This window comes from Mauremys mutica, unplaced genomic scaffold (genome assembly GCF_020497125.1).
Source record: "Mauremys mutica isolate MM-2020 ecotype Southern unplaced genomic scaffold, ASM2049712v1 Super-Scaffold_100125, whole genome shotgun sequence".
Classification (NCBI taxonomy): Eukaryota; Metazoa; Chordata; order Testudines; family Geoemydidae; genus Mauremys; species Mauremys mutica.
The window spans coordinates 1,106,654-1,175,266 of NW_025423274.1; the positions used below are offsets into that span (position 1 = coordinate 1,106,654).

Sequence of the window (68,613 nt, forward strand, 5' to 3'; positions counted from 1 at the left end):
GCCTGGCCCAGATCCTCTAGCTTTCCCCTGCTGATGCTAAGGCTTTTTCCCAGCTCATTTCACTACCCTCTGTCATGCAGGGGTTGCGGTTATCGCAGGTGTTACCCTAAATTGGGCCAGCTAGTCAGCGTAGGAAGCACTAATGACCCACCAGTCCGAGGCAGTAAAGGGCCCTTCCTGGGAAAGGCCATGTCTTGAAAAGGAAAAACTAAAGTCAAGGAGAGTCCTTCTAAAACTCTTTGGGGATATCACAGGAGAAAAGTGTTTCTTCACCTGACCAGGGACTTGAACTCTGGACCCTCAGATTAAAAGTCTGATGCTCTGACAACTGAGCTAGCTACGCTCACATTTTAAAAAAGGAAATTTTGTGCAGAAGAGAAACTAATCATGAAAATGAGGGCAGGAAACTATACAGAAAATCTGCTATTCTTGCTCTCTTAGCAGTCCTAGCCCCAGCCTGCTCCTCCATCTGGTGGCTTGAGGCCATATTCTTTTTTTCATTAAACATCAAATCCAGGAGAAAACACAGTTATACAAAGCAAAACAAAATCACAAACAGAAATCTCATTGGAAATACAAAAATAAAAAAGGAAAATGCAATTCCCATCACTTTATCGTGTCGGGGCCATTCCTGTATCGAGAGCACCCGCGAAGGTCCCTGTGTGTTTACGAGAAAACTGGAGGAACTCATACCACAGCCTGAACATGAAACTCAACTGCTCCCAGGTGCCGCAGTAAAACCCTTTCCCAGCTGTGACCTTGCACTCCATAGGATTTTATGAATATATGCTAATGAGTGTGAATATAAAGTGACTGGACTATGCTTCATGCAAAAGGTCTCTTGTAAGGTATCATTACAAAGCTTATAATCTACGGTGTGTGTTCATCCTATTTGTATGAACCGATCATTCTTGAATCTGAAACTAGAAATATGAACTATAACTCTGAGGTCCTGTTGTAATGATGCAAAGTATGGGCCATTTACAGTGGTTTGGACTCTTGATGGCTCCCATTAACCAGGACAATTGACTGTAGATGGCTCTGTCCTGCACCATCTGTGAATCAGGCCAGGAAGAATGAAGGCCTGGGGTCTCACAGGACATGTGACCATGTCACCTGGTACAGGAATCCATCTTAAACCTGGGGCTCTTCCTCAGGAGAGAGACAAAAAATTCCTGCCTTGTACCAAAGCTGTATAAGGGGGTGGAACTGAACAAACATGGCTGCAGTCATGAGACATCCCCAGCTACCACCTGAGCTGGAACAAGGACTATACCAGGAGAAAAGATTGGGCCCAGACTAGAAATAAGTCTAGTCTTTGCCTCTCAGTCTGTGCAGATGGGACCTTTCCCTCTAGTGCTGGAGGATTCTCCCTTCTCATCTACCCTTGTCCCAGGCAACACAACTGGTGGGAATCTTAAATGTACAGAGGAGACTTAGGAGCAGAAACCCCCCCCGACCTTCCATGCAATTGGCACTTATCCATCACTGAGCAGGATTGAGATTCCTGCAGGGAGACTGCTGGACCACATCCCCTCTGGGCATGAGCAAAGCAGCAGGGTGAAAAGAACTTGGAGATGCTGGGGATTGAACCCAGGACTTCATACATGCAAAGCATGTGCTCTACCACTGACCTATATCCCCAGATAGGCCATGTGTTCTATAGGTTACACTCAGAGCCCTCCTTTTTCCAGAGCATCCAGTGGCCTAAAAGCAGCATGAGGGACACATTCCCTGCTCTGAGGCCAAACCTGCTGTCCTGGAGGTTGCTGGTTCTTAGGGGTCACTTTGCAGCAGAGCCAGATTCGATGTGTGGGGCAGAGAGAGTGGGTGCCCTGGACTCAGGGTGCAGAGATACACTCAGCCCTCTCCCCTGCATTGGGTGGGGGGTGCTGCACACCCTGCTGGAAGGTAATGTGTCGGGGGGGGGGCACTGTGAGTCGCTCAACACCTGACCCTGGTGGCAGAAGTGCTGTGGGGAGCTCCAGGTGTTTCTAGGATCTGCTCTTTCTACCTGCCTGTGAAGTCCAGCTTTCCCCAGCACATTCACTGCGGTGCAATGGGGTCACTGTTTCCATGGCTGAGCAGCAAAGAATCACTCCCAGTTTCCCTTCTATCTGCGGCAGGATTAGCCTGTGTCAGTGATTAATGAGGTGGCTCTTATTGTAAATTGTTATTCATTCCCCACCTTGACAATTCACACAGTCCCTTTCCCATGCAGATTCCCAGCACCTCAGTGATCCTGGTAGCAGGGGTTGGGGCCTGAGACTTTCAGGGTCCTTTTTCCCCTCCACTTGGAGTGAACTCAGCTTTTCCCCCATCCCAGACAATCCATGAAATAACAACAGGGGCATAAAGAAAGAGGGGAGGGAACATCTCACAGCCAGGGCTGGATGTGCCCAGGGCCCCCAACTCATCCATTGTTTCCATGGAATTTGGCCCCCTGCTTTGCACAAGGGACAGAGAAAGATCTTGCTGTTCCTGTGTCTGTGCAAGGAAAATTGTGCTTCCCTAGGAAAGAGAGGCGGGAAATGGCCCCATGGTGGGACAATATCCTCAGGATTAAGACCTAAGGATTTAGGCTGAGAACTGGTAGAACTGCACTTATCTGGGATTTAACAAATTATCTTCCATGGAGCAGGGCCAGATCCAGCGTTTTTGCCACCCCAAGCGAAAAAAAATAATAAAATAAAATGTAAAAAAGCCACAATTTGCAGCACTTCAGCTCTACCACTACCGCTTGTGGGGGCAATTCAGTGGCAGGTCCTTCCCTCCAAGAGGGACTGAGAGGGCCAGACCTGCCTTTGTGCCTCCCCTTTCTAATGGCCACCCCAGGCTCCTGTTTGCTGCTCTGGTGCCAGCCCTGCCATGGAGACACTGGGAAGATGGGGGAAATCAGGAAAAACCCATCAATTTGTTTACACTGCAACTGAAGGTTTTTTTGATTTAAAGTTACTTTTCCCTCACTGGGAATTGAACCCAGCCCATGGCAGTGAAAGTGCCAAATCCTAACCACTGGACCACTAGGGAGGTGAGGATGGTAGTTTTCTTCTCACTTATGCTACACTTTCTTAGGCTACTTTCTAGCCACTTTCTGAAACTGCTCCATTGTCCATTCCCTGAGGGGGCTAAGAGCAGAGAACCCCTGTACTCAGGGTCACAACTTGAGCCCAACCCAAGCCACTGAAAAAAACTCAAATCATGCTTCAGCTTCCTCCAGCAGGATCACAGAGCCACACAAAGAAAACCCATGAGGAACAATCCTCCTCTGCCTTCATTTACCCCATTGCAACCCTCTCAGCAGCCGACTCTTGCGGGAAGGACTGAGCTGATAGGAGCTCTGGCATAGAGACCAAGGGAGGGGTGTTGCTCCCCCTGGGTGAGAGCTGATCACAGTCTGACTCTGTGTAACGGGGCTCTGAGCTTTGCCATCTTGTGAGTTCTGTGTCCTCAACAAGCAACCACAGTGCTGACCCCTCCAGATCCTTCTGCTGGGAGCATGGGGATTGCACGACAGCTGCAAGCCCTTTTTCCCTTTCCTTGTCCTCCTCGGCTTCCCCAGACCTTCCCCAAAAATGGTTCTATCAGGCGCTGGAGGGATCTAAGGACCTGCAGGTTTCCCGAACCCACCTCTTAAGGCAAACAGTGATTCCCTTCTCTGACACTCCTGGGCCTGGGCTTCTTTTGAGTTTTTCCCTAGGGGACCTGATTCCCTGTGAAAATGTGTGTGTGGCGTGTGGGGAACTGGCTTGTCTGCCCCCCTCTCTGGGAGCTGAGAAGCTTTTTCAGACTCTCCCCCACTAGATGAGTCCAACAGCACCTCCCTCTGGTGGTAGGAGAATCCTAAATTCCACCCTCCCACCCTGGTTACTCTGACCAGCTGACGGCGGCAGCATGCTAAATCAACCCCAGCTCTCTGGGCTAGAAAGCAGCATCTAACCAGCCTTGTGACAGCTCCGGTTTGCTCGCTGGAGATATAACGAACCAGGAAAGAAGGCAAATGTCAGACAGGGAACCTCAGCTCACAAATAAACACCCTCAGGGCTCCTTCTACATGGAGACTGGGCAGTTGACTGACTTTAAATCTAGCTAGCTCCATTGGTAGAGCATGAGGCTCTTAATCCCACCATCATAAATCCAAGCCCCATGGTGGGTGGTAGTGACAGCCCTTAGGTGTCACTCTTCTGCTAATAGTCACAGACCAAAATGAAACAAACTCTCTATGCTCTTCGGCAGGTCATGTTTCTTCCTCTCTCTCAGCTTCAGTAAAACATGAAGAGAGACCAAACTGACATTTGCATCCTCTGTTAAGAGAGGAATTTCTCCTCTTCCATTCTAGCCCAGGCAAGAAGAGGGGATAATAACCATTTAACGGATGTCTGCAGAGAGAAAAGTTTGGTCTTTATAAATAGGACGATGATCAATTAGTCTCCATGTCCACTGACGGTAGGACAAGAAGTAATGGGCTTAATCTGCAGCCAGGGAGATTCACGTTAGATGTTGGGAACAGCTTTCTAACTCTGAGTGTAGTAAAGCTATGGAATAGGCTCCCAAGGGTGTCTGTGGAGTCGCTGTCCTTGGAGGTTTTTAACAAAAGGTTGAACAAACCTCTGTCAAGGATACTCTCCATATACTTGGTCCCATAGACAACCTGCTCTGGCTCTGGTTCCCTCCTTCTGCTCCCTGCCTGGGCCCGCTGCTGTGGGCACTTGACCCCACATGGCCCTGATGCATCATCTCTGCTTGGCCCTGCCTCAGCAGCGAGGGCTGGATTTCATGACCTCTCCAGGGCCCTTGCAGCCGTACAGCTCTGTAATTCGATGCCATCGCAATGTAATAGAAACAACAACAAAAGTGAAAACACCCCAATCTAGCATCTAACAATTCAGCGTGAACTGACATTCCACAGCACAAAGTGACAATACGTAGGAGTGCAAAGCCCGACAATTCAGCGCCATGCAAATGAACGCCCCATAGGGCAAAATGACACACTGCAAAAGAGCTCAGCTCAAACCGACACAACACAAGGCAGTGCAAAAACCATACAACACGAAACAATGTGTCAGAGTGCAAAGTGACTGTGACGGTGCTGCCCGTGGGAGCCAGCTGAGGTTACTTAATTAGGGTGAACTGCAAACCAAACAGGGCAGACAAACCCCAAATGCTGGTGGTTATTCCAATACTTAGATTTACCAACCAGCACAAAACAGCTTCTACAGTACCTTACTGGTTACTTAGAAGTCCAAACCATGCAGTTCCCTTAAAGTGCCCAGCCTCAGGCCTCCGTCCAGACACACCTGTCAGATATGATGATGATTCCTAAGAATCTTACTTCATCATATAAAAGAAAAGGTTCTTCCAATCCCAAAGGATCAGCCACATACCCAGGTTCAATTATAATTTAGATCTTACCCAAAATACACGCTATAGCCAATTCTTATTAACCAAGCTAAAATTTATTTTAAAAAGAAAAGAGAGAGAGTGTTGGTTAAAAGATTAATCTACAGACAGACTTGAATTCAATTCTTGAGATTCAGATACACAGCAGAGATAAGCTTGTAGTTGCCAAAAGTCCTTTTAGAAATAGTCCATAGGTTATAGTCCAATGTCCATATTCAGGGTGGCTCCAGTCAATGACTGGGGATCTCAATCCTTGTGGCTTAAGGTTTCCCCCTCTTGAAACCCAAAGCAGATCTGAGATGAAGAAGGATCGTGTCCCAGGCTCCTTATACATTTCCAGCAGCCTTTTGGCCTGAGAAAACAATAGGCTCAACTCCTTCTCCCAAACATCCTGGCAATTAGCACAGAGTAATTTATCCATTAAACAGTTCAAATACAGGTTAGCACAACCTTCAAAGAGACACAGAGACAATAATACAATTTCACTCAAGTATCATCATAAATGTTAATATTCCTTTTTTGATCTTTGAATTAAAACGATAGCAATAGACAAGACTTGTTTGCTGCCATCACAAGACCTGAGCAAACATCTCCCCTTCTACCTCTAACAATGCAGACTTGCATTTCAAAGCTCTGTTCATTTACATATTTTCCTAACCAGTCCTTAAGGTTCACCCATGGGTCAGGTCAGTCTGTGAGTTAATTAACTCTTTCTGGCCCTGTCATCTTTCAATGAGATATTATATCACAGTCACAACGTCACACCCCCAACGCAAAATTGATGCAGGAAGGGATGACACAAACATCACTGACTGCATCCCAAAAGCTCCCCATCCTGGGTTTTGTTTTATTACAGCTTGTATTGGGTTAGAAGCCATGTCACTGTATAACAGAAATGGTTTACTCAACTTATGTTCAATAACATGATTGAATCTTTTTATGAACTTAAGGTAAAACTTGGTTAGAACAATAGTGGATTGGATCTGCTCTTGCAGCAGGGTTCCTGTATGTTTCATGTGATCTTGCCAAGAGCTAAAGAAACTAGCTATTTTATTTATACAAGCTTTGGCAAATGCCTGGAACCCAATTAACATTAAACCAATGTAGATATTAATGTTGTTCATTGTACAGGAATCTTGGCATTTAGCCATGCAAGCAATATGGTAGTGTGCCTCAGTTTCCCTTTTAACACAGCACATTAGGTCTGGAATGTCTTTTCTCCTATGAAAAGTTCCAAGACTGTTTATAGGCACTAACAGTGAAACATTAATATAACAAGGCCTTTTAACATAAAGTGGGTTCTTATGCATTACTTTTAACATGTTCAAGGGATTTACCATAAGATTAGGCACATTGTACATTTTTACGTTTCTTGGTAATAGCAACACATTAGTTACAAACATTACCATCAGCAATAACAACAAATTTATTGCAGGTGTCCATCTACCATCATGTTTGCTATGCCACACCTTTGGCTCAATACCATTGGGGTTTGGGCCTTTTAGGGTTACCCTGTGGCTTTCCTTTGCAAAATTAAGTTTTTTCTTTTCTCCTTGTCCTGAAGGATTAAACCCTGATTTCTTTTGTTTAACAGAATTCACTGGCTGATGGGGTGGGCTCTGTTTGCTAACAGCTATTAGCAAGTCTTTCTTCTCCCTGCCAGCCAAGTAATTTGCATCAACACAGACACTAGCTTTTAGATTTTTAGCTGCTACCCATTCCAAGGCTGGACTTTGTTTTACAGAGATATCACACAATTCCAAATAGTTTGAGGGTGAGAGTTCACTTGCTTTCCCCTGCATCCTTAAGCATTCAGCCATAAAACTGTTCTGCTTTGAAACACCAGTAACCAAATTTCTTTTTAAATCCTGAAGCACAGACTGGTTACTTACAGAATCAGCATGGAGACAGTCCTGTCCCAACACCATTGTTAGGTAAAAAGCAAGTCCTACTCACCTCTCCAGCACCCGAGTTTGTGCGGAGTTGGTATAGGGCTCAGAAAACTGTCAGAGACCAGACAACAATTCGTTGATCAACGGGCTCACACCATCCTTAGCTTAAGAGCAAAGCTTCGGAGTAAGTGTGGCAAGTTTATTAGGGGTGAGCATCAATGTTTATACACAGAAGTAAACAAAGTGATTAACAGATCATAATGGTCATGCATAATCAATCAAAATTCTACAGGATAAAACAGGTTAAAATGTAAATTAGAAAAGACAAAGGAGGAGATGGCTACTTATTGGGAGGGGGGAGGTGTCAGGAGTAGTTCGCAGGTCAGAGTTTTGATTAAAAGTTTCAGACAGAGACATCAAGTCTGGATTAAGTTTAAACTCATGAAAAGTTCAGACTCAACATTCCTCCATTTGTAGCTTTGGGATAATTATTCACCAAACGCTACACCCCATTTTAAGGAGCCAAGGGCCGCTTGGCAATTTCAGCCTGGGCCAACTCGAAGAGAGTAAGGCCTTTGGCTGAAGTAGGAAAAGAATAAACTGACCCACATGAGTTTATGAGGGAGGGGACACACTGGATGCAGCAACACAGTATTATAAGGATTACTATGGCCCCAACAATACCCACCAAGAGTTTTTTAACCCACCCAAATCCAGGCAACCAATTCCATAAGGCTCCCCACCAATCATAAGGTGGCTGGCCAGAGGAGTAGTTCTTAGCCATTTCCCTTAGATGTTTGGTACGTTGAAAAGTGTCAGGGTAAGTGTCGTTTACAAAAACACAGCATTCTTCATTTATGAGGGCGCAAGTCCCTCCTTGGGCTGCTAACATTATGTCTAAAGCCATTCGGTTTTGCAAAGCTAACTGGCGCAGCTGGGACATTTCCCCGGCCTGATTCTCAAATAGGGTCGCAGTCTCATTGGTTAAAGATTCTAGTAGTCCCTGTAGACGGATGACACCACCCCTCAAGCTAATAAGACCAGCCCACCGCTGCCACGACAAACCATCACGGATATTAATATCTCTGAAGGTTTCACGGATGTTACGAACGTGGGGAAAATGGGGGGGGGTGAGGGAGATGCGAGAAGGTGGTGTGAGCCACGCTAAATAACATGACCCTGCCCAATCAGGGGAGAGAAAGTAATAAGCTTTGGGCCCGCACACCCAGTATGTTCCATACATTGCGTTTCGGGTATTCCATTTTTCAAAGTAGGAGGTAACCCACCACCCGTTGGACCACTGTTCCCCTGGTAATGCAGAGGGGTCGTTGTGTGAACCGCAGAGGCACAATTTGGTAGTGGTGTTTTCAAAGAGCAGTGTAGTACTGCTTGAGCAGTTGTAGAAGGCAATCGTATATCCCTTAGCAATTAGTTGGACACCCTCATGATCTGAGCAGGGTTTCTTAAAAGCTGACTCTGAAGGCTTGTGAGGGATCCACATATGGGATAAGTGGGATGCGCAAGGCTTGAAGCCAAGGTTTTTACTAAAGGCGGTGCCATTAAAATACATGTTGCATTTACTGGTTCCCACAAAAGTTGACCCTTTTTCTTTAACAAAACACAGTGATCCTGTCTGATTTGTTACCCTGAGATATCTGTTAATTGGCACTCCTGTTTTGTCCCATGTAAGATTGTGTTGGACTGGATCTTTTATTCTAGCCGGTGGCATCCAAGTCATATTAGCAGTGGTCAGGGGAATGGGTGTGAAGGGGAGTCCCTGTTCTGCATTTACTGGAAATTGAGTACATACCCAGCAATTACTTCTATTTCCTAAAATACGAGTTTTAACCTCGTGGGAATATCTAATAAAAGCATTATCTTCATAAGCAGAAAATAAACTAAAAAGGCATAATAAAAAACATACAGTTGTCAGAATAAAAGGTCCTCTCATTTTTTTCGAGTCAATTTAAGTCTGATGTCTGAAAGAGGTAAGCTGGTCCACTGCTCAGAGGCAGTGTCCTTAGTGGTGGCAAGAGCTGCTGGTCCGTCACTGTGGTCCACTACGGCTGGCTTGACGTGGGAGTGGTGGATCCAGGATTTGCGTCCTTCCAGGAACACTGCAGTCTGGGTTGTTAAAAGAACCTGGTGGGGTCCAGTAAACCTCGGCTGGAGGGCGTCGCCACGAACGAACTTTTTGGCCCAGACGAAGTCCCCTGGTTGGAACGGGTGGATCTGTTCTTCCAGCGGCACGGTCTGGGAAAACTGTGAGGCTTTCCAAAGGGTACGGAGGCGAGCCTGTAGGGAGAGAAACTGGCACGCGGTCATATGATCCCCTCCCAATAGTGAAACATCAGCACGTGGTAGCGCCCCGCCTTTGAAAGGGGGGTGTCCATAGAGCAGTTCAAAGGGGGATAATCCCAATACACGGGTTGGGCGAGTGCGAAGGTGAAACAGGACCAAGGGAAGTACCTGAGGCCACTTTAACCCTGTTTCCTGACAGTATTTAGCCAATGTAAGCTTAAGCTCCCTATTCATACGCTCAACTTTCCCGCTAGACTGGGGGTGGTAGGGTGTATGAAAGGAGTGTGAAATGCCCAGTCCTTGTTCTAAACGGCCAAGGACATTACCAGTAAAGTGGGGTCCACGATCTGAATCAAGTATGAGAGGGATGCCAAAACGGGGTACAATGTCTCTAAGGAGGATCTTCGCCACTGTGGCAGCAGTACAATTAGCAGTAGGAAAAGCTTCGACCCATGAAGTCAGAGGGCAAACCAAAACAAGGAGGTGTTTTTTCCCAAAAGCCTTTGGCATATCTGCAAAGTCAATTTGAAGATGTTGAAATGGAGCAGCAGGTGGCGGTCTTCCACCCTTAATTTTGTTAAGAGGCGGAGCAGGTCCATTTCGCTGACATGTGCTGCATGCTTTCACTATTGACAGGCAGTAGGGTTGAATGCCTGGAGCATACCAAAAGCGAGCGATGGTGTCCACAAGGGCGTGCGTGCCGTAGTGACCCCCCTTATCATGGTGCCAGCGAACTGCCACGGGGTATGTGGAGCGAGGGAGGCAGGCTCGGCCATCCGGCATAAGCCAGGTCCCTTTGACCAGAGTGGCTCCGAGGCTCTCCTACGACTGTAGTTCAGCAGCGGGTACCGGTACGGGGTGCGGTGGAGTAAAGGAGGAGGTCACAATAGCCAACGTGGGCATGGCTAAGGGTAAGACGGCAGCCGCCTTGGCGGAGGCGTCAGCCAGGGCATTCCCACGGGTGACGGGGCTATCATCTTTAGTATGGGCCTGGCAATGAACTACAGCCAGGACCGAGGGTTCTTGGAGGGCATCCAAAAGCTTGTGGATGAGGGGGAGGTGCTGAATGGGTTTACCGGCAGCTGTCTGGAAACCTCGAAACTTCCAGAGGTGGATGTGACAATGCACAACTCCAAAAGCATACTTGCTATCAGTAAAAATGGTAACGGTCTTACCAGCGGCCAACTGGCAAGCTCGGGCCAGGGCATAGAGTTCGGCGGCTTGGGCTCCCCAGTTGCCTGGCAGTGAGGCGGCCTCTTGAATGTCCCATTCAGAGGTGACTGCATAACCGGTGAAACGCTTGCCATCAACATAGAAGGAGCTTCCGTCCGAGAAGAGGATGCAATCAGGGTTGTCCAGTGGCACGTCAAACAGGTTGTTCCTTATCTGTAAGATGCTATGAACTACTTCCACACAATCGTGCTGATCCTGGAGGACTGGCAGGTCAGGAAGCAAGGTAGCTGGATTAAGGGGCCCACACCTTTCAAAAATTAGGTTAGTGTCTTCTAGGAGTTCAGCCTCTAGCTGCTGCTGACGATGGGCCGAAAAGACTTGGGTCGTGCCCCTACGCAGAAGGGCTGACAAGGCATGAGAGGTCCAGACCATGGTAAAATGACCCAGGGTCAGGCTCTTTGCCTTTGTGATCAGCAGGGCAGCTGCTGCCAGAGTCCGGGTGCAGGATGGGGTTCCCTGAGCGACAGGGTCGATCTGCTGGGAGTAAAAAGCAAGCGGGAAATGGTGGGGCCCGCTCAGCTGGGTAAGGACGCCACTAGCAATTCCGCCCTTCTCGTGGACAAAAAGGTGAAAGGGTTTGCTGTAATTGGGGGGGCGGAGAGACATGGAGGAGGCCACACTGTCCTTGAGTAACTGAAAGGCTTGGATCGTGTCTGGGGACCACTGCAAAGAGTCAGGAGCAAGGTTAGCAGTGAGTCGGTGGAGTGGTTTGCTCAACTCCCCGCAGGACGGCAACCAAGGTCGACAGAAGCCAATTAATCCTAAGAAACCTCGAAGTTGTTTCTTGGTGTTTGGCAGAGGGCAGTTTTGGATAGTCTTTATGCGGACTGGGTCCATTTGTCTCCCCTCTGGGGTTAACAGGAAACCCAGATATCGAACCTTCTGTGAGACCCACTGAATCTTGTTAGGGTCTACCTTGTGGCCTCTGGTGTGTAGGTATAATAAAAGTGCCTTACCATCGATGCGGAGGGCGGCTTCTTCGCGGTTACCTAGTAGGATGTCATCTACGTATAGGACTAACGTGGATCCCTGCGGACTGGTGAAGCCTTCCAAGTCGTGGCGTAGGCATTGGCTGAAAATCGTGGGGCTGTCTCTGTAGCCTTGAGGAAGTCGTTGCCAGACATAACTTTGTCCCTCCCAGGTGAAACCAAAGAGATATTGAGAGTCTGGGTGCACAGGAATGCTGAAAAAGGCTGATTTTAAGTCAATAACAGTGAACCATTCAGCATCCCAGGGGATTTGGCTGATGATAGTAGCTGGATCAGGAACTACTGCATGAAGAGGGACCACATACTGATTAATAACCCGTAGATCCTGTACAAAGCGCCAACGAATAGGGTCTCCGTCCTTTTTAGGAGGCTTTTTGACAGGCAGTATAGGGGTATTACAGGGAGTGCGCTGAGGGCGGACTAGCTTTTGTGCAATGAATCCCTCGACAATGGGGCGGATGCCTTCCCGGGCTTCCAGCGACAGGGGGTATTGGGGGACTGACGGGGGGGCTAAGGAGGGCTTCACTTGAATCCTTACTGGCTCTGCCGAAAGGAGCAGGCCAACATCAGTGTCAGAAATTCCCCAGAGGGTTGAAGGCAAGTCAGTGAGGTCAGGGGAGAGAGGGGGGGGGGTTTCCCAATTACCCTGAGTTAGGGCCGAATCTCCTAACACTGTCATCAATAATCCTACCCCTTCAGGAGTGCAGGTTAAAGTAGCCTCAAGCTTACAGAGTAAATCCCGGCCCATCAAAGGGATCGGACAAGCTGGGGAAAAAAGAAAACGGTGAGAAAAACATTTATCAGCATAAATAACATTTAGAGGCAAAGTGAGTCCCAGAGACTGTGGGTTGCCTTCCACCCCAGTTGCAGTTTTAACCTCAGAGGATAGCCAGGGAGAGGGGGCATGATTTAAAAGAGAGAAAGTAGCTCCAGTATCAATGAGGAAACAGACAGGCAGTCCCTGGACTGAAAGGGTTAGACGAGGCTCTTTGCTGGGAGGGGAGAAAGTGAGGAAAGAGCCGGCTAAAGACATTAAGGAAATAAGACCATCACATTGTTTGCCTTCGCCCCCGGGGTACCGTCATTGAGAAGGCTGAGTTTGTTGCAGCTGCTGCTGTTGCCCGTAGTTGATCCAGGCCTGAGGAACGGGCTGGGCTGGTGGTGCAGCGGTGTATTTGTCCCTGGTGTAAGTATCTGCGGATGCGACTGGACCCTCTGGGCGTCCCCAGGGGCATTCACGTTTAAAGTGACCGGGCTGTCCGCACTGAAAACAATTTCCTGATGGCTGGGGTTGCCAGGACCCTCTTCCCCGAGCACCCTGAAATCCCCTGCCACGGCCACGGCTTCTGCCTCGAATACCACCGCGAAAAGCTAAAGCCATCAACTTATATTCTTCCTTTTTCTCTTTCTTTCTGCTACTTTCCCTTCCTTTCTCCCATGCAAAATCAGCTACGTCCAACACTGAAGTGACTGACTCACCTCCCCAACCAGGGCAAAACTGTAAGAAATAATCCCTTACAGGGGGTACTGACTGATTCACAAAAAATGAAATAAGAGTAGGGTGGTCTGCTTCTCTCTCAGGATCCATCTGAGTGAACATTCGGGCCCCCTCCAATAGCCTCGACCAGAACTTTCTGGGTGGCTCATCAGATTCCTGCCGAATCTGCATGAACTTAGCCTGATTAGGCGAGCGGCGAGCCATTTCTTTGAGTCTCTCTAACAATCGCTCTCGATCTACCCGCAGCTGAGTCAGCCTTGGCTGACTCCAGTCTAGGGGATTCCAGCCAGCGGCTTGATCCCGCCTATCCATCCAAGTGGTATTAACCGCATCGCTATCCCCCCATGTCCTTTCTGCCATCCACAATCTACTACGTTCCTCTCCGGTCAAAACTCTACTTAACAACTGATCTACATCCGTATAAGTAGGATTATGACTTGAAAACAATCTTTCTAAAAGTTCAGTGATCCTTCGGGGATTTTCCCCAAAGGACCCTGACAACCGTCCCCACTCTTTCAAGTCCCATTCTAGCCATCCTTTATATTCCACAATATTGGTATGTTGTATCTCGCCATTATTGTTCACAAAAGGTTGGTCGTGCACCTGTAAAGGCATTTCTCTACTCACAAAAGTTTTGGCAGAGGCAGCCTCTGGGCTATCCTCAGGAGAGGGGTGTGCACCCTGCTGCATCTGCTTGATCTTTTGCCTAGTAACTACTCCTCCCGAGGTGTGCCCCTCTATTTCCTCCTTATCACCCTGCAGAGATTCCAATTTGGAGTCCTGCAGATTCCCCTCTGCACTCTGGAGAGAGTCCCCTTGCGGAGGAATAGGGGCAGGTGCAGTGGGGACCAACTGACGAGTTAAAACACGCCGTGGTTTACACCCTTCATCGAAATAACATGGAGGGGGTTCACTCTCGGAAGAATACCTGACTGCCATAATTTTTAAAGATTTCCACAGCTCTGCTGCTGTGTCCCAACAAAACCAGTAACATAACTGTCCCGGATGGTCTTTTTCGATCTGGCTCCTTACTCCTCTTAAGGCAGCCTGTTCGAAAGAGCCATACGAAGGCCACCTCATCTCCGGGTCGGCCAATACCGCGGTATACCCAGTCCAATTCCTTACACACAGTGTGTACAACTTCCTCCTAGACATTCCTGTCTGTACTGGGAGTTTCCCTTCATTCCATAACTTATTTACAATCCCCAGCGGACTCTCAAGAGGCACGCTAGTCCCTTGACCCATGGTGTCTGACAGGAGCCCTCCAACTGGCGTTTATCCTGCTGTCCAGTACACGACCCCTCAATATTGAATTGGCTGGGAGAAATCTCCCGTGGCGCCTGCCAATTCGTATATGAGTGGTCTGACCACTGGACAGAGGCACCGCACCAGAAGGAATCCCGGACGAGCCCCCAAATTGTTAGGTAAAAAGCAAGTCCTACTCACCTCTCCAGCACCCGAGTTTGTGCGGAGTTGGTATAGGGCTCAGAAAACTGTCAGAGACCAGACAACAATTCGTTGATCAACGGGCTCACACCATCCTTAGCTTAAGAGCAAAGCTTCGGAGTAAGTGTGGCAAGTTTATTAGGGGTGAGCATCAATGTTTATACACAGAAGTAAACAAAGTGATTAACAGATCATAATGGTCATGCATAATCAATCAAGATTCTACAGGATAAAACAGGTTAAAATGTAAATTAGAAAAGACAAAGGAGGATATGGCTACTTATTGGGAGGGGGGAGGTGTCAGGAGTAGTTCGCAGGTCAGAGTTTTGATTAAAAGTTTCAGACAGAGACATCAAGTCTGGATTAAGTTTAAACTCATGAAAAGTTCAGACTCAACACCATGGTCTTTCCAACAGGCTGGCCACACACTGCCACCTGGTTATATGGCTGCTCAACTTTCTTAACAGCTTCTACTCCATCTGAGACCTTCTCTAAGCTACCCACACTGGATCTCTCAAAAGGAAAGTTAGTGGATCCATTCACAACAGAAAATTTCTGGCTGTTAGGAAATGAAACTTTTTTGATTAAATTACTTTCACACCCTTCAGTCGCAGTAAACTGCTTGCACAGATTACCAGGAGGATTTCTCTCCTTAGCAGCTTCTCTAAGCAACAATTTACCTTTCACAGAAATTCTGCTCTTACCCTCTTCACCCAGGGCTTGCTCTAAAGGAACACTTTCCTGAGCCACAACAGACTCTTTCTGGGTTTTACTTACATCCATGATTACCTTTGGCCCTTCAGGCAGATTTCTAGACAATTTCCTTTTAGGCAAACCTACAGACTTTCTAGATAACAGGTTAGAAGCAATCTCCTTCCCTTGGCCATGAACTAGTTCAGGAATCTTTTCCTTCTTGCTACAAGTTGTTAAACTGTCAGTAGGTAACACACTTAAATCACCTTCATGCTCTCCTTGTGCCCTGGCTAGGGTATCACCCTGATCAGACAGCGTTGCTGCACCCTTTTCCAACCACACATTAGCAACTGGCAAACTATAAGCACCAGAATTGTCTGGTCTCTGGGATTTTGCTAAGACACTAACTGGATGCAACCTAGTTACAGTGCCATTCTCCCCAGCAGACACAAACTTAGGACCGTTCCCTTCCTGGGCTTTAGCTGTATCCACAACCAACTCTGAGACAACTGCACTATTCTCAACCATCACAGGCTGAAAGGCACCTTGTGTCTGCTCCACAGACACAGAAGAGCCGGAGACACATTCTCCTCCACTAGACACACAGCTTGGAATGTTACTTCCCTGGTCCCAGCACACAGGGCTGTTCACAGACAACTGCTTGGAGACCCAGGTAGCTCCCTCCATAGGCAAGTCAATACCCCTGACAGACACAGGCACATTCCCTCCACTGTCACATTTCTCCACACAGGACACAGGTAAGGGATAGGGACACTCATCTTTCACTATCCCTCCCTTCCCAAACTGCTGACTGGACAAAGCCATCAGCTCACAAGGCTGCCTAGGCTTATTCAGACTTTCCCTGCCAGGCACATTGCCACTCCCAACAGATAAACTGCTGCTCTTTTCACTACACTGAGCTACTTCCAGCAAATCACAGTTACCCATTTTAGGTTCACTTTTACAAGCTGTACTAGCCACCAATCCATCACCCATCACAGATCTACCCTTTCCTTCCTCAGTTAGGGCTTTCACCTGACCATCTACTTTAATCTGCTTCTGAGAAATATTCTCCTCACCAATGAGATTTTTCTGCTCCTGATCTAATTCCAGATTCACTTCTGAGACATTAGACAGACATTCAGAAACTTCATTCACAGACAAACAGCTATTTCCCACCAGGTTAGAATCCCCCTCTGCATAGCCATAGCAAAACTGGTTAAACACAGAAAACTGCCCAGAGTAATACCACATATCCACACAGTTATAAACTGGATTTTCAAGAGGATACAGTTTCTGCTGTTCTTCCCTTGCTTTTTTGACTTGGAGCTGGAGTCTAGCAGTTTCTTGTTGCATTTTCTGGGTCTCCTGTTCCAGCTCCTGTTGCCTCTGTTGAGCTTTCTCCTCAGCAGTCAGTAGCTCCAGACGCCCCTTACGAGCTCTTTCTTCTCTTCTTTCTTCTCTCTCAGCAGCCTCTTTCTCCAGCTGGGCCAAGGTTTGCTTCTCTTTCATTCGAATTTCTGCCAGTTTTTGCTCATATTCAAACTGCAGGCTGTCCATCAGGGCTTGCAGATTCATTGCTTCTGCTGTTGCTCTCTGGCTCATGGTCTTTAACCAACCAAACTCTCAATACCAAAATTCCAATTTGGATAGCGCGGGGTTCTGACCCAAAGTTTAATTGACCTGGTTCTGTGGATCCTTGCACGACTACGCCACTGTGACGGTGCTGCCCGTGGGAGCCAGCTGAGGTCACTCAATTAGGGTGAACTGCAAACCAAACAGGGCAGACAAACCCCAAATGCTGGTGGTTATTCCAATACTTAGATTTACCAACCAGCACAAAACAGCTTCTACAGTACCTTACTGGTTACTTAGAAGTCCAAACCATGCAGTTCCCTTAAAGTGCCCAGCCTCAGGCCTCCGTCCAGACACACCTGTCAGATATGATGATGATTCCTAAGAATCTTACTTCATCATATAAAAGAAAAGGTTCTTCCAATCCCAAAGGATCAGCCACATACCCAGGTTCAATTATAATTTAGATCTTACCCAAAATACACGCTATAGCCAATTCTTATTAACCAAGCTAAAATTTATTTTAAAAAGAAAAGAGAGAGAGTGTTGGTTAAAAGATTAATCTACAGACAGACTTGAATTCAATTCTTGAGATTCAGATACACAGCAGAGATAAGCTTGTAGTTGCCAAAAGTCCTTTTAGAAATAGTCCATAGGTTATAGTCCAATGTCCATACTCAGGGTGGCTCCAGTCAATGACTGGGGATCTCAATCCTTGTGGCTTAAGGTTTCCCCCTCTTGAAACCCAAAGCAGATCTGAGATGAAGAAGGATCGTGTCCCAGGCTCCTTATACATTTCCAGCAGCCTTTTGGCCTGAGAAAACAATAGGCTCAACTCCTTCTCCCAAACATCCTGGCAATTAGCACAGAGTAATTTATCCATTAAACAGTTCAAATACAGGTTAGCACAACCTTCAAAGAGACACAGAGACAATAATACAATTTCACTCAAGTATCATCATAAATGTTAATATTCCTTTTTTGATCTTTGAATTAAAACGATAGCAATAGACAAGACTTGTTTGCTGCCATCACAAGACCTGAGCAAACATCTCCCCTTCTACCTCTAACAATGCAGACTTGCATTTCAAAGCTCTGTTCATTTACATATTTTCCTAACCAGTCCTTAAGGTTCACCCATGGGTCAGGTCAGTCTGTGAGTTAATTAACTCTTTCTGGCCCTGTCATCTTTCAATGAGATATTATATCACAGTCACAACGTCACAGTGACACTGTGCAAAACAGCTCAGTGTGGAATAACGACACAGCACAAACCCACACAACAGAATCATATAGAAAGGTAGGGCAGGGAGGGACCCCAAGAGTCAGGGCCAAGTATCCCTAGGCCACCCCGACAGGTGTTTGTATAATCCCTTCTTATAACCCTCCAATGAAGGAGATTCTGCAACTTTCCACTGGGCCCTCTGCCATGCAATCGACAACTCTTGGCTTGGCTTGTGGTTCAGGGCAAGTCTGTGGCTCAGAAAATCTGGATTCAGTTCCCAGTTTTGCCCTCTGAGCAAACATGGACAAATTGCACCATATCTTTGCGGCTCAGTTTCTCCTTCTATAAAATGGGAACCGCCCTCCCACACTTTGTCCATTTCCCCTGTGAGCTCTTGGCAGCGAGGACTCTCTCTCTCCCTGTGAGTTGTACAACTTCCGGCAGAATCAGGGCCCCCACCCTCATCAGGATCTCTGCAGTGCCTGGCACAACTGGAGCACCTGCTCTTGGTTGGGGCATCTGCAATACCCAGCACAGCAAGGGCCCCAATCTGGGAACCATACGATTTTTGTTAAGTCCATTTTTAGCCTTCAAGTTCAGCCAGAAAACATGGCCCAAGAGTCTCAGAAGAACCAAGAAAAAAATAACATTACTCCCAAAAGGCAGCGGTTCTTAAACATAAGCAACCCTTGGGATTTTTTAGGCCTGACTCCTGGTTATTGAGTGTTGGGTGCTGCATAGATAACAAATATTATAATTAATAACTATGTGCCCCAGTCATCATGGGGCTCTCTATTTATCATCTCGCAATGACTCTAGGTTCAACTTGCTCAGGTTAGAAAGAAAGATTTATTTTTTTTTATTGCGAGCCTGGAAATAGTCTCCGGTGTGAAAGTCAGAGCGGGATTATTTCGAGTTCATGCACCCTTAGCACTAATGAAGGAGTAAAGGAACGTGCAAACCAATGAAGCCTTAACATGTCATTTGCATCCTCAAGGCTTGTCTCTGTGGCAGGATCTCAAGGACAGACAGAAATGTTACTCGGTATCAGGAGGGGAGAGGAAAGCACTTTCCCTCATGTATTTCCCCAGGCTGTTGTGCAAGGCAGCAGAGGCGCTTTAGGGCATTTTCTGTCACTGATTTTTTCACGTTGGTGTGGGAGGAAAGACTTGGACCTGCCCACTTTCTGAACGTGTGAATGGGAAGTGACCAAGTGGTGAGTTAACCATGATGCTGTTGCACAGGATTTGACTGGAACTAGAAAACAAAAAGCCCTTAAAGTAGAACTCTTGGGTGAACAGAATGATCTGATTTGTATTCAACCTTGGAAGGCAATAGATTGTTACATCAGTCAGAACAGCCTGGTTTGGTTTGTTTGTTTGGTTCATTGGTTGTTTTCCCTGATAAATTGCAGAGGGTTCAGAGAAGAGCCACAGGAACGATTAAAGGCTTGAGCAGGGAGAGAAGTTTAAAAAGAAACTGAACCTTTCCTCCGCCTGCCGGCTGTGACTGCTGAGGACATTTTCCTTCTCTGCTCCAGGGTCTCTCTTCCGCCAGATTCTCAGCAAGTCAGGTCCCCTGCAGACTATGGCAGAGCAGTTTGGTAATAGGCTGCAGGACTCACCCTGTAAGAATGTAGCTGCTGTAGCACCTTGACTGTCCATGGGCCAAATCCTGCAGCCCTGGATAACCTCCCACTGATGGCGATGGGAATTGAGCCTTTGTAACTAGCTGCTGGTACCTGCAGTCTCAGCTATGGATTAAACTGGTGGCAAACACAGCTTCAGCCAAAGACGTGAAGGATGTAAGAGCAAAGCTGGCCCTGGGGAGCTGCTGCAGTCCCATCACCACAGCTGGAAGGGAGAAAAGGAAAAACTCCCTAAAGTGCTGGGAGCAACACTGAGAAAAGGAAGTATCAGAGGGGTAGCCGTGTTAGTCTGGATCAGTAAAAGCAGCAAAGAGTTCTGTGGCACCTTATAGACTAACAGACGTTTTGGAGCATGAGCTTTCGTGGGTGAAAACCCACTTCATCAGATGCATGTTAAAAACACTTAGTTTAAACTGGAACTGCCTGTTATTAAAGGCTGGTTTCCCCACGTCAGTTCCATAAGCTCTGCTAGAAATGCCCTGGCTTCTCTCCTGCCTCGGTGGGAACTGCAGGGAATCGTCCCCTGCTGCCCTTGGCTCCAGGCTGTTTTTCCTGGGGAGGGGAGGTGGAATTGATTTGTTCGCTGTTGAGAAGGGAGCCAGGCTAGTTCTCAGGGAACGAGAACTCCCAGCATCTTCCCAGCCCAGCCCAGGCTGCTGCCCTGTCCCAGCCTCTGTTCCCCTGGGGGCCCTGCGTGTTTGACTCTGGAGCAGGCCGGGAGCAGCAGCTGAGGCAGAGGACAGCCTGGGCCGGGCAGATAAGAAGGAGTTTAGCAAGCAAAAAAGGTAAAATGGCAGCGGAGTGTTACCTTGGACTCGACGGCATTTCTCCATTGGTCTGTCTGCTTTGGGGCAGGGACAATAACACGGCCTGCTGCTTTCGTTATTTCAAAGGGCAGTTTACGATTTTCATTCTCACACACGGTGCATGTTGTGTATTTGGTTGTCATGGTTTTTGGTTCCTATGGTAACTGAGTTAGATTATTAGGGGATAGCTCAGCCAGCTTCAGCCGGCTGGGTGAGTTCTCTGAGTCTGTAAATAAAATGGTGGTTTTGTTAGCTGTCTGCTGTCTGGCCTCAAGTGATTTCTTCCTAAACCGGCTGCCCCCAAGGATATAACAGGGGGTCATCCGTGAAGGGCTTGGACCACTGACCTATCAGCTCTTAACTCCCAAACAATCAGTAAATCTATTATCAGTGCCAGTGAGTGTAATTTAAATCATAAGAAAAACCACACTGGGCTAGACCAAAGGTCCATCTAGCTCTGAATCTTGTCTTCTGACAGTAGCCAATACCAGGTGCTCTAAAAGGATCTCAACAAGGCACCCCTGGGAATTAAACCGAAATCTCCTGTTTACAAAGCAACTACTTTAGCCAGCTAAACCACCGTGCCTGCCTGTAACCAAAATACAGTGTCTGCTCATACCTGATTCCCTGCATTCCCACCTGAGCCTGACAAGCTTTGCTTGTGTTTGGATTCTGCAAAGCAGAGGAGCAGGTGAGGTTTTCCTTGCAAGCTGTGTGTCTGTGTGTGAATCTTTGGCCAGGTCTGCACTACAAAGTTATTTCAGCAGAATTATATTGCTCACGTGTGTGAAAAACACACTATGCTCCCTCGGTCAGCGGCTTGTGGCTGGTGTACACACTGCAATGCCACGTCTGGCGACAAAACTGTCCTGTTTTGGTGACAAAATAAAACGACTTTGATGAGCAGTCTAGAGCTTTTTGCAGCAAACTTAAAGTGAGAGTGTCAGTGTAGACGCTGCTGTTCATTATATCACCATAACTGCCCTCTTCCAGTGTCCCACAATGACCGCCGTGAACTCGCCTGCCCTGCATTCCTGCTGCAGAGCCATGGGCCCCTCCCCTTTCATCGCTCTGGGAAGTTCTGACAGCTGAGCCTGCTGCTCTGCTCCGGCAGCCAGGAGCAAATCACTGCCGTGGATGCTGCTCTCTCCCGCCCTGCGAACACAGAGCAGGGTGGCGGGAACTTCCTTCAATGGGGGGCCCCGGCATCCGAACTGTGACACCCCCAGGACACCCCTTCCCTAGAGGAGGTTCTTACCTTCTAAACAGGGACGGCAGTTTTCTAGTAAAATCACTAAAAGGGAAGGAGAAAACTCAAAATAGGTGCCTCCTGGCGCTCACGTACCTGAACCCGAATACTCTCTCAGTTCTCAAAGAGAGACCAGGAGAAGGAGACTTGCTGAAGCAAAGCCACAGGGGTCTCTGAGGTTTCCCTGGCCCCTCGCCCCTGTCCTGCCTGCCTGATGTCAGCATCTCTCTGTGAGGTCACCACCTCCCCACCACCTTTGACCAATAGTCTGAGGTCCTGCAAAAGGCCTTTGTGATGTCACTGCCTGTCATGGACTCACAGATCCTGCCCACTCTTGGCCCTGTGCGGTCCATGGGGGGTGCTCCTTTCAGTGCGACAGCCCTTCTCGGGGGTCCACTCTCTCTCAGGGTCAGGCCCCTCCACCTCCTGGAGCCGCACCTCTCTGAGCCTTAGCACGTCTGTCTCTGCCGTGGGCCCCGTCAGGGAGTCCACGCGCTCTGGATCCCCTGGGCCTCCTCACCCCCGAAGGGGTTGATGCCCCCTGTTCTCTAGACCGGAGTGACTCTCAGCCAGCATAAAACAGGAGGGTTTATTGAGAGTTGAACACAGCACAGGAAACTCTCAGGGCCTCAGGCCTGGCCTCTCACAGTAACAGCACATCCCAGTCCCCCTGCAGCCAGGTGGGCTCTCTGCCTGCTTCCCCTCGCCAGCCCGGAGCCCCCCTGCTTCCCAGCTAGGCCTCTTATATCCCCGGCCCCAAGCCCCACCTCTGTCCATTGTCTTTTCTCCAGGTAAACAGGGTTGCCTGGGCCTCCTCTCCTCTCCGCCCTCCTCTGGCTGGAACAGGTTGGTCACGGGGTCCTCTCCCCGCAGCCCATTGTCCTCTCACTGGCCAGAACTGGCTGTGACTCCTGAGCTGTGTCTCCGGGTCACCAGGTCACCAGTCGCTGGGGTCTCCATCCTCCAGGCCATCAGCCGGGGTCCCAAGTCCCTCTCCGGTCCTCTGTAACAACAAACTCCCTCTCCCCTCACCTCGTTAAACCAGTAACACCCGGGGACACTGAGTCCCACTCCCTGTGCATGCGAACCACTGGAAAACACAGAAAACCCCAAGAAAATCCCCAACTTCGTCACAGAGCCCAGCACCTCTCCTCCTTTGGGCACTTAGAGCAGAGGCAGCTGGTGCTAACAGCTCCAAGGGAAGGCTTAAAAGCCACAGAACAATTGAGGTCAGGGCCAGAGGAGGGCAGGACCATGCCTATGTGTGGCCTTCAGACAGGCACAAAAGCACCCAGCCAGGCTGCTCCCTGCCATGCCAAACACCCACTGAAGGGAAGGATCTGCGTGCCTGGGAAGCTGCGTCCCTCCAGAGGTGCTTGAGAAGCCAAAGGGGCTGTGGGTGATTTTGTGATGAGGTGAGTGTGAAGTGTGGAAGGAGGAGGGTGGCAAGAGGAGGTTTTGAGAGGAAAAAAGGTGCTGCTGAGCTGGTAGGGGAGGGCAAGGTCCCAGGCGGGTGTTGTGTGAGGAGCTGTGTAGGTCCGGAAAGGCATCCTGCTGGGCAAGGGCAGGTGAGGAGGGCCAGGGCTGTTGCTGCGGCCAAAGCCTTTGGGAAGCAGAAGAGGGCCAGGGGTGTTGTTGCCTGCTGGGGCTCATGCGAGGGTGTAGGTGTACGCTGACCATAGCTGGTCTGTGGGAGCTGGGGCCACTCAGCGTGCCCCTTTCCTCATTAGTATAGTGGTGAGTATCCCCGCCTGTCGCGCGGGAGACTGGGGTTCGATTCCCCGATGGGGAGGGTGACCCCTTTTGAAGGGGGGACAAAGAAATCTCTGGCCTGCCCGCCACATGCCTTGCATTCTCCTTCGACGGCCACTTCCCTTCGCACCCCGCACTGATGACTTTCACCTCCAGAGAGACAATTACCTCGCAAGGACACGCTCGCCCTAGCCAAAGCCTCCCCCGGGGCCTGCACGTGGGGGCACGTTTCAGAGCGGCAAAGGGAAATAGGCTGGCCAGGGCCATGAGGACAATGGCCCAGACAAACGGGGAGGGACTTGGTCCAGGGGTGGAGGAAGACAGAAAAAGGGACAGGCATGGGATTGGCTTCCTGTCTTTTTTCCTTTGCTCAGCATTTGACCTGTGACTGTAATGGGGAGACCTGAGAAAGACCTGTGGCCGCCGGCGAGGTAGGTGGCCGCCCCGAGAGCGCAGAGCTGAGCATTTTCCGCTGGGCTGTTTCCTGTACCCCCAGCGCCTGGCCGTGATCGTATAGTGGTTAGTACTCTGCGCCGTGGCCGCAGCAACCTCGGTTCGAATTCAGGTCACGGCATTGCTTTTTGGTGGGGAGGGGCTATCCTGCAGCACGCCTCGTGGCTCAGTCTGATGGCGTCCGTTTGCAAAGAGAGCCATCAGCCGGTCCTCAGTTTCTGCTTGGTAAAGGCAAGTCAGTGGGGTCCATCGGTCAGAAAAAGAGTCCCAGGACTTCTTGCTGGGCGCCAGGGTCCAAAAGCAGTGCATTCCCTCCTGGAAAGGGCTGTGTTTCGAATGTCCGTCCAGTGCGCGTTGAAGGGAAGGATCTGCGTGCCTGGGAAGCTGCGTCCCTCCAGAGGCGCTTGAGAAGCCAAAGGGGCCGTGGGTGAGTTTGTGATGAGGTGAGTGTGAAGTGTGGAAGCGGGAGGGTGTCAAGAGGAGGTTTTGAGAGGAAAAAAGGTGCTGCTGAGCTGGTAGGGGAGGGCAAGGTCCCAGGCGGGTGTTGTGTGAGGAGCTGTGTAGGCCCGGAAAGGCATCCTGCTGGGCAAGGGCAGGTGAGGAGGGCCAGGGCTTTTCCCAGGGCTGTTGCTGCGGCCAAAGCCTTTGGGAAGCAGAAGAGGGCCAGGGGTGTTGTTGCCTGCTGGGGCCCATGCGACGGTGTAGGTGTACGCTGACCATAGCTGGTCTGTGGGAGCTGGGGCCCCTCCCCCTGCCCCTTTCCTCGTTAGTATAGTGGTGAGTATCCCCGCCTGTCACGCGGGAGACTGGGGTTCGATTCCCCGATGGGGAGGGTGACCCCTTTTGAAGGGGGGACAAAGAAATCCCTGGCCTGCCCGCCACATGCCTTGCATTCTCCTTCGACGGCCACTTCCCTTCGCACCCCGCACTGATGACTTTCACCTCCAGAGAGACAATTACCTCGCAAGGACACGCTCGCCCAAGCCAAAGCCTCCCCCGGGGCCTGCACGTGGGGGCACGTTTCAGAGCGGCAAAGGGAAATAGGCTGGCCAGGGCCATGAGGACAATGGCCCAGACAAACGGGGAGGGACTTGGTCCAGGGGTGGAGGAAGACAGAAAAAGGGACAGGCATGGGATTGGCTTCCTGTCTTTTTTCCTTTGCTCAGCATTTGACCTGTGACTGTAATGGGGAGACCTGAGAAAGACCTGTGGCCACCGGCGAGGTAGGTGGCCGCCCCGAGAGCGCAGAGCTGAGCATTTTCCACTGGGCTGCTGCCTGTGCCCCTTTGACGGTGCGGTTCTGGCGGGACCCAACTGAGAGTGCCAAATCAGGACCATTTGCTTAAACAGGGCAGTCACAGCCCTAGGCTGGGGTTTTTCCACCTCTAAGGCAAACCAAACCAGCCAGACAAAAGGACTTTGGTCTCACCCCACTGGCCAACCATAAGTCACACAAGCAATTTCCTTAGACACTCCAGTCTCCCAGTATCACCACCAGTGCACTCGTCCTGGGGATAAATGGTTATGAAAACCAACACCCCAATAAAAGAAAAAGGTTCTCTCGATCCCAAAGGCCCAAGCCCCAGACCCAGGTCAATATACACATATACCATGCAGACGGCCATCCCCCCAGCAGCCAGGTGCTGGCTCTCACAGCCACTTGGGGGGTTTCCAGTCACCCCCCAAGCCACCCTCACCACAAGAAAGACCCCCTTTGAAATACACTTACCGGCTGCTGGTACTGGCTGCCTTTAGTTGGGTGAGAGGTTAGGAGCTGCTGCTGCAGAGCCAGAGAAAGCACCTGCCACAGTGCCAAGAGAAGCAGGTAGGAGAAGGAGATGGGGTCTCTCAGCTGCTCAGCCTCTTGCTCCAGGAGCAGTTCCCCTCGCTGACTGGCTGGTGGCCAAAAACCAGGTAGACAGCGAGCACCCGCACTCCCCTAGCTAGCCACCCTACTGCCCCCGCCCCTGCCAAACAGCTGATGGCTTGTGGGCCCCCACGGGCCCCATAAACAGTTGACTGGTGGGGGGTGCCCCTGCCCCCTATAGGGGCATGACCCAACTGACCCCCTTCTTCCCCAAGGCCCCAGCCCCTCCTCCTCCAAAGGAGTTCAGCTTGCTGGAGCTCAGTTCTTCTCCTCCCCTCCCTGCCGTGGGATCAGCTGTCTCCCTCCTGTGGGGAGACATAGCTGATCGACGGGGGTGGGGTGTGCAGCGAGCTGGGGGAAGCCGAGCGTGGGCCCCGCCCCCGGCACCATGGTAACCCCACCTAAGGGGCAGCTTTTTTGAAAATTTGCTGAGGGGAAGCAGCTGCTTCCCCTGCACCCCACTAGCTACACTACTGGGTGGGGCTTGGGGAGAACGATGGGTTTGGGGTGCTGGCTCCAGGAAGGGGCTCAGACATGGGGTGCAGCCCCCCACCAGGCAGCACTTACCTCCTATGGCTCCTGCTCAGCGGTGGGCGCAGCCAGACTAAGGCAGGCTCCCTGCCTTTCCTGCCCCCACACCGCTCCCAAAAGGAGCCAACGGGCCCCTGGGGCGAGGAGGGCAGGGGGCACCTGGCTCCGCACGCTGCCATTCTCTGCAAGCGCCGGCCCATTGGCTGGGAGAGCTGCAGGGGTGGTGCCAGCAGGCAGGAGCAGCACGCAGAGGGAGACCCCCGCCCCTAGGGCTGCAGTGGCTGCTTCCAGGAGCCCTGTCTAGCCGTTGGCAGCCGCACTGCACTGCTGCCAGAGATCGTGATCGACCAGTTGGTGACCACTGGCCTACAGTTTTCAGGTGCCTAAGTGGCCCCCGCAATCATGGTTAAAGTTGCCCATCCCAACCCAGATCTGAAATGGTGCCGCTGGGCTCTAACCAGGATCCGGCTTCTGGCCTGGCCAAGGGGCAGGGCCATGTGGCAAGGGGCGCTTAGCCCCACCTCAGTGCCACCCAGGGAAGAGGCAGCCACCACCGCTCCGTGCCTTCCCCGGGCTACTATGCCCATATAAAACGCGGGCAGCCATGGGCCTCCCTGTTTTAAAAGTGGGGGGCACATCCCCCCCAGCCTTCCCAGTCCTGGTGCCCCTGGGCCCACAGGGTGTGGGGGCCCAAATGTTCTTTTTGCCCAGGGCCCCATTAAATCTTAATGTGCCTCGGAATATACCACCATGTGTGCCAAGACGTACTAGTTCCTCCAGCCCTTAAATGGTTGGAGAACCTTTCCACAGGGGAGTCCATTGACAAGATGTCTGCTACGGTGGGTTCCACAGCAACCTTCTTCTTTTATACATAATCATTAGCTTTACTGTGCATCCCCACACTGACCGTGAGTCAACTTACTCTTTACCTCATCTCCACATGCTTCTTTCCACTGGTTTGAACCCCACAGGCTCCAATCAGATCAATTACAGGAGATTCCAGAATCCACACTTCTCTACCTTATAATCATTTTGCCAAAGCACCATTTCACCATCCTATTATCTGAACATGCTTTATCCCTGTTATACATTTCCTCAGGACCCAGGGCCGCACAAATTCAAGGCAAAAAACCCCTCCCATTCCCCTCCTGGTGTCTCTATCTGTAGTCTTGCCTTCCCCAAACTTTTCTGCCAAGTGTCTGGGTATAAAAGGGAGTGTTTCAGCATAAAATGAATTGCCTTTTCCCCAGTGCTGTTCAGATATCAGCTCCTTGCCCTGAGAAAAACTCCCTCGGTCAGAATGCTCCAATGTATGTACCTTTACATCATCTTTTATAGCGTACGCTAACAAGAACATAACCTATGGTGACTCCGAGTGGGTCAGCATCATCACCTCTACTTAAGATTATTCCTAGTTATGTGACGTTTGGTTTTCAGACGGTAGCAGCTGAACAAACACAATAGCTGACTACAGTTAGGTAAAGTCCTGGGGTACATGCAGGAATGTCAAATTCTAGGGCAACAGGGGCTTGGAAAGCCAAGGGGGGAGATAGAGAGAGAGAGAGAGCATCAACGACAGAGGAGGAGAGAACTCGCAAAGAGGAGAAACAGCTGGAGAATAGCTGTGAGTGCAGAGGGCAGCCTGACAGCTGAGCATCATAGGTACCCAGACAGCATGACGACAGGTTTCAGAGGGGCAGCCGTGTCAGTCTGTATCAGCAAAGAATGAGTTGATCTCTCTCCTGCCATCCATCTCCACCCTCTGACAAACAGAGGCTAGGGACACCATTCCTTACCCAGCCTGACTAATAGCCATTCATGGACTTAACCTCCATTCATTTATCTGCAAAAAGAACAGGAGTACTTGTGGCACCTTAGAGACTAACAAATTTATTTGAGCATGAGCTTTCGTGGGCTAAAACCCACTTCATCGGATGCATGCAGTGGAAAATACAGTAGGAAGAGATATATACACAGGGGACATGAAAAAATGGGTGTTGCCATACTAACTATAACGAGAGTAATCAATTAAGGTGGGCTATTATCAGCAGGAGAAAAAACACTTTTGTAGTGATAATCAGTATCAGGTGACATGGTCACTCGTCCTGTGAGACCCCAGCCTCCATTCTTCCAGGGCTGGCCCCCACCCACCCAGGAAGGTTTGCAAGTATACAGAGCCATTTACAACCACTTGTCTTAGTCAATGGGAGCCATCAAGCTTGCAAAGCACCATTAATGGCCCACACTTTGCATAATTACAATAGGCCTCAGAGTTATACTTCATATTTCTAGCTTCAGATACAAGAATGATACATACATACAAATAGGATGAACACACTCAGTAGATAATAAGCTTTGTAATGATACCTTACAAGAGACCTTTTACATAAAGCATATTCCAGTTACATCATATTCACATTTATAAGCATATTTCCAAAAAACACATGGAGTTTGAGAACCTCTGAGTTAGAGCATTGGTGGTTCGGTAGCAGAAGTCACAGCTACAGCGGGGGAGGTCTAGCTTCGGTTTCTGGCCAACAGAGGGATCAGTTTTATTGTCTCCAAATTTCAGAAGAAAAATTCAGCCCCCCACTGGGTGTGGTGGGGGTTTCTCTGGTTTTCATTTGGTTTGTTTTGTTTTTCTCATTTGAAATGTCCTTGATCATTTGTCTGGGAAAACTGTTTGGACAAGACCAAGGAAGAGTCGGAACAATTACAAATCTCCATGGGAGTGAGGGAGTCTCTCAGCGCCGGGGGAGGGGTGGAGATTTTCATGGAGGGGAGTTGAGGAGATAAACGAGAGGCTTTTGCTCCAGCAGAGGGGGCAGTTTGGCAGGTTCATTTTTACCAAGTGAATCTTCCCCCCCACACCCACACACACGTTGCTCCTCTGCTGCTGCCCCAGCTCAAACCCCACTGTCACCCCCAGCATGTGACCTACAGCTTCCCACTGACAAAGCCCTTAAATATCAGACACAAAATCCCCTAGTCTGCCCCTTCTCCCAGCTGAGCCCTGCCCCCACAGAGCCCAGGACAACCCCGACCTAGCTGGATCTCATGGCAGATGACCGTGAATGTGCTTTGCCGACACAAGAAGCCAAGTGTGCAGCCACCCAGGAGATGTAATAACTGTGTAAGTTCAGTGGACAGAATCCCATAGTACAGACATTGCCTTAGTATTTCACTCCGTGCACTGAGATCTGAATGTAAAAGATTCACCCACAAATGCAGCCATTGAAATCTCCCAATTTACGATCTCTGCCTTTCCCAGACAGTCATAAACTTCAGTTCCTTCTGGCTGGCAGAGGGGAAATTCAAGTGACACCAATGTTTACAATTCATTGACTAATGTTTACAGTTGAATTAATAGAACAGAAAAACAAACAGTGATTCCTTGACACAACACCACAAGGTGAAATAGGAACAGAGACAAACCTTGCCAGTAAAGTCTCTTTTCCCCAAAGAGCCTCAAAATCCTGTTAATTCCCACCCCTGCATCAAGCCTCCCATTAGAATTGCCCTCGTTGGACATTCCCAGACCTGGACGTTGGTGAAATACAGAATTTGAACAGCAAACCCGGCTCCCTGCACCATGAATGATGGAGGGGTTTCTACCTGTCACTTACTCCTTTATCATGCCACAGAGAACTTTTCTGGCATGGAAAACAGAGCAGAACTGCTGCCCAGGATCACCAATTGTAGGGAAGAACCAATTGGCTTTGCTTTGGGGAAGCTGCTTGGAATCAGCTATAACATCATTATTCAATCTGAGATACGGTTACAACATCCACAACCCCAGTGTCACAACTATTGAAATCACATGGTCCTTATATTGTACCAGCCACAGAACTAAAGGGATTTGAAATAAATCCCTGTTCAGAGTCAAGATTGAGGTAGGAGAAATTATAGAAAGTATTTTAGATGTTCCTCCCCTGAGAGAAAAGATTTTACCATTGAAAAGGAATCCAGAAGTGGATTCTAGGGGTTTAATTGGTAAGTGGGGAAAGCAAAGTAGAGAGGGTAAAGATATAATGAATAGTCTGATAGAAATTGAAGAATTACTTAAGGAGGATTCAACTAAAACATTTGGATGGACTGAATTGGAGAAGATATGTCTCTCATTAGTAGATGGAAAGAATCTTGGAGGAGATAAACAAATTGAGATGAGGACTAAAGGTAGAGGGAAGGGAGTAGGTACTGAAAGGAAGAAGCAGTCCAGTGCGATTAGGAGGTATGCAACAAAAAAAGCAAAATATAAATTTTATCAGCAATTATTTAACAAAAATAGGAGAAGATTAGCTCGAGTTATTATGGGAGAACCGGATAAAGTGAACTGTGAAATCCCTATGGATGAAATAGAAAAGTATTTTATCGATATTTTAGGAAATGCTGGACATGGGAATATAGCGGGGTGGCCTTCATCTATGGAGAGGGCGGATAATGATATATTAATGAGTCCGATCTCAGTGGATAAAGTTAGAAATGTTTTAAGGGAGATTTAAAAAGATAGTGCCCCTGGTACGGATAAAATTAAGGTGAGTGATTTAAGGGACATTTTTAACTTAGACTCCTTAATTATCACAAAAAATTTTAATATGTGGTTTTTAAATGGGCAGGTCCCATTTGTTTTTAAGGAGAATAGAACGATTTTAATACCAAAAACACAGGAGGAGGAGGAGGAATTGAAGAAATTAACCTCCTGGAGGCCACTAACAATTGGGTCAGTATGGGTAAGATTGTATACGAAAATATTAGCAAAGAGATTATCGGAGGCAGTGAAAATTTGTAATAGACAGAAAGGGTTCATAGCTGCTCCCGGCTGTGAGGAAAACATTGCTATTTTAGATAATCTGATAACGGGAGCCAAGTGCAGGGGAGATGAAATAGCCATAGTCTTTATAGACTTGGCTAAAGCATTTGACTCAGTAGGACATGGGCACATAATAGCTGGTCTCAAGAGATATGATATTGGTGAACGTTTTATTGAAATTATTAGAGATTTGTATGATAATTGCAGAACGAGGGTGTGGGTTGGGAATAAACATTCTGAGTCTATTTTAATTAGGAGAGGGGTAAAACAAGGTGACCCTCTGTCCCCAATTTTATTTAATATTGCTTTGGATCCGCTTTTAACTAAATTAGAGTTAGATGGAAGTGGGTTTTATGTTCAAGGCAATAGAGTCACGTCATTGGCTTTTGCCGATGATGTGGCAATTTTAAGTAGTTCACATTTAGGGATGGTTAAAAATTTGGGTATTTTACAGAGCTTTTGTAATAGCACTAATCTTCAGATAAATGTGAATAAAACAAAGGGATTTCACATTTTACCTAAATATAAAACTTATTTAGTGAATCCGAAAAGTAGATGGACAATAGGGAGTGAGGAGATGGAGTATGTTCAGCCGGGGGAATTTGAGAAATATTTAGGGGCATGAATAGACCCACGAATTGGTATAGGAGGGCCTTTACTTAAGGAGAAATTGATAGAATGGAGTGAGAGTTTAAGTAAGGCTCCCTTGAAACCAGCTCAAAGATTATTGATTTTACAGACTTATGTTTTACTGAGGTTATTTTATAATTTGCTTTTAATAGAACCCCCATTTTACATTTTAGATGATTTGGATATTTTAGTTAGGAGGATAGTCAAAGATATTTTACATCTACCTCAATGCACTACGGATGGGGTATCTTATTCTAGGGGGAGAGACGGTGGGTTAGCTCTCACCAAATTTAGTGTACAAATCCCGAATATGTTAGTGCGAAAATGGAGAAGACATATTGTCTCTAGGGACACATGGATTGATTTGTCTTATTTATATGCAGGTGAAAATTTGGTAGATAAAATCATAGTTCTTAGCGCAGCAACTCCTCATCCCAGAAAATGGAGAGAGGAGGAGTTTTTAAGATGGGCTGGGATGAGATGTCAGGGAGTCGGTATAAAATATTTTAGGAACGATATAATTAGTAATTTGATTTTTAAGAACTCAGATAAAGTCCTCTGCATATATTGCTGCACTACAGCCTGCCTCCTCCTCCTCTGGGGTAAGGCTTATCGGTTCTCCCCCGGGCTCTCTGGGGCAGGCTTATCGGTCGTCCCCCAAACTCGTCGTCTGCCCAGGGCCCCGGGGTCTCCCCCCCCCGAGGCTTCGGGGGCCGCGGGTCCTCCGTCCACGAAGCCCGGGGGAGCCACCCACCGGCCGTAGCCCGGGCTGCCTCGGGGCGGGGGGGACACTGGGTGGTCCTGCAGGCCGGGCGCAGGGTGGCCGGGAGGGTCCAGGCGAGACCGCCCAGGGCCCGGGGGGGTCTCCCCCTGAGACGTCAGGAGCCGTGTGTCCTCCGCGGAGGGAGCTCGGGGGAGCCACGCACCCGCCGTCCTCAGGGCAGGCCAGGGCTCGCCTGGGCCGCCTCGGGGCAGGGGGACCCAGGGCCGTCCTGCTTGCCGGGAGCCGGGCTCAGGGTGGGGCCGGGAGAGTCCGGGCAACTACGCCCGGGGCCCAGGGTCCCCTCCCCCTGAGGCTTTGGGGTCTGCAGGTCCCAGGCTGTCACCCATCCAAGTACTAGCCAGGCCCGGGACGATTTACCTTCCGAGATCGGACGGGATTGGGGGCTTTCGGTCCGGTATGGACGTAGGCACCCAGCTCCGCGCCTCCTCGCCCGCTTCCCCCCACCGCTACCGGCTCCCGAGCCTGCCCGATGGCAATCGTCTCTGGCCGATTTGGGGGAAATGAATAAACAAACAAACAAACAAAAGAAAACACTTCCATGGGCCCGAGCCAAACGCCCCGGGCCGCTCGCCTGGCAGCCAGGTCCCGGTCTCGGTGGGTGCGATATGTTCCTGCCCCCAAGCGTTCCAGCGGCTCCCGCCTGCCCGGGAGGGACCCTGCCGGTCGCACCCAGCCTGGGGGACCCACAGTGTGGGGGGTGGGGGAGAGGGGAGCCGTCCGATCGCCCACCAGGGCCACCCGGAGAACAGGTCGACCAACCGGGTCAACCCGACGGCCGGTCGGTCTCGAGGTCATCTCAAGTTTGTCCGCAGGAGGGCAGCACTCCGGCCGCGGCTGACTCCGGAGGACTGGGGCTGAAAAAGCTTCCAAGTCCCTTCCCGCCTGCCAGGTCAACCCGGAGGACCGGGGCTGAAAAAGCTTCCAAGTCCCTTTCCGCCCACCAGGTCAACCCGGTTCTCCCTACGGCCATCGGAGCTCCGGGTTGACCTGGTGGCCGGTTGGCTTTCCGGGTTGGGGGTCCCCCCCACACCGAGGGCAGCGCAGCAGCGCTCCTGAGGACCTCCGAAGGGGGCTTAATAGTCGACCCCGGGCAGGTCCGGGGCAGGCTTAATAGTCGACCCCCGGCGGGTCCGGGGGCAGGCTTAATAGTCGACCCCCGGCAGGTCCGGGGGGTTGGGGAGGGAGGCTTAACAGTCGCCCCCCAGCGGTCCGGGGTGGGGGGACGCTTAACGGTCGTTCCGCAGACGGTCCGGAGGAAGGCTTAACAGTCGTCCCCCGGGCTCGCTGGGGGAAATTTTTCAAAGTCCCTTCCCCACCACCAGGTCAACCTGGTTCTCCCTTCGGCCGTCGGAGCTCTGGCCGGGGACGTGGAGCCCTGGGTGGCTTGCCTGGCGGCGGGGACCCGGTCTCGGAAGTCCCGATCCTTTTTTTAAATTTTTTTTCCTCCGGGGACCGGGGTGACCTTCCTGCACTCCCCAGAGCCTCTGGGCACATTTTTGGGGAAAAGAAAAAAACAAACAAAAAAAACCCCTTCCTTGTGCCTGATCCAAATGACCGGGGGAAAGTCATTCTCTGCGGCCGAGGAGGGTGAGCCCTGGGCGGCTTGCTTGGCGGCGGGGGACCCGGTCTCGGAGGTCCCGATCCTTTTTCCAAAAAAAAAAAAAATTCCGCTCCGGGGACCGGGGTGACCTTGCAGAACTCCCCAGAGCCTCTGGGCAAATTTTGGAAAAAACTTCCATGTGCCAGATCCAAACGACTGGGGGGGGCGGGAAGTCACTCTCCGTGGCCGAGGACGGCGAGCTGCTTGGCCGCCTGGTTAAGCCAGAGGAAGCGGGCTGATCAATATTTGTCCGAGTCAGAAGAAAAAATTCAAAGTCCCCCCTCGTCCACCAGGTCAACCCTGGGGACGTGGGCTGAAAAAATTTCTAAGTCCCCTCTCAGAGAGCAGGTCAACCCCATCGGCTAGCATGGCGTTGACCTGGCAGTCGGTCGTTCCGTGGGATTCCGGAAGGGGTCGCCCGAAACCGCCTCGGCCGACCGAGAGAACCAGGAGGTTGGCGCGAATTTCAAGTTTGTCCCGCTGAACCCGGGTTGGCCTTTTTCAACGTGTCCTTTCAAAAAGGTGCGCGGAGATTTTTTGAGGACAGCGTTTTCAGAACCTCTGAGAACCGGAGCTCAGCGTAGGGGACCAATCCGAGTTTGGTACCCAACCTCGCCCGGGGGGGAAAGCGGCCACGGGATGGCAGAGGGCACCGGTCTCTCCGAGACAGCCTCCTTTCCCGGGCTCACTGCCAAAGTGTCGAAAGCCACCCAGCACATCCGCCGCGCAGGCCAGGCTGCCGGACCCGAGCTCCAAGTGTCGGCACCCCCCCTCTGGAGGAAGGGAGGGGGGGGACGTCCCACCGGCCGCTGTCCTCCCGACCGATGTGGCCCTAACGTTCGTGACGGGAAGGGCCCTTCGCGGGCCAGCACCCCGACGGTGGGGCCGTCCGGTGTTCAGGGGGATCGGGACCCTTTGCCTTTTCATGCGCACCAATCCCAGGGACCGACATCGACTTCCGTCTTCCCAGTGGCCTCTCGTTGGTGGTGGGCGGGGACCGGGTGTGGGCCCGGCTCCCCTACCCCCCTCCTTTTCCGTGCCCGTATGGGGGCCGAGATCTCTGCCGTGCAAGGTCGAGGGGCTCTGGCAGACCACCCAGGGGTCCGAAAAAAAACCCAGATGGCCACGAGGCTCAGCGGGGCCAAACACGGTCGTGAGAGCGAGCAGGGGCGCACTGCGGTTCCCTCGGGGACCCTTGTACTGCCCTCTCGCTGGAGCCCCAGTACCCCTCGCTGCCCTCCCCGTCTGGGTCGCCGACTTCTTCTCTAGCACGTTGCCTTGGAAGGCGGCGGCGGCTGCCTCTGAGCCGTGCCATCACGTTAAATCGACCGAAGGGCCGCCGGGAAAGAAAAGCGGGGCGAAGGGTCGGGCTCACGGGGGCCCGGCTCCTGCCCGGCTCCCGTCCAACTTCTTCAATGCCGCCCGGAGCGCCGGGAAGAGAAAAGCAGCGTCAGGGCCCCGCTGCCAGACGCTCCCCGGTGTCACCCCGAGCACCGTGGAATGCGGGGAGAGAGAGAGAGATCGGAGGGAGGTGCCGGGAGAGGGGGTCGTCTCGACAGGCCCCCCGACTCGCCCTGTCTCGAGCTCTCCTCCCCGCGGGTTGGCTTTCGTCCTGCGTTGTGTCACCCGGGCCGCCTGGGAAAGCGGGGGGACGGGGGGCTCTCTTCAGAGGCTCACCCCGTCTCTTCCGCCATCATTCCTCGGCGGCTCCCAGAGCGCTCTGCCCGTGGCGATTTTCCCTCCCGCTCTCCCCGCCCCGTCCTCGTCAAGGACCTGAGGGCCCTCCGCCCTTCCGTCCCTGCCCGACGTCCATCGGGCAGCCTGGGTCCAATTTTGGGGGATCGCCATGCCCGTCGGTCCCACCACGCACTCTATACTAGCTGCATCGCAGGCCCCACTCCTTCCCCTCCCGGGGGGAATGCCGGTGGGGGCCCGCTGGGTGCGGGGGTGCCCGTCCCACACCCCACGGAGGGGGGGCTCCGCGTCTTCCGTTCCCCGGAGTGCGGCTACCTGGTTGATCCTGCCAGTAGTATATGCTTGTCTCAAAGATTAAGCCATGCATGTCTAAGTACCATATTAACCTCTTGAAACCCTGGCAGGAACGAGAAGGCCTCCTAATCAATCTCTGCCCGCCAGAGCCGGAATTAGGACCCCGGGCTGCCCCGCCCGAGGACCCCAAGACCCCTCAGCTTGGGGAGTCGCTCACGGACGAGCAACGGAAACAGACTGGATGTCTCCTGCACGCATCCCGTAAGACCTTCACCGCCCAGCCAGGCTACACGACCCTTGAGTACCATACCATCCAGACCGAGTCGGGAGTGGTGATCTGGGAGGCAACCAGGCCCTTACCTTATCGGATAAGGCAGGTCATCGAGGAGGAAGTTCAGGCCATGCTAGAACTGGGCGTTATCGAACCATCACAGAGTGAGTGGCGTAGCCCCGTAGCCCCGGTTCCCAAACCGGATGGCATCCAGCACTTCTGCATCGACTTCCGCCGCGTCAATTTGATTTCCAAGTTCAACGCGTACCCGATGCCACGCATAAACGAGTTGCTGGATCGTTTGGGCAAGGCCCGCTTCCTTACGACCCTCAACTTAAGCAAGGGATACTGGCAAACCCCCCTTGAGCCCGCGTTGCGGGAGAAGACCGCCTTTGCCACCGCCTTGGGCCTCTACCAGTTCACTCGGATGCCCTTTGGTCTCCATGGGGCCCCTGCAATGTTCCAGCGGCTCATGGATCACCTCCTTCATCCTCATCAAGAGTATGCAGCCACATACCTGGACGATGCTGTCATTTCCAGCGACCGCTGGGAGAACCACGTGGAGCAAGTAGCGGCCGTCCTGCGGTCCCTACGAGCTGCGGGGCCGACCGCCAATCCGAAGAAGTGCCGTATTCGGTGGCAGGAGATGACCTACCTGGGGTACACTATTGGAAACGGACAGGTGAAACCGCTCATGGGGAAGGTCAAAGCCCTCGCCGCATGTCCACCGCCCACTACAAAGCATCAGGTGCGCCAGTTCCTAGGCCTGGCAGGCTACTACCGGAGGTTCATCCCCGACTTCGCCTCCGTCGCGGCCCCATTAACGGGACTCCTGACTAAGGACTGTCCCCGACGCGTGGAGTGGACCTCCAAATGTGACCATGCCTTCTAGGCCCTCAAAGATTGCCTCTGCCACGAACCTGTCTTATACAGCCCAGACTTTTCCCGAGGGTTCATCCTCCAAACGGACGCCTCCGAGGTGGGCCTGGGAGAGGTCCTGTCCCAGGAAATGGATGGGGAGGAACATCCCGTTATATATCTTAGCCACAAACTATTTCCGTGAGAACAGCACTACGCCGTGATTGAGAAGGAGGCCTCGGCTGTGAAGTGGGCCTGCAATGCCGTATGATATTACCTCCTGGGGGCCCCCTTCCTACTTGTCACCAACCACGCCACGCTGCGTAGCACTGGCTGGCGCAAATGAAGAACAACAACATGCGGCTTACGCGCTGGTACCTGACGCTACAACCGTATGCTTTTACCGTCCGCCACAGGGCCGGTAAGGACCATGTTAATGCGGACTTCTTGTCCCACCTGGGGGAAGCGGAGGGGGCTGACCCCGATGGATGGGAGCCAGTCTTTGGGGGGGGGTGTAGCGAGGCCATGGGACACCCCACCACCCCGCTGAGGGACAAACCTTCCCCAACCCTGCTATGGGCGGAGCCACCGGGTCCTGTGCCCACCCCTCAGAGGTCACAGTGCAGACCCAGAAGTATAAAAGCTGGCCTGCACAACTCAGTAGGGGCCCAGCCACCGCAGGGACCAGACGTCTGCAGCTGCGGCCCGCCGGGGCGAACGCCTGCCCAGCCGAGCCTGCCCCGCGCTCGCTACCCGGAGGACGACCGGCCGAGCCTGCCCCGCGCTCGCTACCCGGAGGACGACCGGCCGAGCCTGCCCCGCGCTCGCTACCCGGAGGACGACCGGCCGAGCCTGCCCCGCGCTCGCTACCCGGAGGACGACCGGCCGAGCCTGCCCCGCGCTCGCTACCCGGAGGAGGACGACCGGCCGAGCCTGCCCCGCGCTCGCTACCCGGAGGACGACCGGCCGAGCCTGCCCCGCGCTCGCTACCCGGAGGACGACCGGCCGAGCCTGCCCCGCGCTCGCTACCCGGAGGACGACCGGCCGAGCCTGCCCCGCGCTCGCTACCCGGAGGACGACCGGCCGAGCCTGCCCCGCGCTCGCTACCCCAAGGAAGACTGGCCGGGATCACCCCATACCGGCTGCCCCGCGGAGGAGCCGAGCCTGCCTCTCACCAGCTACTCCGAGGACCCGCTGGACCTACCCTCGAACACTTACCCCGAGGAGCCGATGGTGGTTGACCCCTGCGCTGACCCCACGACGACTCAGGTACTCGGTGAGGAGGAGAGTGGAAGTAGCCCGGGGGCAGCCGACCCCAGTCTGGGTGCAGCACTTCCAGAACCAATGTCAGTGTGTTGCGGCCAGGATCCCCACTGACACAGCAGCAGGCGGCCTGCTGCTGTTAGGGCCCCAGCTGGGACGCAGAGGAGTGGGTGGGCCTGCGTCCCCCCTGCCACCCCACTCGCGGGTTGCAGTCTCCCCCTCGCCCCGACACTCAGGCCCAGGAGCCTGGGCTTCTTGGGCTTAAAACTGTTGCTGCTCAGCCCTGCCTGAGGGCCTGAGCATATCGATTCCGGGCCTGTTGCCCCGCCCTGACCGAGGACCGAGTTTCAGGCTATTAGTAGTGAGGCCATGGGACACCCCACCGCCCCGCTGAGGGACAAACCGCGCCCGGGCCGCGTTACAGGGATTAGATAGCAATAGTATTTGTAGATTTGGCTAAAGCGTTTGACTCTGTGGGGAATGGACATAGAATAGCTGGCCTTAGAAGATTTGGACTAGATGAACATTTTATTGGAATTATAAGGGACTTATATGACAATTGTACCACGAAGATGTGGGTGGGTGACAAATATACCGAGTCTATTTTAATTAGGAGTCGGGTCAAACAGGGTGGCCCCTTGTCTCCTATTTTATTTAATATCGCTATAGATCCCCTTTTAACTAGATTAGAACTAGAAGGGAGTGGTTTTTATGTTCAGGGTAATAGTGTCACATCATTGGCTTTTCCTGATGACGTGGCAATTTTAAGTAGCTCATATCAAGGGATGATAAAAAATCTGGGTATTTTAGAGGGTTTTTGTAATACTACTAATCTTCATACGAATGTGAAGAAAACAAAAGGTTTTCACATTTTAACTAAGTATAGAACTTATGTAGTAAATCCTAAAGATAATTGGAAGATAGGGACTGAAGAAACTGAATACGTCCAACCAGGGGATTTTGAAAAATATTTAGGTGCAAGAATAGATCCCTGGATAGGGGTAGGAGGACTATTACTTAAGGAGAAACTGAAAGATTGGAGCGAGAGTTTGATTAAGGCCCCTTTGAAACCAGCGCAGAAACTATTGATTTTACAAACATTCACTTTACCAAGGCTATTTTATAATCTGCTTTTAATAGAACCCCCTTTTAATCTTTTAGACTATTTGGACATTTTAGTTAGGAAGATAGTTAAAGATATTTTACACCTACCTCTATGTACTACTGATGGGTTATTTTATTCTAGGGGGAGAGATGGAGGTTTAGCTCTCACAAAATTTAGTATACAAATCCCTAATATGTTATTGCGAAAATGGAGGAGACATATTGTCTCTAGAGATACGTGGATTGATTTGTCTTATCTATATGCGGGAGAAAATCTTATTGATAAGATAGTGTTGTTTAGTGCAGCAATACCTCATCCCAGGAAACAGAGAGAGGAGGAATTTTTGAGATAGTCGGAGATGAGGTGCCAGGGAGTAGGTAACGAAGTGGGACTGGTTTTAATGTTCCCTCTGAATACTGTGGGGGGGCCTCAGCTCTGGCCGACCCTCTGGCTTCACCAGGACCCCGACTGGGTGGACTCGCTGTGGGAAGCAAACGGAGAGGCACATGCTGAATTCTACGTGTGAGCTTCCTGCCCTAAAGATAGTCTGCTCCAAGGGAGAGGAGGCTCCCCAGAGTCCTGCCTGCCTTTGTGGGGAGCAACATATTTAAAAATTCTAGTAAAATTAAGTCTTCTGCATATATCACAGCATTATAACTTAGAGCAAATATTTACCCTACTAGGGAGACGCTAGCAAGAGGAAGAGGGGGAGTAAATACTTTTGGTAGGTGGTGTCGTAAGGTGCGGGAGACTATACCCCACATTTCTGATCAATGCTATACACCTAAGAATGCAAGGATCAAAAGACATAATCGAGTAGTATCTGCAGCTATAGATAAGGGAGTCAAACTAGGGTGGAAGGCAATAGTAGAACCCCATTTAAGAAACAGTAAGGGAGAGTTGAGAAAACCGGACAGTATATTTACAAAAGGGGATATAGTCAATGTCACAGTGCGGTGGGAGGACAATGCTGGAAGTTTGGAACTAGCCCATAGAGAGAAGGTGACTTATTACCTCGAGTTAGAGGAAAAGATCAAAAATTTAACAGGAGGTCAAAATATCCACTTCTTTGGCTTCATACTTGGAGCGCGTGGCCAGTGGAGCGAAGGAAACAATGATTTGCTACAAATCTTGAGAAATGATAGAGGTAAAGATTGTAAAGACAGTATCCGTAGACTTGTTTTATATTCCACAGTCGACATGATGGCTCTGTTCAGTGACCGGTAAAGATCCCGGAGTTCCCATTCCGTGTATCTTACTAAAACTAAATTTTAGCTATTCTGCTTCCACGTTTTAAACTTTGGATTATAGGTTTTAGTACCTTTATCTCCATTGCTATTTACTATCGGTCCTTTTATAGAATGGTTTTAAATGCATAGAATAAATATTTAATAAATGGATTAAATTCTATTTTAAATTATTAGTTGATTTTTTTAACTACTGGATGTGGATGCGAATGCGGACTGGCCGCTTATAGTAACCAGGAAAGGGCAGGTAGTCGCGCCTGTACAGAAATAGCCAAATGCCTCATCAGTGAAGGTAAATGGTGGGAGTAACTATGACTATGACTCTCTCAGTGACTATCCATGCGTCTCTGGACCTTCCCAGATGTCGAGCCCGGACACTTATGAATACCTGAGGGTTGTGGTGGATTGAGAATCCGGAGAAGTGGATAAGGGGCCGATGGGGCAATCTCTGCCAAGATCCGAGCCCCCTTCCGCACTCCCGTTAGCGCTTAGCATTATGCTGGCTGGGACCCCTCAGTGAGGAAAGCCTCTGGATGGCAAGTCCTACTGCCACCTCCTCGTGGTGAGAGTCGTTAACCATCTTGGATAGCCAGGCGGATTGCAGAGGGCAAATCCCCAGCCCGACTGGGGTGGGCAGCCCCAAGAAAATCTGCTCCCCTCGTAAGGGTGTTTTCCCCCTGGCAAGGGTAGCCTCCTCCAGATACAGGTTGAATCCCCCTGGTAAGGGTTATTCTCCCCCGGTAAGGGATAGCATCCCCCTGTGAAGGGTTAGATCTTTTAGTTATGGATAAAAAAAGTAATTTACATACCGGATTGGCGCTGGAACAGGTAAACCCCCCCACTGCCGGCTTTGATGCCCTGGCTGGCAGTGTAAAATATAGTAGGGGAGTGATTCAGGTCGCTGGACCTATGGACAAAATATTTTTTAGTGAGTGGATTTATCACAAGCTTGAGAGAGGTGACCTCGCTGTCGAAGATGTAATGGGAGTCGATGAAATTGAATCGCTAGGTGAGGACCAGGCTGAAAGTGATTTAGCATTTTTACCTATGGTTTTTACCAATGATGCTTTTAATACTTTAGATGTGGACAATTTTAAGCCTGGGTTTAAGGATTTAAATGCATTACCAAATAGTAGTTCATGGAAAGAGTTTTTTATTTAGAATATCCCATTGATTGTTTTAGTTTTCCCATTTTCCACAGATTTTAGCTACGTTTGGAAAGTAGGCTAAGCATATTAACGTGGTACACAAAAGTAAGGCCATTCGAGTGGTCTGTAAAAAGGGTGGTAAATCCTCTCAATTCCACAATATAGCTTGCCACTACCCCAAGTGTGTGCCCGGGGAAGTGGATACCCAAGTGATGTGCCACACACAGAATCAAGGCCATAAATGGAGGTAGATCCCACATCAGGTACCTGGCAAGATAATACCAAGGACAATGCTACTAAGTGCCAAACTGTGGCATGGAAAAAAGGAAAGACACAGAGGATCCGCCCAATTCTCACTACAGAAGTCAAACACAGCATCCAAGGAGACTTTAAAACCTAACAGACTGTCAGATCTTGGCCTCTCTACGAACACCGCTTATGAAGAGGAAGTTGGTGCTGAAGGCTCCAAAGCAGGGACAAACGGAATTAAAGATAACCTCAATGATCATATCAACCACAACACTTCCACTGTTGAGGTGACAGAAGGAACAGGTGTAAATGGAGTACAGGGAAAGATTCTAATACAGCTGCCTAATGATAATCCAGCATGTCCTTTTTGTGGAGATCATGTTGGCAAATCGAGTGCTCCAAGCATCCACCTTAAGCGTAATCATGGTGGGAAAGATGTGGAATTCCAATGCTCCTTGTGTAAAAAAAGTGACCAAAAAGGTCCACAGTCTCACATTGCTAAATGTAAAGGGAGAACAGCAGAAGAGCAGCAGGTGACTGGGCTTGTGAAGTATGTGCCAAGCGATTTGACACCAAAATTGGTGTCTCTGAACATAAGAAAGTAACTCCTCCGGCAATACGAAATGAAGAGCGTATCCAAGCCAGTCAACCTAAACAGAACTCACAGTGCAGAAAACACAAGAGTTGTTAGACAGCTGACGAAGAGCAACTCCTCATTGACTTTTACAACATTTTAGGGCAAAAGATGCATAAGTATTGTGATCGCAGAGCACATTAAAACCAAAACTGCTAAATAAATAAGTGAAAAATGGCAATTCCTGGGCCTCCATAAAAAAACCAAACTGAGGACAGCTGACCCAAGACCTGGAGCAAAAACATGCTTTATGGCCGACAAACCCAATATCATCACTGGGCTCAAGGACACCTACATGCGTAAAATAAATGAAAGCCTAATAAACCAAGGCACAGACCAGAAACTCCAAGGTCAGATAAAGTTTGATATGGAAGTTATAAACGCATGGGGGACTGGAAACTCCAATTTCAGATCCCTTGTTGAATCCACCTCCGTTGACATCCTCTCTTCCTTCCTAAGGAAAGCACCTGAGCCGAAGAATAGATGGAACAAAATGGCCACAAACAAAAAGAGAGGAAAGAAAAAGGCTTGGATGAAAAAAAAAAAACCACCACAAAAAGGAACCTACAAAAGATACCAATATCTATTTGAAAATGACAGATGCAAGCTCACCTCTATCATCCTTGATCCTGCTTGCAGAAGTGCTCCAGGTATATAAGGACAAACGGGAGACCCAAACACCCTTTGAAGGACTAGGCCAGTTCAGATCTCATGGTACTGCCAACAACTCTGCTTTCAACATCTTAATTTCATCTAAAGAAATCATTAAGGACATAAGAGAGATGAACAGGAACTCAGCACCAGGACCTGACAAGGTCAGTTTGAGGGACTTACTCCGAGTAGACCTTGAAGGCCACATGCTGGCTGGACTATTCAACGCATAGCTGATTACAGGTTTAATACCTGATGGTATAAAATAATGCCGTTCCCTATTGATCCTGAAAACAGAAGACTCCGACGTGCTGAAAGATCTGGGAAATTGGAGGCCTCTTACCGTCGGATGGGTCTACAGTGCTACAGCTTTTCTCAAGAATACTAATGAACAGATTGACAAAAGCATGCCCATTAAATGCATACTGTGGAGGCCAAGAATTAATTAATAAAGGTTTGAAGGGATCTTAATGTATGTTAGCTAATTAGCAGAGGTTAAGCTGTTACCCTGTATCTGGTGCAGAGTGAATTGTGTGAAAAGTCGTTACGACCTTGTGAATTGCAGTCTTGTTTTCTGTTCTGGTATTGCAGACAAATAAGATAATGAATAGGCTTATGTATAAACAAATGCAAATGTTTACTTTTACTGCCTGCAAGTTTGCTAGCCACTGTCTGTTAAGAAGGTATAAAGATTGTTATGATTGTTTACTAATTGAGAGAGATCTGTCCAGGACAAGGGGCAACCCAGTTCCTGACACTCTCTCCCTCTTGTGTTCACTAGAGTATTATAATAAAGTATTTGTTTTTGCTGCACCCAAACATAAGCGAGAACTGAGTTTTCTTCGACAATTTGGGGGCTCGTCCGGGATGGCAACGCCCACGGACACACAGACGGCTGCTACGGATCGTTCCCCTTCGAACCCCATGGCGCCACAATAGAGGTAAGAGACCTTTTGAAATCTCTATTGGGGTATCGGAGGAGGACTGTCTGTGGGGGACGTCTGTTTCTGTTGGGCTCACGCCATCTGAACTTTTGACTGTGCAGCAGGATCAAATGCAGAGTGGTATTGGGGAGAGGCCCCAATAAGGTTAGTTATAGCAGTACTGGGAACTGCTGAGTTGGCCAACAGGTAATGCATAAGGTAATGCATTAGAATGCACCGGTGCTGAGGGGTTTTTACCGCCTCAAGAGGGGTTGTCATACCGCCTCATGGTATTGGTCCGGACCAGGTAACGATGCATCTTGGTTAAAAAGAAATTAAAAAAAAAAAAAATTATTTAAAAAAGGTTAAAAAAGGGTTAAATAGAGGAAAAGAGGCCTTGGTGTGTGTGTGTGTGTATATCTGTGTGAGTGTTTGTTGCTGGAAGACGCCCAGATTGCCCTGTGAAGCGATTGCTAATGATCAGGAGTAGTCTAACGCAAGCCCAGTAACTAGTGGATCTTTAGGAGATCCGACCCACGGTGGGCTGACTCAGCTTGGCATAGTCCGGCGAGGAAGCTGCCTGGGTCTAGGAGTGTGTGAACCCATCTTCCCTCCCTTTCCCTTCTGTGTGGGCTACTGACAATCTGATCGTCTCCCTGGAAGCAATTAGAGTATGTGGCTTTATCTCCCAGAGATTAGCCGACGCTCTTTGCTGAAAGGGGGTGTAAGAGGGTCGTAGTCTTTCTTGTGAGTCTCTCCTGTACGTGAGTGCCCTGTAGGGAGGGATTCTTAGATTCTGGTCCGCTAGCGCGGACAGGGACCCCCTCGGTTGGTGTGACTGGAAAATGGGGGGGGAACAGTCTAAACTTTCCACTTTACCCCCTAAGGGTACCCCAGCATATTACATGTACGTACATTATGGTCCTAAAACCTGCAGGTATTTAAATGATTGGAATCTGTACACGCGTGACAATTCATTTAAACAATGCCCATTAGAAGGTACCTTTGAGTTAGATAAACTTACATACCTCCGGGAAGCCCTTAAATCACACACCTCTGCTGCGCAGTGCGAGCAGTTTCTGTCTTGGTGGGAGGAAGCAACAAAGAGACTCCATGAGTCTCGGGTGCGGAGTCTGAAGGACTCCCAGGAGAAATTAAAAACTGAAGTACAGGATTTAAAACATAAATGTCAGACATCCAAATGTCTTCCTGCTTCAGTGCAGCCCTCTGCTTCTCTTTATCCTCAATTAGTTAAACCTGAAAGTGAGGAGGAGACTACAGAAGATATAGTGGATTTTTTTAGCAGCATTCCACAGCCGCAGCCCGTTTCCCCCTCGGCCCCCCCTTCTCGGGCTGTGCAGGCAGTGATTGTCTCGTCGCCGCAATTATCAACTGCACAAGTTGTTCATTCTCCTTCTTCGGAAGAATTATCTTCTTCCCTACTGACTGACACCAGTAGTCCGGTTAACCCTGCTTCTGCTGATAACCATGCCGGCTACTTTCTTAGAAGCACGACACAGGCACTCCAGGCTCCTTTAAGGGACTTGCCTGGAGCTGGAGCGATAGGGGGGTTAGTTAAGGTACATGCCCCGTGGACACCTGGAGATCTTAGAAACTTGGTGAAAGAATTTCCTAAAATCAGGGAGGAGCCAGTAAAGTTTAGAGAAGAGCTCCAGACAGTGATTCAGTGCTATAATCCATCTTGGGCAGATATTAATCAACTTTTACGAGCTGTACTGCCCGCCGAAGTTCAACAACAACTTAACAGACAGGCAGCTTGGCCTGATACCGACCCTGGTATTGGGGATGCTTTGACAGAGGCTAGGAATCGTCTCTTGACCTCTATTTCAGAAGTTTGTCCTAAGAAAACAGATTGGACCAAGATTGCAAATTGTAAACAAAATAAGGGAGAATCCCCTGCTGATTATCTTGATAGACTGACTAAGGTCTTTGAACAGCATTCGGGAATTACTGATCCAGCTGATAATGCCAGGGAAGCGGTAGGAGCTGCTTTTGTTCAGGGACTCTTGCCAAAAGTTCAGCAACCATTGAGAACTATTTGTATTGGCTGGCAAACTAAACCCCTTTCAGAATTGGTGACGGTTGCAAATCATTGTACGGCTTGCATAGACCAGAAGAAAGAAACTGGTGAAACAAAACTTATGGCTTTACAGTTACAAACTTATCAGAACAGGGGTCGTGGGGGAATGAGAAGAGGACGGGGACGAGGTCGTGGGAGAGGTATGGGACGGGGTTCCTCATATCCTGCCCAGAATCCTGCCCCGACTGGGAGCACTGCATGCCACTTGTGTGGTCAGGAAGGACACTGGAGAAATGAGTGTCCAAATCGCTTTGCTCAAAATCCTACTCAGTTCCCCAATCCTGAAGCACCTGTATTCTCCCCACAAGGAACCCCTTACTAGGACAGCCTGAGGGAACGTAACTGCATCATGAATCCTTTAATTTCTATTAATCAAGAAGGCCCATTTGTTGATTGTAATATTGCTGGTAAATCTGTTACTTGTCTTGTAGACACTGGGGCTAGTAGATCTGCTCTGAGATCCTCGGAGTTTCCCTCTGTTCCTTTGTCCGCTTTGTCTGTTAATGCTGTGGGCATTTCAAACTGTCCTGTTTCGCATCCTGTCTCAGTACCCCTCGAAATTTGTCTTGGCCCTCTAGAAGATAAACATTCCTTTCTACTCAGTTCTACTTCTCCTGTGAATTTGCTGGGAAGAGATCTGTTGTGTAAATTAGGTTGTACCATCTACTGTACACCAGATGGCGTATTCTTACAGGTTCCTGATGAGAATACTAACCTGGTGTTGGCTACACTCCATATATCCGAGCCAGCTGCGTCGAAGTCTCCACTCAGCCCTGACCTTGTGCATTTGTTGTCACAAGTGCCCCCCCCATCTCTGGTCTCGTCATGCAAATGAAGTGGGACAGATTAGAACGGCCGAGCTGGTTAAGATTTTTGTGGACCCTGCTAAGCTTTTGCCAAGGATTCCACAGTACCCACTGCGTCCTGAAGCAGTGGCAGGCATAGCTCCGGTTATAGAATCTTTATTGCAACAGGGTATTATTGTTCCCACTATTAGTTCTTGTAATACTCCTATCTTTCCTGTAAAGAAGCCAGGAAGGAATACCTATCGGTTTGTTCAAGACCTTCGCGCTATTAATGCTGTGGTTTTGCCTTCTTTTCCAGTGGTTCCAAATCCAGCTACAATTCTTTCTTGTATTCCACCATCAGCCACTTATTTTTCTGTTGTAGATTTGTGTTCAGCTTTTTTTTCAATTCCAATTCACCCAGATAGTCAGTATTTGTTTGCCTTTACTTATAAAGGATGTCAGTATACCTGGACCAGGTTACCCCAAGGGTATACTGAATCTCCATCCCTGTTTTCTCAGATCCTAAAGAAGGATCTGGATGATGTGGTTTTCCCTGGAAAATCAGTACTTATACAATATGTGGATGACCTTTTACTGGCGTCTTTCTCTTTTGACTCTTCTAAAACTGATACTCTGACTCTTTTAACTGCTTTAGCTGCCAAGGGTCACAAAGCATCCCAGGAGAAACTCCAACTGTGTCAACCCAAGGTTCATTATCTTGGTCATGATATTTCTCATGGCAAGCGTCATTTATCAGACTCTCGTATTTCAGCTATTTTAAATATGCCTAGGCCTAGTACTGTTTCTCAAATGCGTACTTTTCTGGGCATGACTGGATATTGCAGGCAGTGGATTTTAGGTTATGCAACAGTGATTAAACCCTTACAGGATTTGACTAAGTCTGGTACCCCTGAACCTCTTCCTTGGCCCCCAGAGGCTGAGAGTGCTTTTGTTGCTATTAAACAGAGACTATCTACTGCTCCGGCCCTGGGACTTCCTGATTATACTAAACCGTTTACTCTTTTCTGTCATGAGCGTAATGGGTTTGCTTTGGCTGTACTAACGCAAAAGCACGGGGACAAACACCGTCCAATTGCCTACTACAGTACTGCCCTAGACGCTGTGGCTGTAGGATTTTCCCCTTGTTTACGGGCTGTAGCGGCCACGGCCCTTTCTGTTCAGTTATCTGAATCTATTGTATTGGGTTCTCCTTTGAGTGTGTGTGTTCCGCATGCTGTGGCTGCACTCTTGTTGAAATCTAGGACGCAGCATTTATCCGCTTCTCGTCTTATCAAATATGAACTGGTTTTGCTATCTTCCTCTCATATTACTTTGGCTCGTTGCCCTGTTCTTAATCCAGCCTCTTTGTTGCCTGGGCCTGAAGATGGAACCCCACATGATTGTATGTTTGTAACGTCTGTTCTTACTCGTCCTAGAGATGATTTACTGGATGTGCCTTTGCAGAATCCTGATCTCCTTTATTTTGTGGATGGCTCGTGTTTGCGAGATTCTAAGGGTAAATTAGTTGCTGGTTATGCTGTCTGCACTACCTGTGCTGTTGTTGAGAGTGCTTTCCTTTCTTCAGTGTTTTCCTCTCAAGTAGCTGAACTTGTGGCTTTGACTCGAGCTTGTGTTCTGGCTAGAGATCAAACGGTCACTATCTATACGGATTCTCGTTATGCTTTTGGAGTGGTTCATGATTTTGGATTGCTTTGGAAATATAGAGGCTTCCTTACATCCACTGGTTCTCCTATTAAGAATGGTTTTTATGTTTCTGCTCTTTTGGATGCTCTTTTGTTGCCTAAAGCTATAGCTGTTGTTAAATGTACTGCTCACAAGACCCCTCATGATGAAGTTACCCGTGGGAATGCTCTAGCTGACTCTGCAGCTAGGACAGCGGCTCTTTCTGCACCTCAGGCTGTACATTCCTGTGTACTGATAGAGCAGCCTTCACTGGCCTCCCTTGACGATCTGGCTAAGATCCAGGAGGCAGCATCAAGAACTGAGAAGCACTCTTGGAGTGCTGCTGGCTGCATTTTACATTCTGATAATCTTTGGCGTGCCCCGGATGGTCGCCTGGTGGCACCAAAGATGTTATTGCCCTATCTTGCTCGCATATACCATGGGATGGCACACGTGAGCAAAGGGGGGATGGTTGCTGCAGTTGCCCGAGATTGGTTTGCACCCATTTTCCCTTCTGTTGCCCATTCCTACTGTCAACACTGTGTGATTTGTCAACAACACAACATTGGTAAAGCTGTTAAAGCTATGCGAGCAGCCCACCCTCCTCCTTGGGGACCTTTTGTAAATATTCAGATTGATTTTATTCAAATGTCTAAATGTTGTGGTTATGAATATGTATTAGTTTTAGTTGATGTATTTACCAATTGGGTTGAAGCTTTTCCCTGCAGGAAGGCAGATGCCAGGACTGTTGTGAAACTTCTGCTTAAGGATTTTGTCCCTCGTTTTGGCATTCCTGTGAGTATCAACAGTGATCGTGGAACTCACTTTACTGGACAGATTGTAAAGGAGTTATGTACAGCTTTGCAGATCCAACACAACCTTCACTGCCCTCATCACCCACAATCTGCTGGGACAGTGGAACGCCAGAACGGGATTTTAAAAAATAAACTGGCCAAGATTTGTGCTGAAACGAACTTAAAGTGGCCAGATGCCCTTCCATTGGCACTGATGAGTATGAGAGCCATTCCCAATCGAAAGACTGGACTCAGCCCTCATGAGATTTTGACGGGGCGCCCAATGCGACTACCAACTGCACCCCCACTGACCTTAGCTCAGATGGACATTCATTTGATGGATGATATAATGCTTAAGTATTGTCAGGCACTAATGAAATGTGTTAAGTCTTTTTATACACAGGTGAAGGAAGCCTTACCGAAGGATCCTGTGCAACCTTGCCACTCGTTGGAACCGGGAGACTGGGTCTACATAAAGGTCCATCAACGAAAGACTGCCCTGGCTCCACGCTGGAAAGGCCCTTTCCAAGTCCTGTTGACTACCAACACTGCTGTGAAGTGTCAAGGACTACCTGCCTGGACCCATGCATCGCACTGCAAAAAGACCCCTCCACCTCGGGAGGCCACACCTACTGATGATCAACGTGCTCCTTCTTCTAGCCCTGCTGTTCCTGCTGGACAGCGGAAGAAGAGGACAAGGTGACGTACTGGTGACCTCTCCCTTGTCCTCTGACGGACCTACTGTGCCTTTGGATTTTTCTAAAGGAATTCCAACATTACAACCCTCTTCCCTTTATCATGCTAGACCACGATTGTTTTTGGGGAAGAGGAGAAGATACATTCGTTCTGCACACTCCTCCAGAGTCCAGGGATTCCTGACTAAAAGAGACATTATGAACTGGCCCTGGTGGAAGAAACGAAGCATCGTTTATTGGCAAGGAGGGAACTGTGGGGAGCGTGCTTGGGCGTGTGGGGTTGAATGGTGGCTTGGATTTCTTCCAGGGGCAGGGCTCTGTGCTTATGGACAAGTACCCTGGGGATGTACTGCCCTCCCTAATTGGCTTTCAGATAATGACTACCAAAAGCACCTTGCTACCACAAAGGTTACCCCCACTAGCCCCTCAACCCTGGCCGTCACTTCTGTAATTTATCCAGATGTAAACGAAATTGTATATTCTAATGAGATTCGTTGGCCCAGACCTTCCCATCTTAGTGATTTATTAGAATATTGCTCAGAAAGCCTGTTTTTTAAAGTTCAACAGACTTCATATGAGAGAACCATTGAGTGGAAAACAAATGGATCAGTGGCAATAGAGATCCATAATATTACTGCAGATCAGCCCCTAGACTTTAAATATGAAATTGATGGATTCCATAGTGAAGTAGATATGATGGTTATTCCTGGAATTTGTGCTATGTTACCTGAAAGAGGCCCTTATTGTTATTTGGTTACCCAATTAGTGTATAATCAAACGACTACCCAAAGAGTTTGTTCTACTACTGGAAATTTTACCTGTCTGGAGACCATTCCAGTGACTGATAATGTAACTTGTACTTTATTGCAATACACTCCCTCTTATGCTATTGATATTAATGCCTCTCAGAAATATATGCAGGTCTACAACCAACAGATGTGGTATAGACCTACGCTGAGGGGAAATGTGCCAGAATATCGGTGGACTGTACTTAACACTACACTAGGGACTGTGAAGTTTACATTGCCTTTATCTAGTTTTCAGATCACCTCTACATATCCAAATTGTTCCCAAGGGGCTGCCATTAGGTTAGCACAACTGAGGGCCTGGGTTATTTCCTCTAGAAAGAAGAGGGATCTAGCCGGATCCTTGTGGGATGGGGCCAATTCTGCAGCTGCTGTTTGGAATATTTTTAAGACCCAGGAGCATGATGAGAAATTGGGCCAATTAGAGAAGGCCACTGGCCTGATTTCTGGGGCACAGCTGACACAAGTACGAACCGGAGTGGGTGAGTTACATGTCATTTCCTCCCTTAGTTCTCTGACCCAGAATTTATTGAGAGAGATGGTACTGAATATCACTGAGGCTGGAAAGGCATTGCAGTGGGATCTAGCATGTTCGGAAATTCAGGATTTCCTGAATGACCAGCTGATGGCCATTCGGAATGATCTAGTGCACCAAGCTTGGCCCACTGCCCTTACAGACACGTCAGGAGTACCATCTGATCTGTGGCCATGGAGACATACTTGGAGACTTTCTGGATGGAAATGTGGACGTTCACAGTGCTCCTTCCAAGCATATGGACCGGTTAAGGGGGTGTGGGCTCCCACATACCGAATCCTGCCGGGTCCATGGGGAGGATGCATGTGGGATTGGGTGATTCACCGAGATATCTGGGAAGTCAGGCCACCTGATTCTCCTAATCGATTTTTGGTTAGTGCTCCTGGGATTACAGCTGATATTTGGATGGGGTTAGGGAATTTATGGACATTTTGGCCGTTAGAACCACCACAGCTTCAGTGTATACGGAAACTGGAGCCAGGGGAAGTTGTCACTGTTTATGACACTATTTGCTGGGAGGGTAGAGGTCAAGGGACTACCCTTACAGGACACCCACTTTTTCAGGCTAATGATAGCTGTGTGTACGTTAATGCCACCACGTTACAAGATATACATATTAATCTTACCACTGCTGCAGGCAATCATATCATTTACTGGCCTGCAGATAGAATGTTACATGTAGCTCTTAGGTTTCAGGTATATTTTAATTGGACTAGGATAGTACCTGATCGGTTTCAGAATTTGCTTTCATTGTTGCCAGAGGTTCGCAGAATCTCTGAGTTGCAAGGGCAAATTCACATGCTTCAGAATATATATCATGCTGAGCAAAATGCCTTTCATACAGCTTATAGAGTGTCTACTTTATGTACTAAGTTTGATGTATTGTGCTTTGTTACCAAAACTGTACGACAACCCCATTATTTTATTCCTATGGGGATGTTATTGTTTGTAGTGTTGTTGGTTGGTGTGGGATTATGTTATTGTTGTTGTTGTTGTAAAGGACGTAATGATAGTAATACTACTTTTCATGTTCATGCTAATCATGCATTGTCATTACATCCCATGAAAACCCCTAAGGTTGAGATGTCTCCTGTGGACTCTGAAATCCATGGTTTAATGCAAATTGAGATTTGAGGTATTTGTTGTACTAGAAGTACAAAAGGGGGGAATGTGGAGGCCAAGAATTAATTAATAAAGGTTTGAAGGGATCTTAATGTATGTTAGCTAATTAGCAGAGGTTAAGCTGTTACCCTGTATCTGGTGCAGAGTGAATTGTGTGAAAAGTCGTTACGACCTTGTGAATTGCAGTCTTGTTTTCTGTTCTGGTATTGCAGACAAATAAGATAATGAATAGGCTTATGTATAAACAAATGCAAATGTTTACTTTTACTGTCTGCAAGTTTGCTAGCCACTGTCTGTTAAGAAGGTATAAAGATTGTTATGATTGTTTACTAATTGAGAGAGATCTGTCCAGGACAAGGGGCAACCCAGTTCCTGACACTCTCTCCCTCTTGTGTTCACTAGAGTATTATAATAAAGTATTTGTTTTTGCTGCACCCAAACATAAGCGAGAACTGAGTTTTCTTCGACAATATCAAAGAGGATTTATCGCTGCACCAGGCTGCTCGGAGAACCTCAGCATTCTCCATACCATAACAAAGCAAGCCAAAAAGAACAAAAAGCCAATAGGAGTTGTGTTCATAGACATATCCAAAACATGGGTCTCAGGATCCCACGACCACATCATGTGGGTACTATGGGAAAGGGGTCTGGATCAGCACATTGTTGACATAAGAACATCCATGAGAACATCCATACCCGCATGGAAGTAGGGATGGAGCTCAGCCCAGCCACCGAAATAAAAACTGGCGTACAACAAGGAGACCCTATGTCACCACTGCTATTCAATTTCACGCTAGATCCTCTAATCTCAGCATTAGAGAAGGCCGGTCTGGGATTCTCATATGGGACACAAAAGATTACAACACTTGCCTTTGCAGATGATCTAGTCATGCTAAGTGACACTTGGGAAGCTATGAATGCAAACATTGAAATACTAGAAGCCTTCTGCAAGCTGTCTGGTTTGGTTTCAAAGTGCAAGCTAAGAAATACTACGGATTCTTCCTGAGCCCAACTGATGACTCATTCACTTGGCTTGAAAGAATGAACAAAGTCCCACTAAAACCTTAACAAAAATTGATTATGCTAAACACATTTTCAGTACCGAGGATCATTTACCTAGCTGAGCACACCAATTGCAAAAAGACCTTACTATCTTCCCTGGATGACAACATTAGGGATGCTGTGAATCAGTAGCTCCATTTACCAACAGACACCTGTAATAGCTTCATTTATGCCAGATCCAGAGATGGTGGATTGTGAGTGATGAAACTTGCTTGCTTCATTCCTTCTATTCAGGCAAGGTGGTTACACAGAATTGCATATTTGGAAGATAAAATAATTCAGTGCATTGCATTGGCAAGCAATATAGAAGAATTTCAAAATCTCTGGGTGGCTGCCAGTGAGGAATAAGGAAGAGATAACTATGATAACACACCCAGTCTTTGTTGACCACAGACTACCACATATTAGAACTTCTCAATGAGTGGGAGAAACTGGCTCCTAGATAGATACACACACACCCACTCACACACAAAACAGGAGAGATGCAGAATTATCCCAGTGGAAAAATCTACCATGCCAAGGCAGTGGAGTTGAACACTTTTATGATGATTCAATCAGCAATGCTTGGTTGAAATTTCATTGTGGGTTCTCAGAACATCAATTTATGACAGCCCTCAAATTCAGATCAAAGATGCATCCCACCATAGAATACCTAGGACGTGGCAAGCATAATCAAACTGTGAATTGCAGGCACTGCTCTGCCTCTTACGAATTGTTAGCTCACATTTTAGGACAATGTCCTGCAGTCCAGGGTACCTGCATATGAAGACATAAACTGTGATACACTGAAGCGGGAAGCCCGTGAATTGAAATGGGTGATTTATGAAGAACCTCACTTACACACTGCTGAGAATGTGAGGCATTTTAAAACAATGACAAATCAGATTAAAGAACTGACTGGGGCCAATGAAGTCAAATACTATGGTTTCCCTCTAGGAGCAAGAGGGAAATGGCTGAAGATCAATGAGAAAGTCCTTTCAGCCTGGGCATGCCAGAATACCAACAAAGAAGAACTGCCAGGCTTTTTAGTCAAAGGGCTCTATTGTATTCCCTAGATATTAATACCTTTGTTAGCATGGGAGAGAATAAATAAAACCACTGTTCCATGAAGTTCTGTCACTCATGTGCAGACTTTCCTTTCTCTTGACCCATCTGTTATTCAAACTATATACCCCCCACCTTCCATAGGAATCTTGTAAGGATTATAATAATTCATGACCACTCACACTGGACACGGCACCTGTCAGGCTCGGCTAGGCATGAGTGGCCAGTCCCTGATTGTCGCGCAAGAAATTTTTCTAAGTCCCCATTCAGCCACCAGGTCAACCCCAGTCCTGCAGTTTTGGGGGTTGTGTGTCCCCCATGGAGGAGGCTGCACACCTGCTATCCAGGCCAGCCAGGCCAGGCCTCACCTGGGGGGCTGTTAGAGGATTTGGAGTGGCTCTATGGGCCAGCAGCTGGGCATAGAGGATCCTAGCAATTCCGGGCGTGTCCGCCCCAGGGCCAGGGGTGCCTCCTGCAACCTCGGGGGCTGTGGGTCCCTGGTGGAGGAAGCTGGGGGGAGCTGGACACCCACTGCCCAGCCTGCTAGGCCAGGCCTTGCCAGGGTGGCTGCTGGACGATTTGGGGTGGTTCTGCGAGCCAGTGGCTGGGTGCAGGGGGGAGTCAGAGCAACTGATACTGATCAGATCAAGCAGTTCTGCAGTGCTCCAAGCAGGATAGCGTTTGCTGCGTGGAGCCCCAATGGTCAGCTGGGAAGATGGGATGTGAATACTCCATGCTGAGCAAAGAGGAAGGGGAATTTCAAAAATTCCTGGACCTTTAAAGGGGGAGGGGCGGAAGGTGTTTACCCGGCTGCAGGGCAGCGGAGTTGAAACTGCTGACTACAGGGGTCAGGACAGGCATTGAGAGACGCCTCCCAGAGGCCAACCAGAGCACTAAAATAAAGCACAGTGTCTACACTAGCACTTTGGTGACAAAACTTTTGCATAAAAACCCTTACGACTCTCAAAGTGGTTTTATCATGTCGCTGAAACTGAGGAGTTCCATCGCCGAAAGCGGCTTTGCACCTCTGTAGACAAGGCTTAGGTGCAGCATGGGAGAATGACATTTGTTATCTGGCCAATAGAAGTCAGTTTTATTGCCTTAAAATTTCAGAAAAAATATTCAGACCCAAGCCATGTGCGGTGGGGAGACTGGTGGGGGTTTCTTTGGTTTTGTTTTCTCATTTTAAATGTCTTTGTTCATTTTGATGGGGAAAATGTTTGTAGAAAGCCAAGAAAAATTAAAAATGTGCACAGGAGTGAGCGGGTTTCTGAGCGCCAGGGTAGGGGTGGAGAGTTACATGCAGGGGGTTTAGGGGATAAACGAGAGGCTTTTGCTGCAGCACAGAGAGAGATTTTGCAGTTTCATTTTTCCCAAGTGACAAGTCCCCCACATTGCCCCCTTGCTGCTGCTGCCCCAGCTCAGACCCCATGGTCACCCCTAGCTGTAGTTCAGTAGGCGCTCAAACCTTATTAGACATCAGAGAATCAACACAGGGAGCAACCCGATGAATGCTGTGAATGCGGAAAAACCTTTGCTTGGCTCTCAATCCTTAGTAATCATCAGAGGATCCACACAGGGGAGAAACCCTATGGATGCTCCGGGTGTGGGAAACAGTTCTGTCAGAGCTCAGCCCTTATTTGTCATCCGAGAAGCTGCAAGGGAGTTAAAGACCATAAAAACCTTGTCTAGATTTTGTTTTCCTTTTGCTAATTCCCACATACTGAACTTTGAGGCACCATCTGTCACTGTGATGTCTCAACTCCCTCACCTGAGTTGTTTGCTTTTCACTTTTGCAGCTCACCTTTCCTTGGGATGAGTCCCACACTCTTTTTCATCACCTCCTTTGTGCTATGTCATGGAGGTGGGTGTCCCTCCAATAGGAATGTCCATCAGCTCCAGGGAGGGTGAACCAGGAGTGACTTTAACTAGGTACATGAAGGTTAAATGTACCTGGATCTTGAATGCACCAGAATTTGCCATGGAGTTAGCTAGCTTGAGTTCACTATCCTGATATAAAAGCAGAGATAAAAGTGTGGGGGGGAAAGGCAGCCTCCAGCTGCTATGATATTCCAGGCAGGACTGAATCTCCATTAGACAAAGCTTAAAGAACGGAATGACCGGAAGTCGTTCCCATTTTTGCCCAGGCGCCCCCGGCCAACCTCAGCGAGGCCAGCCAGGAGCACTCACAGGATGATGATGATGGATACCAGTCATATTGCACTGTCTGCCATCGGGGAAGGGAAGGGGATGCTGCTGTGTAGCGCTGCAGCATCGCGTCTGCCAGCAGCATCCGGTGACATTGAAAAAAGGTGAGAAACGATTTGCCTCTCTTTTCTTTCACGGAAGCGGAGAGGCTGACGACATATACCCTGAACCACGCATGACAAAGTTTTAGACCCTTCAGGCTTCGGGAGCTCAGCCAAGAATGCAAATAGTTTTTGGAGAGTGCGGGAACTGTGGGATAGCTCAAATCCTCAGTCCCCCATCCCTCCCTCCATGGGCGGCCATTTGATTCTTTGTCTTTCCGTTACGCTCGTCTCAGTTCCTTAAGTTTCACGCAGCACTGTGTTCAGTCTCTATTGTGGCCTCTGTCTATCATAGCTTTGGAGATTTTTTCAAATGCTTTGGCATTTTGTCTTTTGGAACGGAGTTCTGATAGAATAGATTCATCTCCCCATACAGAGATCAGCTTCAGTATCTCCCGTACGGTCCATGCTGGAGCTCTTGTTTGATTCCGGGACTGCATGGTCACCTGTGCTGATCGGCGCTCCATGCTGGGCAACAGGAAATGAAATTCAAAAGTTCGTGGGGCTTTTCCTGTCTACCTGGCCAGTGCATCCGAGTTCAGATTGCTGTCCAGAGCGGTCACAATGGTGCACTGTAGGATAGCGCCCGGAGGCCAATACTGTCGAATTGCAGCCACACTAACCCTAATTCGAAATGGCAATACCGATTTCAGCGCTACTCCCCTCGTCGGGGAGGAGTACAGATATCGATATTAAGAGCCCTTTATATCGATACAAAGGGCTTCGTTGTGTGGACGGGTGCAGGGTTAATGCGATTTAACGCTGCTAAATTCGATATAAACTCGTAGGGTAGACCAGGCCCCACACTCAACACACGTGTTATTTCTCTCTCCCCTGGGGATTCTCTGCTGGGCCGTGGTTTCCTTGAAAAGTCTGTGAGTTCTCCGATAATAAACAGAATAACCAACCTTCTGCATTGCCTGGTTTCCCTGCCACCTCTCTGGAATGTGCTGACTCTCACAGGCTTTTCCCTGATCACAACTCCTGGACACACTCCCTTTGCATCTTTGCAATAGTGTGCCATGTGGTTCCACTTCCTCATCATCTTCCTGCTGAGAATTCTGCTCCATGGTCTCACTCACCAGCCCAGCACCTGCTGGGACACAGAAAGAAAAACCATCACAAACAGGAATAGAAAAGGGGAAAACAAACTGGAAGAACAGCTGGAGATGAAAAAAAATCAGGGACTGAAGTTCCCCAAACTCTTCCCCAAAGGGGAGAGAGGAAGAGATGAATTCTTCAGCCAGTTGCCACCCAAATACTCAGGCAGAACGAAGTGCAGGGAGGGAGCTACTGCCAGGAGTTAGTCAGAATGAATAGGAAGTAGGGCTGTCAATTCATTGCAGTTAAACCAACCTGAGAAGGAGCCAGAATTTACCAATGTACATTGCCAAAGAGCCACAGCAATACATCAGCAGCACCCCCATAAGCTTCCTCCCCCGAGCTCCCAGCACCTCCCACCAACGGATCAGTGCCTCCCCCTCCCTCCCCACACCTCCCAATCAGCTTTTTTTGTGGCATGCAGGAGGCTCGGGGGGGGGGGGAGGGGGAGGAGAAAGGGCATGGCAGGCTCAGGGGAGGGGGCAGGAAGGAGTGGAGTGGAGGCAGGGCCTGTAGCAGAGCCAGGGGTTGAGCAGTGAGCAACCCCCAGCACATTGGAAAGTTGGCACCTGTAGCTCCAGCCCCAGAGTCGGTGCCTAGACAAGGAGCCACATAGTAACTTCTGAAGAGCCGCATGTGGCTCCGGAGCCACAGGTTGGCCACCCCTGGTCTAGATAATACTTAGTCCTGCCATGAGTGCAGGGGACTGGACTAGGTGACCTCTCTAGGTCCCTTCCAGTCCTATGATTCTATAAACTACAATAAAGCACAGTTAAGGTTGCCTAGTGCTGCCTCTGCCCTTCTAGTATGTGGAGAGTGGCGAAAGTTAAACATCTGAGAACCAGGAAATGAAGATCTACCCACCACACCTGCAAAAGGAAGCTTACTCCCTAACCTTGGGGCTAGCAAATGTCACTGGGAATAGGTCAGTAAGGGTGGAGCAACGGTTTACCAACCAACCAGGGAAAATTTGGCACTTGCATCTCTTGAAGTCTGCAACTCAGCACTGGATGCCTTCCTGGAAGATATTTTCATCAAAACACAAGCTATTCAGCTCACTACAATGGTAACTGGATGAAAGTGTATGGCTCCTACTATATGGAAGGTCGGACTAGATGACCTAATAGTATCTCCTGACCTTAAAATGTACTGATCAATGATCAATAGAAGGAAGACTAAGAACATGCTATTATTTGTGTTGTGTCAGCTGTAGCTTTACATGAACAGCGGAGGGAACAGTTGGAGCAGCTTGGCAGAGCCGGGACTGTGAGAAGAAGAGAAGTGCGTGTGAATCTCCAAGGAACAGGTATTCCTCACGTCAGTGCTGAGTGTTGTAGGTTGTGTCAATGAAGGTGCACAAAGTGTGTTCTTGTCACGAGGGTTGTCAGCATTCTGGTGGCATGTGTGCTAATGGCCTCCAATGCTCAATGGGGGTAAGTGAAGGAATCCTGAGTGCGAGGGTAGAGGGGTGGTGACATTAGGAAAGTCTGAGATGGATAGTGAGCAGCAGACTCAGTGTTTGAGTGCAGGCCAAGCGTAAGTAGCTTCTGTTCCCTGCACTGGACCTAACCAAGTTTTGCCTTAGCAAAGAGAAGGCATTGGGCTTTGTGTTATCCTGCTCCTGAGCTCTGCCCCAAAGTGTTGTGTGGCGGGCGGGGCAAAGAGCCAGTATGTGTCATTGGCCTGTTGGAGTGTTGCTGAAACAGGGCAGAGTAGAGGTCGCATTGTGGGGTCTTGTGAACCTCAACTCTTCTTTCCCCTTCTAATAACTGAGGGGATGGGAATCCTTACCCAGCGAGGTCACGTTCTCATAGTTCTCCTGCACGACGTCTCTGTGGAGGGCTCTCTGAGCGGGGTCCAGCAGAGCCCACTCTTCCCTGGTGAAATACACAGCCCCCTCCTCGCAGGCCATTGGCCCCTGAAAGAGCAAGAGCCCCTCACTCAGTACCTGCTGCCTACTGACAACCCCACTGCTCACAGGGGAGGGGCCAATCACTTGGAAGCTGGGGGAGGCAGGCAGGCAGCATAGTTCCACCCACACCCCCATCACAGGACAGCAGACAGGAAGCATCAAGGGGAGGGGAGACAAAGAGCACCCCCACTCCTCCCAGCAGAGAGAGGGGGCAGGAGTCTTCCCATTCCTCACTCACCTACTAGCCAGAGGCTGGGACAGGAGATGGAGCCCGCAGCAGGGGCCAGGGACAGCTCCCTGGTGTGAATGGCAACACCCTCCTCATTGCCAGCAGCCGGATGGGAGGGGATGACGTGTCTCCCCTGGGCCTCACTGGTGGGTGCCCCTTTAGATCTCACCGCTGCCTCTGGCTAGTAGGTTCAGGCTCCAGTACTAAAGTCTGGTAAGTTTCCCTAGCACCATACGGGGGGGGGGGGGGGGAGTGTTTCCTGCTTGACTAATTAGGGAATTCCCACCCACAAACCATAGGGGGCTGGTGCTGGGATCTAGGCACCACAGTAAACAAATCTCGGCAGATTTATCACACCCTGTCCCCCTCCCTTCCTCCACCTTGTGGCTTTCCTGCCCCCTCCCGCTTCCAGACCAGCCCCCTCGGAAGTGCCCACTGTAATGTTACTGACATGAACTGTGACCGTATAGATCACTGCTGCAACCAGGGGCCTATGGCTGCACCAGGTCTTGTACAGGGGAGGTCCAGTGGGGTGTCTACGGAAAGGTTGTAGTTTGCTGGTTATGATTATGCTGCCTGTATGTGTGTATCATTTTTGTATTTGAAGTTATGAATATTGGCCATGCACTTGTATCTCAATGTGTTTCATCCTAAGTAGCCTCAGTGAAGCGTTTGGTCAGTTTCTTGAGAACGGGCACTCAGGCCTTGCCTACACTTGCGAGTTATAGTGCAATAAAGCCGCCCACAGCGCTGTAACTCACTCTCCGTCCACACTGGCAAGGCACATGCAGCGCTGCATCTCCGTGGCTACAGCGCTGCAGGTACTCCGCCTCCCCGAGAGGAATAACAGCTGCTGCGGAGTGGCTGAGACGCTGCCGCTCCAGTGTAAACAGGGAGTAACCTTATTACGCAGTGATTGACCTCCAGAAACTCCCCATAATCCTTCTAAGTGAAGGTTCCTCTCCTTGTTTTGTTGTGATGCCTCTCTTTGTTTTGTTGTGAACTCCGGGCTCCGGGAGCTGCTTGTCAAAAAACCAAACACAGCTCCTGTTTGCTGTGAATGAGTAGAGGGAGGCAGGGGGGCTCCCTTTGGAACGCCCACAGCTAATGTTTGCTTGAAGAGAGAGGCAGCGCGGGGGAGGAGGGAAGGGGGTTGGAGGGAAGCTGCTTATCTGGTCTGTGAGGAAAAAAACAAACAGCTGCGGTTTGCTTTCAGTGAGAGAGGGGCGGAGGAGGGAGGGGGTCGGAACTTGCAAGGCAGGGTGCTGACACTCTCAGCAGTCCAAAACCCCACTCTCTCTCCCGCCACACTCCCTGTCACACTCCACCCACCCCCCTTTTGAAAAGCACGTTGCAGCCACTTGAGTGCTGGGATACCTGCCCATAATGCACCGCTCCCAATGCCGCTGCAAATGTGGCCACACCAGTGTGCTGTCAGCTGTCCGTGTGGACAGACTGCAGCGCTTTCCCTACTCAGCTGTACGAAGGCAGGTTTAACTCCCAGCGCTGTACAGCTGCAAGTGTAGCCGTACCCCGAGTGTCTGTGTGATAAGTAACCCTGGACCAGCAGCCCTGACTCCAGCAGCCTGCCTCTCACACCCCAAGCACATTCTGGTTTGGGGGGAGTAGGCTCAGTGTTTGTAGAGAAGGGCAGGGGTAGGAACCTTCTGTTCATTATGCCGGACCTAACCCCCAGTTTCACTTGAGCAAACACGAGCTATTTGACACTGTGCAATACTGCTCCTGTGCTCTGTTCCCAAAGTGTTCTGCAGTGGGGGGGAGGGGAGGGTCCTCTGTGGCATATTGGGGTGATGCTGAAACAGGCCGGAGCAGAGGTAGCATTGTGGGGCTGGCATGAACTTTCTCTCTTAATTTCCCTACCAAGAAGGGAAGAGATTGGAATCCTTACCCAGCGAGGTCACGTTCTCATAGTTCTCCTGCATGACGTCTCTGCAGAGGGCTCTCTGAACAGGGTCCAGCAGAGCCCACTCTTCCCTGGTGAAATACACAGCCACCTCCTCCTAAGTCACTGGCCTCTGAAAGAGCAAGAGTCCAATACTCAGTACCTGCTGCCCCACTCACAGCCCCACTATTTGTGGGGCAGAGGAGCCCAAAGGGAAGCTCTGGGTGGATCACAGTCACAGTCCAACCCCCACCCTGCTCAGAGCATCCAGGAAACAGCAGGTTGAGGGGATGAAGAGAGAGCCCCTTGTCTCTCCCAGCAGATCCATCACACACCTACTAGCCACAGACCGATACAGGAGATGGAGCCCCTAGCCGGGTCCAAGGAGCGTTCCCTGGTAGGAAGCCCAACACCCTCCCCATTGTGAGGAGCTGGATATGACGGGAGGGGAATCTCCCCTAAGTCTGACTGGTGGGTGCCCCCTTCATATCTCACAGCAGCTGCTGGTTAGTCGGGTCAGGCTCCAGCACTGGGAGTCTGGTCAGTTTTCCTAGCTCCGTGTAGGTGGGTTATTTTCTGTTTAACCAATTAGGGCATTTCCACCTCCGAACCTTATGGGTCTGTTCCTAGAATCTAGGCTCCTTATTAAACAACTCCCAGCAGGTTTGCCACACTCTGTCCTCCTCCCTTTCCCACCCTGTGCATTTCCTGCCCCGCTCCAATCTCCAAACCAGACTGTGCAAATCTTCCCATCTCCGGTGTATTTGCTGTCCCTCTCCCTCCTGCAGGAACCCACCAGCAACCCCCCCGATAATCCCTACCTGAACAGGCTCCTCTGCAGCCATTTCTCTCCCCTGTCCCATGGCAGGATGGGATGAGCTGGAGTGAAACATGGACGTCATTCTGCAGCCTGGGAGGGTGAGAAGGGCAGTTGTGGGGGTTACAGAACAGGCTTTAGTTAATTTCACATCACGATTCCCCCAGGCCCTTTCCCTGCAGACAGACATCCTAGATTCTGCCATCCTGGGAAATGCTCAATCTCTGTATTACAGTGTAGACCTGGCCCCTCCTGTCAGGCTAAGCCCAGAGAGAGATTTTTAACCTCCCTTCTCCCTCCCCCTATCCCATAACAAAGTCTCTGAACACAAGGCTAGAAAAGAGCAGAACCAAAGGAGTCACTGTGGGGGATTCCCTCGGACACTGACCCCATGGCAGCCACACCCCAGCAGGAGGGAGATGGAGTCAGGAACTGGATTTTCCTCTGTCTGATCCTCATCTTTTCCACAGGAAAGTGACTGTATCCAGGGTGCAGTAATACACCTGCCTGGGCAGATAACAGATCTGGAAATCTCTCTCAAAACTCCTTCGCTCCCATGGCCCCTTTCTCTCTCGTTCCCCTTCTCTCTCCTTTTCCCTGTCCCCTCTCCCTGCCCGTCTGGTAGGAAAGTCCCATTCCTGGGTAGTTTGCTCCCCCATGGCTGGATTTGCTCCTGCAATTGCTAATGGGAGGAGAAATGACCGGGGGGGAGGGGCGCTATTTGTGTAGAGTCATTTTAAGGCCAGACCCCAGCATTTTCCCTTCGTTTCCTTCAGTTACTTGGAATGTCTGGCTCAGAACTTAGTACTAACAGGGCTACTCTAGGGGGCTAGGACCAGCTGGAGAAAGTCATCCCCTGAGCCAGGCAGAGAAGAAGCTTTAATTAAGGTCACATCCCAGCACAGAACCCCCACTGGGGGAGCAGCAGCTGCTAAGCCTGGTCTCCCAGATCACAATGGAGGCTGCAGCATCCAACCCAGGAAGTGGAACCCCAATATCCTGAGCAGAGAGGGACAGAGCGTTTGAGCAGCTTCCCTCCTTTAGCTCGCTGGGGAGGGCAGCTAATGAGAGCCCCTCCTCAAAGGGAGAACTGCTGATCTCATTTGCCCCACTGTCCATCCAGAGTCACTCCTTGTCTTTCCATGCAGTGACGCTGGATTAACAATGGTCTCAATGAAACCAGATTTCAGAATGAAGGAGTCCAGAACGCTGTGGAAGAGACCATTGTGTGGCATTTCTAGCCCCCTTCCCACGTGCCTCACCCCCCATATCTAGGACAAGGACTGGGGGCACCAATTTTCCAAACGGAACTGAAGTTCCTGCAGTTTTCAAAAGAGGAAAAAAGCAAAATCTGTGATTTCACACTAACAGTGTCTGATAAGTGGATAGAAAGTTATCACAGTGATGGGGCATGTGGCTGGAGAATGCAGGGCAGTGCCTGGAGCCAGGACTCTGGCACAAGTTGATCAGAGAGAAGGATCATGGTTAGTAGCAGTTCCCAGAGCCCCCAGCCAGGGGCTCCAGCCAGACCCCAAACAGGGTCCCATCTGGGATGCATCTCCCCCCCCCCCCCGAGTCCCTTGCCAGGGGCCCCAGATACCCCTCAAAGCCGCACCGGGCAGGGAATCCCCACCAGACCATGGCTGCCAGGTTGGGAATCCCAAAGGGTTCCCCCCACTAACAGCCCCCAGCAGCCAGGGACACCCCCCGCCCCCAAGGGAACCCTCCACTGGGAACGCAATCCCTCACTGTCTGCCTAGGAGCAACCCCCTGCCCCCAAGCAGGATCTGTCATGCCATGCCATTTGTCTGGGACCCCCTGATGCTTTACAGTGGGACCCCCTGATGCTTGCCTGGCATCCCCTGACCTAGTGCCAGGGATCCCCCCCACCCCCAGCTCTGTGCCCTGAGCATGGCAACTATCCCAGGAGCCAGCGGGGGAAGCCCCCACAGAGCCCCTGGCACAGCATCAGGCTCCCTCTAACCCCCTGTCCCGCCTCCCCAAGAGATGCCCACCCTCACTGTTCTGCAGCCAACAGACCCCCAGCGATACCCACCTCCAGGACCCACAGCCTCAGGGCTGGGCACTTCAGAACCACCCCCCGAAACCCCAAACCTCCAGAACGCACCAGCCTGACTAGGGCACCCCCTGCCCAGTCACCCAGAGGCCTCCCCCCACCACAATGTCCCTTCAGCTCCAGCTGCAATCGCCCCACACAGACATGCCCCCGCCCCCCAGGAACACTGTTACCTCACAGTGTGTGATAAGTGGATAGAAAGTTATCACTGCCCCCTGCTGGCCAGTCACACGGGCAGAGGGATCCCTGGGGGGTGCTGCCTCAACAGGAGAATGGAAGGGCAAGAAAGGTCCATGCCCTGTCACTAGCTACATCTTCGCACTGTGGGAAGCAGCCCCTCCCAGAGACCATTTGTCATGGGCTTTGGGACACTTCTGGACCCACGCTGCACTCAGGGTATGGCTACACTTACGGTTTGCAGCGCTGGTAGTTTGCAGCGCTGGTCATCCAGCTGTGTAGGAGCAGCGCTGGTGTGTGGCCACACTCACAGCTACCAGCGCTGGTGTGTGGCCACATTTGGAGCATTTGCAGCGCTGTTGGGAGTGCTGCATTATGGGCAGCTATCCCAGCATTCAAGTGCACCAACGTGCTTTTCAAAAGAGGGGGGTGGAGGGTGGTGTACTGTGACAGGGAGCGGGGAAGATAGAGAGAGTGGATTTTTGGAGCCAACACTGAGTGTTAGCTTCCTGGATTGGAAAAATCACAAAATGTTCATGAGCCCTTAGTCTTAACTCTAATTGCAAACAGCCTGCCTGTTTGCTGTGATCAGTGTTTGTTTTTTTAGATAAGCAGTTCAACGGAGCGATCGGCTCCGTTCTGTTTCATTCACTCTTCCTGCCTGCCTCTCATTTGATCGTTCACAGCCAGGTATAGATAGCTCCTGTTTGCTGTGATCAGTGTTTGTTTTTTTAGATAAGCAGTTCAAACGGCTCCGTTCTGTTTCATTCACTCTCCCTCCCTGCCTGCCTGCCTCTCATTTGATTGTTTACAGCCAGGTACAGAACGGAGCTCCGATCGGAGCTCGTTCACAACAAAACAAAGAAAGGCTGCATAACAAAACAAAGAGAGTAATTTATAAAAGCATTCTGGGATACACCTTATTCCCTGGAGGCCAATCACAGCGCTGGTGTGTGGCCACACTTGATGACCAGCGCTGCAGCACCAGCGCTGGAATCCTTATTCCCCATGCTGAGTGAGGTGTACGGCCAGCGCTGCAGCCAGGGAGTTGCAGCGCTGGAAGTGCCCTGCAGGTGTGGCCACTTACTAATTGCAGCGCTGGTGGAGGCTTTCCAGCGCTGCAAATCGCCAGTGTAGCCATACCCTCAGAGTGACCTCCTCACCCAGTGCCAGCTGGAGAAAAGACAAGGGTCCAACCGACTCTCCTGTTACCAGCTGGGAACCACTGATCCCCCAAACAGGGGGAGGCCTCTGGGTTTGATGGGTATTAAATAGGTTTAGAGAGGAAAGTGGAAAATCAGAGGGATTTTATCTCAGTTGTTGATACGAGGTAAAATCTGAGTGTTTCACATCAATATCTGATAACTGAATAGAGAGAAAATGGGCAACATTTGCCAACATTTTATATCCATGTTCAGGAATCTGAGAAAAGGTGTAAATCTGAGATTTTCTTTGTATTTTATAATTAATGAGACAGGGAAAAATCTCAGGCCATAGTCATTTAGAAATAGACAATTAGAGAAAAAGTGGGCCTTAGGATAAGTTTTAGATTTGCAGAGAATACATATCAGAAACTACGCAAGTGATAACATGCAAGAGGGAGGAGGGAGAGCTCAGTGGTTGGAGCACTGGCCTGCTAAACCCGGGGTTATGAGCTCAATCCTTGAGGGGGCCATTTAGGGAACTGGGGTAAAAATCTGGGGATTGTTCTTGCTTTGAGCAGGGGGTTGGACTAGATACCTCCTGAGGTCCCTGGGGGGGCCTCCTGAACAGGAACATGGAAGGCCTGGAGGGCAAGAAAGGTCCATGGCCCCTCACTAGCAAATACTGGCCAGTGCCACCATGGATCCACCCCAGAGGTGGCTACAGCTTCGCACTGCGGGAATCGACCCCTCACAGAGACCATTTGTCAGGGGAAGTCGAGAGAGCGGATCACGGGGGGGGGCGAATCTCCCCGGATGTTACAGCCCGAGCGAGACCCCGAGAGAGACACGGGGCAGAACCGGAGAGACTCTGTACCGGGGGCGAGAGGCGCCAACAGGGACAGGAGCCAATTAACTCCCCGCCACTTCCTGGCTGCCCAGAGACATTTCAACCCTAACCCGCCGTCCCACCGACCTTCCCCCCCCCGCAACTCCGGCTCCGCCCCCCCATCCCAGCGGGGGGGGGGGGGCGGAACCTGCTGCAGCTCCCGGGGCCGAGGCGGCTCCGAGGCTTCTCCCAAGTTCCCCGGGGCAGAGTCACGTGCCCCCCCCCCGGGGTCTCTCACTCACCGGCTCACACGGAGGCGGCGGCAGCAGCTTTGTTCTCCCGCCCCCAGCGGGGCTCGCACGGAGCATGCGCAGTTCCACCTGCTGACCCCTCCCTTACCCGGGCTGGGGAGGCCGGACGCGCCCCCGGGGCAGGCTGGGAGATGTAGTTCCGGACTCTCTCTGGAGCGGAAGTGACGTCAGCGAGGGAGGCGGAGCCGGAGGGCGAACGCGCGCGGAGCGCTGCGGTTCTGCCTGGCTCGCGCGGGGCCGTTGGAGCCTCTCCCGGGCCGGAGAAGGGTTTGTGCCGTTGTGCTCTGGGCATGCGCAGATCGCGGCGGGAGAGACCTTCATTAACCCCTCCGTGCCCGGCCCGGCCCCGCCCCCGCTGCGGAGCTGCAGCCTCCAGGTCCCGGCGCGAGCCCGGGGGCGGGGCCGGGCGGTGACTGGGGTCCCGCGGGGGCTGGGAAAGGGGCGGGGGGGGGGAAG

General features: G+C 50.1%; 3 non-coding genes across 3 annotated transcripts; 2 read left to right on the plus strand and 1 right to left on the minus strand.

Moving 5' to 3' along the window:
• Positions 1-2,958: 2,958 nt before the first annotated feature.
• TRNAE-UUC lies at positions 2,959-3,030 on the minus strand. The gene has a single exon. It is a non-coding gene; the product is annotated as a tRNA-Glu (tRNA).
• A 20,645-nt stretch (positions 3,031-23,675) lies between these two features.
• TRNAD-GUC lies at positions 23,676-23,747 on the plus strand. Its single transcript has one exon. It is a non-coding gene; the product is annotated as a tRNA-Asp (tRNA).
• A 1,173-nt stretch (positions 23,748-24,920) lies between these two features.
• TRNAD-GUC lies at positions 24,921-24,992 on the plus strand. Its single transcript has one exon. It is a non-coding gene; the product is annotated as a tRNA-Asp (tRNA).
• Positions 24,993-68,613: the final 43,621 nt, after the last annotated feature.